Source organism: Phaethon aethereus (assembly GCF_964289735.1).
Source record: "Phaethon aethereus genome assembly, chromosome: 12".
In the NCBI taxonomy this organism is placed as follows: domain Eukaryota; kingdom Metazoa; phylum Chordata; class Aves; order Phaethontiformes; family Phaethontidae; genus Phaethon; species Phaethon aethereus.
This window is the reverse complement of record NC_138588.1, coordinates 13,203,370-13,266,460: the sequence shown is the minus strand read 5'-3', so window position 1 is coordinate 13,266,460 and position 63,091 is coordinate 13,203,370. Positions and strand designations below refer to the sequence as shown.

Below are 63,091 nucleotides of genomic sequence, written 5' to 3'. Positions count from 1 at the left end.
AATGTCTAAATAATGAACTTTTGTGTACAAATACCTTTGCAATTTTCACTTAATGCTTTCTACTGATTCTCTGTGAACTTTTTTTTTTGGACAAAGATATACAGCTATTAAAAATAATGGGGATGGAAACAGTGGTTTAAATAGAAAAAAGCAGAAAGCTTCAAATTTACAAGTCCAGTGAACTGTTATATAAACAAAAGAAAAATCTAGCCCAAATAGAAGGAAAATAGGAATAATGGCATTATTTAATATACATGAAATTGTGTTTAGTAAATGGAGTGTGGGAAGAAAAGTAATGAGGTATAAAATTGAAGAGAAGACGTAAAATTTATGATTAAAATTCCCTTTTTAAGTGTTTTGAGTTGCTTGTGTTGCTGCAGAATCTTCCTTGCCCCTCACTGCCATGTAAACTATACCACTATAACTTGCTTATAGCTATACTTAATTATAGTAAGGTATATTTCTAAAAGAAATTTTCCCCACGCACATCCGTACAAATGAAATCATAAAATGAAAGGTATAGCTTTTGGCTGCTATTCTTAGAAAAATAAAATATCTGGAGCAGGAATACATGTATTCATCATAGTGCTTAGTGACTTAATTTGTTGTTAATCTTAATTCACAGGTTGTCCACTTGCATTCAAATTTTTGAGAGCTACAGGTGAGAAATAATAGGAACTTTTTGATTCTAACTTTGTTCTGGTATTTCAGATTTCTAAATTTAACACTGAAACATAAATCCCTACTGTTGCTTTGTGTATCTGTATTCAAAACCACACTCTCAGAAAACCCCTACCTGGACTTCTAAGCTGCCTGTGAATATTGGTTGGGCCTGGGCTGCATTGTCTCTTCGCAGCATACTTGCTGGTTTCACTAAGGCCAGAATGCAGGCCTTGCATGCTAAGGAGAGAGATGCAGAGGGAAACAAAAAAGCATAATTAATACTTTGAACTAGTATATACATCAAAACTCAAATAGCAAGAATTCTATCTCTACCTATAAAGAAAGAGCGCAAAACTTCACAGTCAGTCCAGAGCTATGGTTTTGTGTATGTAGGCTTCTTTTGACTTGCGTGGGGTTTTTTTTTTGGTTGGTAGATTTTGGGTTGTGGTGTGTTTTGGGGTTTGTTGTTGTTGTTTTTTTTTTTTTTTTTTTAATTGGGTTATGCTATGAATGAAGTAGACTCGTTGGCTAAAAAAAAAAAAAGCCTGGCAATATATTTGGGCAAATACAGCTCAAGCCAGATGTGACAGTTTCTGGATGATGTGCCTATCTTGGATCAAGTTAAAACTTCTGGATGTCATTGTTAAACCACTCAGATCAAGCTCTTGGGGAAGGAAGACCAGCAAATTCTGCCTCTTTTCTCAGTGACAGAACAAGGCTGTGGTTCTTGCAGCTGCCTTTGATGATAGGAGGACCTAAGTTCTGTTAACCTTATGCTTTTCTAGGAGATCTGAAAATAAAGTGCAAACTTTTACTTCAGTACAGTCTGAGATCAGGTTAAAGCTAGCTCAGGCAGTATCCAGTCAAACTACTGGAGGTGTAGTTAAATCTATTTAAATATAAGGAAGAGTTCTGGAATGGGCTGCTCCATGAAATAAAAGTGATTTATTTAACTTACAAAGGGAAAACTAAACTATGACATTTACTCTTCTTTCTTTTCATACTTCCCATACTTCACAACCTGCAATTTAAAATCACTTTTGGAGAAAAGTGCTTTTTATTCTAGTATATTTTACAATACACCACAGACATCAAAATTTTCATTGGAGGAATAAGACAGTTTGTTAACATTTAAATACGCAGACACCCGTTCCAGTCTCTTAAGAACATGTTTTTTGTTTACAACAGAAAAATACATCTGACAACAGTAGCTAGTTATATTACAAGCAAACAATATTGAACTCTGCATAGTTTTTACAATATATTGTGGTAATAATTTAATTACCAGTTTTATCCACAATTTACTAGCTGGCCACATAAAGCCTGACGTTCATCTAAAATGTGGCACTATATGTTCCATTGGTATTCTCTTAACAGCTTCGTTTAATGAAGTATTTTCTGGACAAATGAATTTCAAAACTAAAAGCTGACTAGAATCATGGATGTTTTCACTACAAATGTTTAGTGATTACAATACATTCCTAAAGTAAAGGCAGGTGGCCAATAGAAAACATACATAGCTGTCAGAAAGAAAGGAAAAAAGTGTGCAAATTAAAAAAAACATTGCATTTAAAAATGTGTCAATGTGCAAGTTACAGTATCAACTGTGCATTAATACTAACTGGGAAAAAAAATCTCAGCATAAAATGTTACATGTCTCACAGTACATTCTTGATTGCACATGTTCCACGGCATTTGCATCCATTACACTTTCTTGCGAAAATCAAACACTGAATACCCTTAATTAAAACTAAACTATTTTACAATGAGAAGTTTTACACATGCTTCAGTTAGTGGGGCAAACTGGAATAAAAATAATCAGAATCACATCAGAAATGCTTACTGACTTGTAGAGCCACAGTGCTTATTAAGTGACTGACAATTGTCAGAACCCTTACAATACACTTAATAAATTCAGCTTGTGGGTTACTGAGCAATAACCCCACCTATGACTGACTGTACTGGGTTTGATTCTTTGCTTTTACAACACAGTACATGCATTTCCACCCCAGGGATCCTTATGGGCATACTCAAAATAAACCTGTTGTGTTTTGTTGTTGGTTTGTGTGTTGTTTTTTTTTTTTTTTAAATCTTTTCCCCCATAATACTTAATGCTGCAGTAACTGCTTTAAAAGGAAACGGACTGTTTCCTTTCCACAGTGCATATTACCATGATTTTAGCTACTTAAAGGGACATTATATAAAAACAGGATTAGCTCACATAACGCTACAGAATGCCAAAAATGCCTGAAGGTACATTGAAAGCATTGGGAAGAACCCTCATTTTCAGGGTGCCGTCTGCTCCACAGGAGAAGATACGATTACCTTGCACAGTTTCAATCTGGGTGACACCAGCACCAATATTTCTGAAAATGGACTGCTTAGCATGTTCATTTTTAAATGAATGAATTAAATTATAGCCAGTCAGTCTCCACACCTGTATCAAAAGAATGACAAAAGAAGATGAAAATTAGGATTTGTATTCTTTCCCTAATGTTTCAGATTCCTGGCTCTTCTAAGCCCTATTCAGCAAAGATAAAGGGTATTTTTTGTGGTCCATTAGCAACAATTACATCAAGTCCAAGAGTCTTGAGAGGCTCCTGCTGAAGTATAAGGCAAGACAGAATAAAGATACTTTAGTGTGGACCAGCTGGTTACTCAGCAGGCTGAAGGTGCCTGTGTTACTTGATCTGTAGTGCCCCTCCCAGCTCCCCTCCCTGGCCCACTGAAAGCTGCAGAAATGGACAGGTTTCATTTTTATCCAAGATGACTACTGTCAGCTTTCCAGCAGCTGGAAATGCTTTTCAGCTAAGGAATGCTGCAGAGAGTAAGCTGCATGATTAATAAGCATGCCAAGTGGTAGCACAGCTGTCTGATGTGTCTGTTTTGTCCCAAGTTGCAAGAGCCCTCATCAAGACCAGGACAAGAAATGTGCAGAGGCATAGAAAGCACCTACTAAACAGTATGCAGTCCAGCTAAAAGGAAAGAAACTGTATTCCCCTTCTCTTCACCATGTTCTTGTATTTCCTTCCTTTTAGTATTCAGGAAATAAGCCCTCTAAAACAGGGACTGTATTTCTGTTTTGAGTTTTGTTATTGTTGTTGTTTGTTTCTTATTACTCTGACACATCAATAGCTGTCTGGGGCTACAGCATCAAGAGAAAAAACAGAACTTGGTGTTACAGAAACTTTACAGGATGCTGAAGTTACTGAGTGCCCCTGTATTACAGAGAAATTGATCTAAAGACCAACCCAGAATATTTTTAAGACAGAAAAACAAAGGTAAGGTTTCAGAATCATGCACTTTGCTTTATCCACTTAAAATGCAGTCACACAACCTTAAACAGACTGTTTAACCTTCTTTAGAAGAGAACAAAACCTCCTTGCTTTAGAAGGGTATTAGTATATTTCAGTTTACATTATCAAGGCAAGGCAAGCATCCTGCATATCAAATGTAGGTTTGGGTTTTTTGGGTTTGTTTTTGTTTTGTTACCACATTCATCTGGCTATTTACAGCATGTTGATCAACATATGCCAATACACTATGTCAGCTAAATACTCTCCTATACAACTCTGCTCCTCCGATACCTTACCTTCATGTTACCTTCTGCTGAGCCTGAAACAAAATAGTCCTCAGAAGGATCCAGTGCCAGGGCCTTAACAGCTGATTCATGTGCTTGGAAGGTGTAAAGGATTTGCCTCTGTCTGATGTCAAAGATGCAGATATATCCCTTCCTACCACCAGAAATTAGCAGTTGATGTTTAGGTGCATACTGAAGTACTGTGGCACCGTGATCGTGACAAGTGAAGGCTGAAGAAGGAGGACGTCAGAATTTAATAGATTTGAAACTGTAAGTAGCTTCCACTCTTAAAATGCATTTCTTCTATAAATTTTTATCTGAATATTTTCTAACTTGACAGATACATTCCTTTGTATGGGTAATATCATATCAGCTGACAGCTTTTTGCTCTCATAAGAGCTATATAAGAGCTAATGTACAAGAAAGTATGATATGCAGTCTGATTTATTTTAGAATACAAGCACATACCTGAATTTGAAAAATTGAGAAAACATAAAATTCATCATATTAAGTTCAATTAAGTTCCTGAGTTAAAAAAATAGTATAGCTGAACTAAAAAATTAAATTTAATTACCCTGTAGATATGTATTATTATATTCTAGTTTCCTAACCTATTTTTCATAGGAGCCGTAATTCAATTTCTTTAAAACGAGGCTGAACTTCTGTGACATCTACTAGTTTTAAAATATGAATCTCAGAAGGCACCTATTGCTTATTCAAGTACTGCAGTTGTTTGCAGATGTTTATGATGGTTGAATTTGCTCTTTTAAAAGCCCATGGTATTATATTTGGATTTGTATGTATTTTTCTTTCATAGCGTAACATGACAGAACTTTGCTTTAGTTCGTTACATAAAGATGAAATCATTTAACTTGGTCAAATAGTGACAAACATCTTTTTAAGAATCCAGTCTAAGTGCTAGAAGACAAGGACAGTAGGCAGAAGGAGTCGCTTCTACTATTACCCACAGTTGTCTCTTCCTCTGTACTTTAACAGAGTACTGGATATATTAATGCAGTGCCAGTTTAAGTGAAAGCCTGCATACTCGTAAGAGTTCAATAATGCAGCCTTAATTAGTTAGCTGTTAATTTTTTTTTCAGGACTGTACTCAAATATTTCAGACTTTATTGTCACAAAACCAGCATTGTATATGACCTTCTTTATTCATTTTTTTCTATATACAGCAGATTAACATCATGCTAGAAACTGTATAGTACCAGTTCTGGTGCATGTATTAGTGTGCAACACACATTGAGACCAGTTCCCCAGTGCAAATTTTCCCCTTGCCCCAAATGCATTCACATGCTGTATTTCTTTAGTCAGTAAGTAGTAGAGGTTTAATTTTCACGGCAGGACTTACCGTGTATAAGACTGTTACCAGATGAAACCAAAGTGTCCCAGAGGCATACGTTTCTGAGAGGGGAAAAAAATGTCATTATGGCCTGTTGCTAAGTGACATGTGGGGTGACATGACTCAGAAGGTGTTCACGTTTTATGTCAAAGCCTAGAAGGTAGAACTGAACAAGGAGCCCTTGAATCTCTGTAGTCATTAGAGAGCAATGCAGATTTGCAAAATATGCTCTTTATGCTTCTTAGTGGAACTACACTTTCTACTTTTAAGATGTGTACTAGTCCTAAGTTGTACCAAGAAATTATAGAAATTGTGGGGTTTATTTTCCAGAGAAAGAGAAGAACTATCTTGCCTTTGCTGAACATATTTTATACCCCCAGCAACAGTATTACATCAAACTAGTTGCCTTCTGGAATACACCTTGAAAAAACTGGTTAACTGTTGAACACTCCTCACAAAAGCTAAATTTGGGGAACAAATGACTGAAGGAATGATGTTCAAAGAAATCATCTGGCATGTTCAAGCTGTAACAAAGCTTAGAACACTGAACCTTAGTGTGTCAGCCACACATTAATGCACGAGATCCAGTGAGTTAATGGAGATAAAAAGGTAGCTTTGGTGAAATTCCTCATTGTTTCTTTAAACACACCTGTTATCATTGGACTGTCCCGATGTAGCAACTAGACTTGAAGAGGTTATAAATGCAAAGTCACTTGTGGTTTTACTGTGGCACTGCCAAGTCTATTAAAAACAAAACAAAAAAGATGCAATCTTACCAGTTGTAGTCTGCATCAAAAGTTGCTATCAGTCTGATGTCACTGATAGCATAACACAAAGCAGTCTTTTAAACAAAGTTTAAAAACTGGTGGATAATGCTGTTTGAAGCCTCAGAGAATGGAACAATGGATCAAAAATCCAGTATAAAATAAAAAGATACAAAATAAGTGAACTATAACAAACCCACAATATAGTGTATCACGATAGCCTGAATTTCAAATTAAGCACGGTCTTCATGCAGTTAAGAAGCAGTGAAAAGAATTGAAGAGTGTATTTTTACTAAGTCTTGGGGTTGTAAAGTTGTTACTGTCAGCTTTGATTTTTAATTCAGTCAAGGGTAACGCTGAAGTAGTATTTGTAATTACATTGCAGCTTATGGTTTCTGTACAATTAGTTTTCCAAAGATATATCATTGAAACTCTACAGTTATTTTGACAAAGTATGCTAATTAAAAAGTAGCAAAATCAAAAATGTCTCGGTGAAACTCTTATGCTCTTGGCCTGTCTGAAGTCTCAAAGACTTAACTTTCCTCTATAAAAAGGAAAAAAAAAAATTCTGTTTACTCACCAGATAGGGCTTAGGATTTGAGGTGGTTTGGTTTACTTGCCAAATACTTAGAAATCCTTCACCATCAGCAACACCACACTGCAAGGAACAAACTGTATTTATTAGCATAACATACTGGCTACTGGACACTTACTTCATGACAGTAAACTTAGGCTGACTTCAGGAAAAAACCCACCTAAAACACTATTGCCTGCACATTAAACATCAACAACGATTGTCGGGTACAAAACAGTAGTTTAGAAGCCAAGTGAGTTCAGTACTAACTGTTTAATGATTGATGTTCTCCTACATACCTAACTTTTCTGGACATGGAGGCTTTTTAAGTGTGGAAGCTTATCTTTTAAATCATAATTTTAAATGCTAAAGCTTACAGAGGCATCATTACTCCATGACTACTTGAAAATGCTTAGTGAAGGAAGCTGCATGGCAGCATACCGTAAAAGCATAGTAAGAACAATTATAGGAGGACTGTACTATAATTGTGAATGGTAAAATGAGTTATATTTGTTAATCAAAATGCATAACAATTAATAATGTATATTCTATACAACATATTCTATACCTATAAACATTTTACAAAATGTTTTTAGAAATATTTAGAATTAGTTTTTGTATTTTCTCCTTTTCGTCAGGTTTCACAAGTCCTGCCTGAGTGACCTCCATGTGAAGCAGTGGGGACAACTGGTACATCTTAATTTCTTTCTTAAAATTGATTCCCATGTGATGTTAAGATTGCAATATCTCAAAATATAATAAAAACACTAATAATTTAAAAAGTTTAAATGAGATTTTATGCTACCCAAAAATAGGTATTCTGGGAGATACTTTATATTTCCAGCTATTTCTAAATGTTGAGCTTTTGCTGTTATATAGCTATCTTACAGTCATTTCCAAACTCCTTTAATTCACTTTTTATGGCTCTGAACTATAATGAAGTTTGTCAGTAAAATGCAGACAAGACCTGCTAAAATAACAGAATGGGCAACATGAAAAACTGGAGAGGTGGGTATTTTTCTCAATTTCTTTCTTTGCCCACTCTGTTTTCTGCATCTCATATACCTCACAGCGTCATTTCTGGCCAAAGTGTATGGCTATTTTATACTCTTTCTGCTCTCCGCTGTACTGCAGTATACTTACATTTTCAAACTAAGAGGCTGTATTGCATTCTGTCAAAACTTTATCTTGGCCAGAATGCAAAGCGTGAAGCACTTCTTGAAGACCTGATGACCTAGACTGATACAAGTTTGCTTCTACAAAATAAGTAAGCTCAATTTTTTTTAATGTTTAATTTTAGAAAGGCCGTCATATGGGAACGCAGATTTCAGAACAGGGAGAACAAAAAGTCTGAAAATGTGGCAAATGTGATATAGGATAGCAGGGTGAAGCTGACAGAAGAGAAAGGAGAATAAGGGTTAATTTTATTAGAAAGCTTACATATGTAACCAAAATGAATTATATGAGAAACTGCTTATGTGATCATTCTAGGAAATCTTCTTTTTTGGGTATTGCTAGTTAAAACTGTTTCAGTGGTCAGAGTGCAACCAAATGTTTCCTTATGGATAATAATAAAAAATCCTAAATGTTGTACTTACCTTATTGCCCTGGGAATTGAAATACATTCTTGTAACTCTGGCATTCCCAGCTTGCCGGAAGCATACCAATTGCTGTGGCCTTGTCCACTCAAACATTCGAACACTACCATCTTGTGCTCCTGTAAGATCTAAGATTAAAAGATAGATGTTCATTAATACTACAGTATTTTATAGAAAATAATCTTCTCTGTACTAGTAAGTGTGATTCACTTACAATACTGATGGACTGGATGTGAAGCCATTCTCTTGACGTTATTCAGATTTCTTTTAATAAGCTTCATATGAAACAAATAAAAATTAAAATAATTTTGAAAAAAGACACAAACACACTTCAATTTTGTTTATACTACTACATAGTGAGTGTCCCCCAGTTAAGCTAACATTATTTGCATCTAATGATGTTTAGTTGCAGTATAGTAATTAAAGCCTGTTTACAACAGCTTATTTAGACATAAAAGTTCAGGTAGTATTAATGTTATCTTCTATTATACAAATAACTTGAGCACATGCCGATGTGTAGGCTTCTGCTATTAGTCCCAATGCAAGAATTTAGTTTGGGATTGTTCTGGGTTTGGTTGGCTTTTTTGTTCATTTTTGGTTTGGACCCAGAAGCTCCAGGTCCTACATCAAAGTTCCCATAAAAAAAGACAAAAACCTGACTGTCCCATTATTTTCCATGTAACAATAATTATTTGCCACAATATACAAGCAAATGCTTAGTTTGGCTGCCTTTTTGGCTAGGTCTTGGTCATTGTAGGCCTTTTACGTCAACATTCAATTAACAGCATGATGACTAATGCAACCTAGGTCTCTGCTAAATAATACACTAAAAAAGAAACAGTCTCCTGAAGCTGCATGCAATAGAAGTACTTACCACACCAGCTCCAGTGCTAGTTTGACCACTGCCTAACCATGGCATAGATGAAGATGGTTGTATCTGGTTCACTCCAAAAGATGGTGCTGTTGACTGAGTTAGTGTTGTGGTAGAACCACGAAAGTCAATATCATCGGAACTGTAAAAGAACAGCAGTGTCCTGCTTTAAACAAATTTTCTTTGCTGCCAGTGCTGTTTGCTTATTTCACTGTCAAGATCCTAATGGCAATGGGTAGAGGAAATGATTATAATGAAACTATAAATTGATAATTCCTGCACTTAACATTGTACAAACACCTCCGTGTGCTCCAAACCTATTGTTTAACCTCAACAGATGATCATGACTGTGGTAGGTAGATGTTGAGAATACAAGCTCTCTTGAGAAGAATATTGTTGGAATATTCCTGACCTGTGTGTCTATATGTCTATCTGTTCTGTGCAATGGAGTGTGGTACAGATGAGTGCTTGCTGCAGCTGACACATTCACAGTTCTCAGCACAATAATGGAGGAGACAGTAATTCAGGCTGTTGCATTATACAGCTAGCATGAGCTACCACAACTATCCTCAACGCTGCAATGATGCAACTGCAGTGTTTTTAAGCTAGCACTTCCTTTATTAGCTTATGCACCACAGGATTTTACTTTACTGTACAGTGCAGACATGCCCAAAATACTCAAACTCCTCAAAACCTTAATTTCTCTGTGTGTAAAACAAAGACAGTAATACTCTTTTGCCTTTCCTCAATCCTTTGTAAAGCAATCTGAAATCTACTGAAGAAGAGTAATTAACTTTTTGTATGATCCACTTGTGCTTACATGGTTATTATATATGCAGCCTCACAGTAAACCACTACTCCTAATATAACCACAAAGAAACAATCCTACCTTTTAGACTCTCTGTCATATTCTTCCCCAATCCATATAAATGACTGAGCAGCCAGTAGAGCTGAAATATCAAGTTCTTGAACATCATGTGTAGATGCCAAAACAATTTCATTGCTGTTTGCCTATGCAGCACAAATAGAAAATTTATACTAACTATAATTAAGATCTTTTTATTGCACTTATTATAGTATTTGAGGCTTACCTTATTAACTGCAAATGCCATTATCATATCTGATTCTTTGTGAATGATTTTTGCTTTTCCTCCAGGGTAGCCAAGATCTGCTTCAACCTACAAAACATTTATAAGAAATTTCAATTAGCATGAAAATCCATTTTGTAGTGGTACATTCAGACTGCAAAAATCTATACAAAATTCATGCAAGAAAAGTTCAGTGGCCTCAGCATTGTTTAGGAAGCTAAACTTTAGACTTCTCTTTGGTGTTCTAAAAGCCAAAAGTTATGTTTGAGTGTAAGAAACACAAAGCTGTGTGTGCAACGCTATTTACAAGGTGTTCACTCATCTCAATTATCAGGACATCCAAAGTTAATTCACTGATTAAAAGCCTGCCACACAGACTACACAGAACATGTAGCTTCTGTTAGTCACATTAGAGAAAGAAAAGCCAGTTCCACAGAACTTTTAAGAATGTGCTAGAGGTTTGGGAGAAGCGATACTACCTTGTTTTTGTGATCTTCTGCTACGCAGTTTTGTTTGACCTGCTCCACACGATCTTCTACAGACTACATAACATCACACAGTCACAAACACAAAACACATGCACAAACAAATATAAAAAAAGAATGAAACATTCCAAACTAGATTTTAAAGGCCACTCTGTCAGTAAATGATGACAAATGTATTTTTAACTTTTCATAAAAGGCACAGAAACTAAGACAGGAATCTAAACAAACTCACTTAAAATGTAATGCCTCCTGGATGAACACAAAATGTATGATATAGTAAATAAATGGAGGAGTAGTACACACACAAACTCCATACTTACAGGAATTCTTAAAGATATTAAATAGTATACTTATTTCCAGTGGTACTTATGTGTTTGTTTAAATTTTCAGTTACAACTCATTACAATTGTAACTGGTACAATTTGTAAAGCTCCATATTATATAAGACTATATAATATTACTTTTATATGTATATATTACTCATGCATATATACATATACACAAAGTAATAGCTCATTTAAATTTATTTTTCAATATGACACACAAAAAAAGATATTATATGAACACTGAAGTTTATTTACTTATTACCCTTATTGTGAATTTCTGTTTATCAGGACAGTATTCAATACATAAAGGTAAGGTGAGACGTGTCTTTTGTAAAAACATTGAGTTTAGTTGATATTTCAATAAACAACATGAAAGTCATGTTGATTTTTTAAAAAAATCCAAACACTGTTAAATAAAGGAAAGAAAATTGCAATGCAAACGAAAAAATGTCAAGAAAAAAGAAATACTGAAAGAGACGGAGGAACAGTTATAAGTGAACTTTCTTTTTAAAAAAAGATGTTACATCCTTTGTTTACCTCACTTTGCTTTCTTTTCTTTGTGAATATATATCTTATGAAAGTATCCTGAAGCAGTTCTTGCTTCACAAGAAAATGCCAGAGCCTTTTTGCTGGAAGAGCTGAAAAATCCTTTGATCTAGATAAAACAGAAGAAAAACAGAAATTAAAAAAAGGAAGAAGCTTCAATGTAATTAAAGGTGGACCAAAAAAAAAAAAAAAAAAAAAAAAATCTAAAGACAGACACTGAATTACTTTAGATGAAATTCCAATTTGAAGAAAAAAAACCCCACCGAAGTTTAAGCTCTAATTTGTTCAAGGCAAATATCAAGAGATGCTTTTTTTTTTTTTTAAACTCACATTAGGTTACTAACTTCCAAGTACTACAGGTTAATCTGCTGACTTGCATTTATGTCTAAAGACTTGCACTCTACTAAAACAGCTTGTGTGTTGGGATTATGCTGGCTCTACAGCATGTCCTTACATGTTTCTTTCATTATTCAAAAGAATTCTTAAATATTTAGCTCATATATGAGGCAAATAAAATTCGTTGCCTCAGATTTGAGGACAAATATTTCTAGAGAAGCAGTGCATGTTTGTGAGAATATTTTAATAAAATCCTACAGCAGTATCAAACATGCAAATCCAAAGTCACAAACATGAGCAAGCCTAAAGTTGTGGTTTAGAATATTGAGAAAAACAAGCTATTTTTGAGTTGAAAACATGGTTCACTATCTGCATTTAAAGATACCTGCAAGCATGACATCAGTCTAAACCTAGGAGGATTGGCTTTACAAGGACCTTGCTATAACTTTCTCTCCTCCTGACATCTGCATGTCTAATATATAACTCTCTTCTTTTGTTGTTGAGGTAGGGTGGGAGACAGCTGCTACTGGACAAATAGTAAAAGAGGTTGAACAGGGTCTTCCCAGCAGCAGCCATTGCCCTTGATTTGTAGTCCTCCAAGCTCCACTCTTTCCTTCTTATTATCCTTTCTTGCTGCAGTTCTGAAAGGTGCAGCAGAATAAGTAAAGGCTGCTGCGGGAGACAGCTTCATAAGAAGGGACAAAGGGATGTGGGAAAGTGGTTTCTGTCAAGCATTGCCTAGAGCTAACGTCTAGCCAACCTTCGTTTAGCTGTTTAGGTTGTTTAGAAATACTGTTTAGAAATACTCCTTAGTATTTCTATGATCAAAGAATGTGTTTTTGCTAGGAAAAAAAATACTTACTTGAATGGTGTGTTTTCAGGTTCGATCATTGCTTTATTGCGGAGAATAGCTGGTCCTGCACCTATGCCAAGGTCAGTAGGATAAGTATTAATGTAATTTGGTGGTGGGCCTTCAAACTGGTCCATTCTATCTTGAAGAATCTGTTCCCAGTGTTCCAAATTTTTTATTACAGCAATACCCAATGGTGATGTTACAGGCAGATCTAAACAGAAATAAAAATAAAATAAGGCTTAAAGAAAAAGATCATTTAAGCTACAGTGTGTATAAAAACCCCAGAATAATAGAGCCATCAAAAAAAAAAAAATCTTGAAAGCAAATGTACTTGTTGGTAATTGTAAAAAATAATGTGTTACATTATTTAAATTTAAAAATTAAAAAGCAGTCTGACAGAAAGCCACTTATACAGAAAACTAAAATGTAAAGCAGAATTTAACATACCAGTGAATTCCAGACCAGCAATGGGAAAGAAGTTCTTAACATTGTGCAGAACTAATTTTACCATTGTCAGATGTAGAAGAGCCCAGCTGTATGAAACAAATACATTTAGTTGTGTTAGAACAACGTTAACAGAATGTCTGCAGAATATTTTTCTTCTGCCGAATACACAGATTAGAAAAACAGTGTAGATGGTTCACTGAGGTTTGCCAGACATGTACGGAAATACTTATAGATAAACTATGCAACATAAGGGTGCCTCTGAAGGTACCTTGCTGTAACATAGTAGCCCCTTCTCTGTTTTACAAATCCTCGATTATTGTACTCTTCCGCCAGATAAACAAATGTGCATGTGTGAGCCTCTGCAAGACTGAGAATTAAGTACAAGCCCCCCGAAACACCTCCTGAAATTCTCCATGAAATCATGATGAATACAGACAAGACATTATTTGAGTTTGGCATTCGTGGCAAAAGCTTTCACTCTGAAGGAGTCTCAAAGATATTAAAGATACAAATCCTATACAGTATAGTCATAGTCCTAGTAAGGACTAATGAGAGGCTTGAAGAACATGTAAGAGAGCCATCATTTTTCTCCGTTATTATAATGCTGAGGTCATCCACTTTATTTCATTTTATCTTGCAACATTTTTATTTTAAGTGTTCTATTTAATCTGCTCCTTGTTCAAAAACTAAAGATCATGCTTGAATCAGTAGTCTAAAGCATCATTTAGAACTGACATTGTGGTACCTCATGTTCTTTCTGTCTTAAAAATGAAGAGAGTCCCCCCCCCCCCCCCCAAAAAAAAAAGAAAACCGCACAGCTTTGACTTCCTAGTCCCATTTTTTTAGGCAATTAAATGGGGAACTCTTACTGTGATAAGAATTTGTTGCTTCTGTAATCCCATTGCCACAGATATCTATCCACAGTACTAAAATTATCTGACTTAAACTGGAGGATGCAGAGGACCTGTATTTTCTTTAATTTGGAAGAAAAGGTAAGCACATGACATAATTATTCTAAAATAGTGGCAGCTTCTGCTAACCTGTAAGAATTGGCATCTTTATGTTCCTGGATCTGTACATCAGAGAGGAAAGCATCATCCTCTTCCTCATCACTGTGAATGCTTTCGTCGGAATCATATATAACACCACTGTCTGATAAAGGAAGAAATGGCTGCAATGCAAAATAAAAGTCTGCTATAAAAGCAATTTTCTGATCTCTTAATATTAAACTCTTACTTTAGTTATCACTGTCATAGAATTTAAATGACAACAACTTGACCTATAGATAGGTTTCTCTAAAACATAAACCAGCAGCAAGGGGAAAAGTGTCAATCTCTATTATTGGTAAGAGACATATTTTGAAAGTTAAGTAGTAGACTTGTAGTCAAGGCAATATCCTTTATTACAAGGATAATATTCTGCAGCTTACTATCAAGAGCACTCAAAATATTCACGCTATTTTTGTCCTTCAAAACATAACAGAGAAGAAATGTGCTTTTATGAACTGTAACTTATGTCTTCCATTCTAAATTACCTTTGCCATAAAATAGTCCCACATGCTGAGTTCTGGAGGGATAAACTTTTCTTTGTAAGAGGGTCTTTCTGCAGGTACAGGTGGTGGTACAGTGCTATCTTTTACTGGCCTTCCTGGCACTAGCATTCTCATATTAAACCGACGACGATGTTTATCCATTTCTTCTGATGGAAGAGGTGGCGCTAAATTCAGGTAATTTGAAAATCTGATATTAATATTGCATCTTTAGAAATGGCTGTATTTTATAACTGAAACAACTAAAACCATTATCATTGGTGCTAATTTCTACTGATTCGGAAATCAAAGCCAACCTAAATAAAATAAGTGTAATCATACAAAGAGTTCACTTATGACAGATTCAATAACTGTGGCATTTATACATTGGATATATCATGAGACATACATTTTATTATCTGGATTAAGTTCTCAGATGATGTAGCTTTTAAGCAAAAAGCTTTTATGATGAAAAATTTCTCAAGAAAGATTAAGAAAGAAATTAAGACATTTTGTTGAGAAATTAATACATAAAATTTCACTAAACTCTGAACTGCACAAGTAGCAGTAGTTATTCAAAATACAAGCCAAGAAACTCTCAAGATAGCAAAGAAAATTTGAATAGAGACAGGCTTTTTGACAACTGAAGTCTATTTTGAAGTGTTATGATTTAAAATGCCTTAATAGTTATCAAAATATTAATGTGGAATTTGGTTTTCGAAGTGTTATTGGCCAGGCAACACTGAAGATCACACTTACTTTATTACAAGGGAGCTAGATATTTAAAAACTTTTTTTTTTTTTTTAAAGCCACTACTAACATTCAACTATACTGGAAGTTTTTACAAACCTTCATTACCATCCTCTGAAACATCAGAAGCTGTAGCAGCTTTAGGTTAAAGGAAAACAGAATACATCTCAAATGAAGACATGACTTTACATAAAGTTATTCATATTAACATCTTGTGAAAATAACTGCCCTAAATGAATTTAAGTTTTTCCATGAATGACAAGTATCATTTCAAAATGTGCAGGGTGCCATTACCAAGGACAATCCCAAGACTAATATTTTTCTGCTTTTTAATTAATGTAACAGTTTTCTTGCCAGTAGATACTTAAAATTCTGCTTGCTTGGTTTTTATCTTTAAAAGGAAGGAAATCCCTCCTACTCTGTTACTAAAAGGTATAAAATGCAAATCATTAGCATGACCTTTAGAGAACAAAGTACCTGGAATATTTTCTGACTGCCTTCGAGGTTTTACAAGAAGTTTCACTCCTCCACCAAAAACAGCAGCCCACATTCGACTGTTCAAAGGATGGGCTGCGAGTCGAAATAATTCATTACATGAATTGGTTGCAAGGGCGTGTATAAGGAGACTCAGGTAGACAGCTACAACAGCTTCACAAAGTAGGATGTTTAACTTTGGTTGATCTTCATCTTGAGCTGAACTTAAGAGATTTATAAGTGAACTCACACCTGCAAAGAGGAAAGAGGGAAAATTCTATGCTAAATGAGTAGGAGTACAAATAGAAAAAAGGAAATGTTTCACCTCTATATTTTATGTTAAACATATACTAATAAATAGCCACGTGATACTTTTATTCAGATGAAAAATTCTGTTCACATTTTTCTTAAAATCATAAAGACCAACATTTTAAAAAGCCGCCGTTGGTCTGGGACTTCTGCATTGTACTGCTCTGCAAATACTATGGGCAATTCAGCTTGCCTATGAAATTCTTGCACGGTTTCCACAGTTGACCTCAAAATACTAAATTTATTCTTGTACATGGGGATTAGTTGTTTTGATACCTATACCAAATAAAGCATAGATGTAAGACAGTACTTTAGAAACAGCTAACAGAAATAGTTTTGCTAGGAGGCGAGGCAGACTGGAGGAAAACATTTTACGATGACAAATTATCCAGCTAGAGTTTATCCTAAAGATCATAGTCTCTTCTTCAAGCAAGATGTTTGCCATATAGAAAGTTTATTCTTACTGGTTTTGATATGTGACAAAGTTAAAGGCTGTTATTAATTTGAGAACTAAATCAGAAACACTTATCCATCATATTACAGGACAGTGAGATAATTTTGAAATGTGGAGCTGGTCCAGGGGTGCTAAAAGTAATCTTATTTTCGTCTCACCAGGCCACTGAGCAGGAGATGAGTTTGGAGTTGCATGCTCTTCAATACTTTCTGTCCTCAGTCTGCGTCGATCACTCAAAAGCAGTCCTTGATATACCATCCCTGTAAACTGATTGGCTTCTGTTTGACTGCTAAATACAAATTAATTTTTTTCTGATGAAAAAGGATTTTAGAATATTTTTGTAATAAAGTATAGTATATATACATGCTTCTCATTTTGATCAGAAAACATAACATTTTAAATTCTATAGGACTAAGTCAAGAATGTTATAATTTCACAGTATACAAAATACATTTTTGTTATTAAAACTTGAAATGTTTTCATGTGGCATTATCAGTTCTAATATGTCATGCACATAGCTCCCGATACTAAAAAGGCTTTTTCAAAACTGTTAATAATAAAATATTCTGAAGAATATTTTTTAATGTTTTAACAGCATTCTCCTCCTATTCCAGTTTGGAATATAAACTGCCTGAAACCTGACTTCAGTTAGGCTCAAATGTTTCCCCTGCACTCCTATTCAGCAATGAATGTGCTGTGGAAAACAGCATTCAAATATTTTTCAGAAGAATCCCAAGTAAGAGTGACACCAGATTTTCCTATTATTTATTGGAAAAAATCTGAATGATTGGTGTTACTTCATTTGTGTAAAACTGATCTGGCATATCAAAGCTAGTAATGTGTAAACTGTGTAAGTATCTATATCCATACACATATATTTAATCCCTTTTTTAGACACATGCATGAAGAATTTCCATTTTGGATACACAAAGTATACTCCAAATGTAGGACTGTAAGAAAACTTTCAGTTTTACCTGTAGCTGTGGCTGTCACATAGTGCTTGATAAACGGATGCAGAAAGTGAAGCTGCTAAAGAATGAAGTGTGTACACCTAAAATAAAAAGAGCCAGTAAGCTATACAGAAGTTTTATATAAAAGGTGAGTAAACCACAGTTCTTTCTAAACAGCACTGGAATGTGTTATGCAGGAATGTCGTAGTTTGAAACCAAGTGCAGGAAACAGTACCCGAGTGTTACTTTTAGTTTACAATACAGTACTTTGAAAATCACAACTGCTTGTTCAACATCATTTAATTGCAATCAAAACCTTCTAATATTATGTCAAGATCGTTAAATTTATTCTAATATAGAACTGCCACAGTGAATGAGTATACTGAAGGAGTGATTAAGTATGTTCTTTTATGATAATGAATTTGATAGAATGGTTCCTGCAAACCTTATATAACATTGCAGTTCAATGTAGCAGTAGTTGCTCAATATGCATAAAATACAAAAGTTTGTGTAATCATTCTATGATTGTTTTATCTGTAATCTCTTTTTTACCTCAGTTATGTGCTTATAAATTTCCAGAAGTCTCCAGGAGTAACAAGAATAATACTCCATTATTGCCTCAAAATGCAACAGAAATACTCCAGTTCTTAAAGAGAAGAAATGCAAGGATTTTTTTGGAAAGTCTGATGAAATTCACAGTGTGAAGAAAATGGTACTGTCAAACTTTAAAAATTGAAACTTTTTAAAATGCACCCTGTGTTCATTTCTATCTTTTCTTATCATCTTTCTATTTAATCAAATGCTAGACCTTAGATGAAAGCTATGAGTTATCTAAATAGTTGTTTTGCAGTTAGGAAGTGTCAGCTCTTCTTTCTGAATTCATGTGAAGTATGAGTTTTTAGAGTAAGAAAGATGCTTGCTGTAGCATAATGCAGGACGAAAAAGAGTCGAGTGATAGAAGAGAAAATGAGATGTAAATGAGCTTGGGTTACAGTTTTAGAAACTCAACTGCCTCATAGTGGGAGAACCCCTTTGATTTCCTAATTTTTCCCTACTTTCATTTAATCAATAGAAATTCAAATTAACTTAATGAGTACGAAATCTGATCGAAACGTACAAAAAAATTATTTAACTCCTTGCTAACTGTGTCATAGTCTCAGGCTCTTTGGCTTTTTTCCCCTCTACTTACTGAATCTGAACAGAATTTATTCGTCCCAGACTATGGAGTAAAGTAATTCACCACAATTCCTTAAAAAGCAGTACACTTGAGGAAATTTGCACTAGCGTAATGTTTATAATACTTATATTAATAGAAGGTTGTGATGTAACTTACAGTGTCTCATCTCTACTTTCATTAATCTCCCTACAGGATTTGAGCAGAATGATAATAATGAGTTAACTTACATGATCATGTTGTTTTAAGAGCCAAGAATTCACTGTTTTAGTGAACATTCATATTTGGAATAGGTTCCTGAGAATGACTAGAATTTGGATGAAAGGGCACTAATTGGATTCAAAAAGATGTCAGAAAGCAAGTGGTTAACTAGCATTTTCAGTTTGCCAGACTTGAGGGAGCAGGTCAGTATTGTGAAAGCATAAGTACTGAAAAGTTAACTCAAACCACATTTTATTTTTGCATTCTCATTCCGTTTTATAAAAAAATTGTTTAGCATTTCCTGAAAGCTTTTCATTACCTTGACATCTTCAATATTAGGATGTGGTGGTGATTTCATCTGCACAATAGTGTAAAGAATATCATGGATGTGGTTGTTTAAATACAGCACAGGATTAGCTATCACAGTTTTTGTGGATGCTATGCTTGCAGAAAGCAACGGTAGTGTTGTGGGTAATGGAAGTGGAGACTGAAGTTGTTTTACAGTTGTTTCCTGTTTAAAAGAAAAGATTGTATTTAAAATCATTGCTTTGAGGAAAAAAGTTTTTATAAAGATAATTCTACATCGTAAACGTTTTCCTCCACTGCTGTCTACTCAGTGCAGACAAGATTTTACTGTGACTGATGTCAAAAGTAAGTTCTTATTTACTATAATAACATGGATCAGACCTGATAGCCAAGTTTGCCGAAACACTTCTTGATTTAGTGCAGGAAGAGTATTTTTATGTAGTTCATTAGTGTTGGGATTGTCTATTAAGAAACACTAACTAAAAATGCACTTGCAGTAGCATGAGTTGACATAATACTCAACTGGTGTGAATTTCTCAAGTGGAAATGAACAGAATTTTTTTTATTCTTAAAAGTATGTGCTAATCCGAGTACCACCAAACCAATTACCTACTGCTCTTATTTGAAATGTGAGAAATTCAGGACTAGAGCAAGTTAAATGACTTGTCCAGTATCAGATTATCTGCGGTAGCTCAGGTTAGTCATTAACATTTACTGGAAAATATATCCTTTTGTGTGAAATAAATGTAGAAAATGCCATAATGTAGTAAAAGGGAGCAGTAGCCTGTCTGATGTGGTATTATTTGTTGAGCCTTGCAGCTAAGATCCCATTCCTTCTAGCTTCCTTGCATGATTTGCAGAAGTGTAGAGAATGAGATTTTGACATATTTCAGCAACTGTGAATTCAATTTATTACATAGGTATCTAGAATACTGTGATCAGCATTATTATTTCATTAGAACACATATAATGCTGCAGCAACATTTATATTCCATAATTATAGGTAGCCTAATCCTCAGTGTCACATAACAGATTCTTAAGAACCAAGTAATCAGGATGTGGAATAGCAGCACAGGTAAATACCAAGTTCTTTCTTCAAGAACGTTAAAATGATCTCGATCATTGGACTTCCAGAACATAAGAAGCATCTATCTAGGCACAAACAAGCATTTGACAAAACTGACAGTCCAGAACTGTTCACACTTGTGAAGAGAAATTAGTTGAATTTTTTACCTGCTGTGACTCTTGCAGCAAGAACTTCAGCTCCATTCTTACAGATGCTAAACCACCACCTTGTGCCCCATGAAGACTACAGTAACTTAGAAAAACTCTTAGAAGAGCTTGGTTCTTCTGCAGCCACCACTTCCGTCTTTCAGCATGTTCTCGTTTTGCTTGTAACCTACGTCTTTCTATCTGGTGTCGTTCATACGAACCAATGTCTGGCTTATCCATAATATCATCGTGATCAAGTAGATCCCCATTTACTTTGGTATATGTTTTACAATAGTCTTTGCCCCCTGCATCATGGTTGCATATTTCATGCATAGCAGCAATCTCTTTTTCAAGCCAGTTGTACAGCTGAAATCTGAGCTTTCCTCCATCTACTTCATAACCTGTAGCCAAAGTCCTCAGTTCAGTCATAAGGATCTTCAAACAGGCTCTGAACTTCAGTTGTTCAGCAATAACATCAACCTCAGTGTCTCCTGCATCAGAAATGTCCCCATGTGGTGTTTGTGGGATGTTGGCGTGTGAGGTTCTCTCATCATCTTCTCCATTCTTAGAATCAGATTTTGAGTTTTTCATGATTATACCAACATCCTTGTCCTCTTCATCTGACTCATTTTTGTCTTCACCCCAATCAAGAGTAAGGGGCTCATCATCAAATTTTACTGATGGTTGACTCCAGTCAAATTGTGCTGAAGATTCAACAATATTCTCCAGAGCAAAGGAAGTTGAAATTGGCTTTGACCAGTCTATATCACCACTTCCAGCACTTAGGGCTTTGGAATCTGAAACACCAGCCTGTACTGGAGGACTAGATGAATTTTTCTCTGCTGCTACGGTAGACTTTTTTCTTACTTTTGGAATTTTGGAAAGGACTTCAAGAGCTAGTACAGGGCAACCCACTTTAAAATGAGCATTTGCAGTAGTGAAGAATAATTTTCTTTCTATAAGATTAATTTTATCAACAAAGCTTTTCTCAGTTTTTAGACCTAAGGTAGCCAAAGTCCCTTCTGGTGAGCTGAAGTATCTTCGGATGAGCAAAGGGTGGGTCCGAAGATAATTGTAAAAACTGAACACCACAGGATTGCACGACTTGACAATAACTAAGGAATTAAACAGATATGACATCTATTGAAAATGGCTTTAAAATGGTATTATTCTGTTTTGCAGTATTTCCTGCATTGCAGAGATTTGTCAAAACACAAATACAAAGACAATTTTGGGTCTAGCTGCCAAAGCAAAATGAAATAATTACTTACTCCCCACAAAAAGATTAAAGGTGTGAAATGGATGAGTAGAAAGATACTGTTCTTCTCAACTAAGCCTAAAAAAAGCTGAGATGATCAGCCAGGTAGAGATTTCTAGGAGGGAATGTGCCACAGAAACCTATGTAGCCACCTGTCACTTAACATCAATCTCAGAAGAGACAGAATAGGAAATCCTGCTAGAATACTGCTGATTCCTAGAAGCAAGAATGAGAATTTAAGTCCATTGGAATAAAGACTAGCCAGCATTTGGTCGTAGAGAGGTATTGTAGGGAGATACCAAACAAAGAAGGCCCACCTGAGCTTATCTGACAGCAGATAGTGGGAGGTTAAAGACAAGTCCTTGGAAGAAATTGGAAGATTTTTTTTTTTTTTTTAAGAAGAAATTGAGCAGGCCAGTACATACATCAATTAATGATTTCAGCATAATGGCATCTCAGGAGAAGAGACTACAGACATACACACAAAGTATTTCTCCTTCTCTGCTTTGTCTTAAGTTTGTCACATCAGATAAATGTTTTCCCCTTACCTGGGTTTTCATCATCATCTTTAGGTGTTTGTTCCAATAACGTGTCTAGTGCTCTAGTGTAATCTTTCATTATCCAGTATGCAATGCTTCTCAGAAATGGATCAGAATGTAATTTAGTACAGCTGAACCCAGCTCCATCCTTACGGCAACCCAAAATCTTTTCATGAAGAATGGAGGTGTATGTGACAGAGGTTTCAAACTCAGATTCATATAAACGAGCAATAACCATAGCCAACTGGATGTCTTCCATTTTCTCAAGGCACACCTATGATAAGAAGTAGGGAAAAGGTTGCTTTATGAGGGAGAAGTAGTTGTTTAAAATAACAATGAAGTGAATAGCAATGTATGTTTACAGAACGGCTAATTTTTTTTCTCATCATATCTGTTCTTTAAAGTATATATTCATCTTTGAGTCAAAAATGTGGTAAGTGATATGTATCTAAGCAACATTTTCTTCTGTGTTTGGAAAAAGGTGTACTTTCTTCTATTTCAGGTATTACGATATGCATAGCAGTATATCAGCATGTCAAAAATTAATATGGCAGAAGTAAAGATGTTTATTTTTATTCTACCAGGTAGAATAAACATAACTTCCAACTTTAATGTTAATAAATCACTGGTAAGAGATTTTTCACACAGTCTCATCTGCAGAATTCCATCTCTAAAGAAAAACCTGTTTTCAGGTAAAGACAAACTTACTGCATAAAAATAGGCAGGATAGCTAAAGATTCTCTAATTCCCATTCTCTTCTGAGAGGTACTGCTTAGGTTATGATCTTGCTCACAGTTTTTATCTCCCTTGTGGCAGGCAATATCACAGCTCCACTAAAAAGGGATCCTAGGGTAGCTTCAGAAGAGAACTCTGACTTCTTTTTTTACTTAATGCTGTAACCATAGGTCATGCAGAATAGCTGGAGGCTGAACAGAGTGCAACAACTTAACTGTGCTGATCAAACAGGAAGTTTTGCCAGAAGGGTCATGACTGATGTTGCCAAGAGTGCTTCCACTGAGGACTGCTGTATCTGAACAGTTATTCTGGCCTTCAGATCAGCTTCCAAACTGATTTTTGCAGTAGTGTGGAGGTAAATGGTATGTCTGCAGGGCACAAGGGGGTCATGTATAGACATACCGTATCATTTGTGCTGCCACAATTTGTGGAAAGACCAGCAGAACAGCTTGTAAGGATAGAGTTACATAGTTCAAATTAGAAACAGAAACTTAATTTCACAAAAGTGGATACCTCTATAGCATCTTTCAGTGAACCTGCTAGCAAGAAAAACGCAGCTGACTGTTCAAAGCGTTGTTTTCCCAACAAAGCAAAAGCATTTTTTAAAGCAGCTTTGCGCCATCTGTCTTCACTGAAGTTGTGGCTGAAAAAGGCAGTCATCTTTTCATCATGTTGGGACCTGCATAAAGAAATGCAACGTATAGAACTACTTATTATATAACCTTAGCATACAATCACTTTAACATCACTTTAAATTAAACTCTCGTCTTGAGTGAGTTCTGCTTTGCACTGCTAGTTCAATTAAGGTTTAATCAAACTTACAGTTAGCAGAACTCACCTAAAAAGACCCCATACCACTGCCTTTTTCTTCATAGCAAGATAAAAAAGTGCAGCATCTAAGGCATCGTTGTTCCTCTGGAATGAAGCTTTTGCAACCTGTAGTAAACAAAACATTCTATTATTACTGAAAATATAAAGGCTGCTTTTAGCTAAATAACATATGTTCTCTGTCAGGGAGGATGGTCTAGATGACTATATTATTTCTACAAAGCAACAGTAATTTCTGTTGAAATGTTTTATTCATATGTGACAGCTCTCATTACACTGTAAATATTCTTAAGAGTCAGAAAAACAGCACTACTGCAGATATTAACCCCTCTCAACCATAATGGGACATTACAAAAGTGCAAATAAAAATCTCTTCTACAGAAGTGCTACAGTAACTCATACTATTGGGTGAATTTCCTCTTTGCGATCCATTCTTTACATATACTTAAGCTAATACAAGTATTTCTTTAATGAACACTGTTTAGTTTTTGTATAGGACTCAAGAAATGTGATTGCATTTGATTTGGAGTACTAGGATAATTAAGTTTTACTCCTGGATTCTCTGAGTATCCTGTGACTTTTAAAAATGTATTTTTACTACAGATGACTTGGAAATTTAGTAAACTACTAAGTACTTCTGTTCTACAGACATTTCAGGAATTGCATTATTTGTTGTACTTCAAAGCAAAAGCTAGTAATTATTCAAATCCATCAGACTTCAAGTTATAATAAAACTGAAATTCTTACTAAAGTAAGGATTTAAATCTCATTGGTTACCTATGAGAAACAGTTTTAAATATTATCTCAAAAATATATTGCTTTTTTTTCCATTATTAGACTGCCTATAAGAAAACTCTGCATGCAAATGAGATTTGGTGTTATTTTGGGTTTACATAATATAGGTGCATATTTCTATAAACCAGTAACTTGGCAACTTTTCAGATATATAAAACCTGCATTTATTTGCATTTCAAATGTTTTATGCTCTATGGTGTTCCATTATAAAAAAATATAAAGAGCTTTTTTTGCAAATTTTGTATAGTTTTTATTGACTTAATATTTTTAGATATTTATTCCTTAAATAAAACCCACTACTGAACTCAAAGCATAATTCCCTGTTTAATCTATAGATATATACTGTGTCTCATATCTGAAAACAAGATCCTTCTTAAAAAGGAGTACTTAATATGATCTTTAACATACTGTAAAATATGTGGGGAGGAGAAATTAGGTGCTTCAGAAATGTCTTTTTCCTAGATCAGTTGTATTATATCTTCCTACTAAATAATGGCATTTGTAAGCCAGGACTGCTGACATCAGTTGGCACAGAAAAAACTATTTATGCAGTCTCCTGGCTGGGCTGGAGTACAAAGGAATCTGCTATATACAGGTCACCGTGCGTATCTGTTAAGGCATACCTAGTAGCATGTACGTATAATTTGAAAGCAATAAGAAGTACCTTCTCAATGCATCTTCGGAGCGTGTTGATATTCCTGACCCACCAACCAATGCCCATAGCTCTTAGTTCAGACCACTGTGGGTCTCCTTTCTGGATGGCAGGAATCATATTGATCAACTCCTCCTCTGCCTCAGAATGAAAAGCCCATGCAAAATGGCAAGTAGATAGGCCTAAACAATAACATGAGATAATAAAATTCACAAGATTAAGACTTGTTAATAAGCAAATGGAGTATATCAGAAATGCAAAGTGGAATCTCCAACACAAGAGTTAGATCTGAGAGGGACTGTTTCCCTCAACAGGAAGTAGAGCTGCTAAAGGAACAGCTGAAATATCTATTTGCTCACTAGGCATGTCCTCTCCTTAGTGCTTCTTCCATTCTTTTCCAGTATCCCATTCATACATGTACCAGAGTTATATGGTGAAAGACTGAAGGAAAAATACTCTGTTATGCAGAGGCAGACCCATTCTGCTTAAAGCTTTCTGTCTGCGGTTTAGGTAGTAACTGCTTTTCCTTCCTATATTTCACAACAGTATTTACTCAGATAGAGCATGGGAAAAAACCTGCTGTGATGAAAATAATAGAATAATCTTTAAAGACATGTAAAGCAATATCGTCATTCCTCCACCGGAAACAATGAAATATATACAATCTGTATGTTACCTGGTTGGGGAACTTATTCATGCCTCAAACTGAATGGGGCAGAATCTTTCTTCTGTTCTAGAACTATACTTTTTTGCTATTCACAGTGCATAGTAGGGAAGCATATAGAATCATAGAATAGTTTGGGTTGGAAGAGACGTTTCAAGGTCATCTAGTCCAACCCCCCCTGCAATAAGCAGGGGCATCTTCAACTAGAGCAGGTTGCTCAGAGCCCCATCCAACCTGACCTTCAGTGTTTCCAGGGATGGGCCATCTACCACCTCTCTGGGCAACCTGGGCCAGTGCTTCACCACCCTCATTGTCAAAAATTTCTTCCTTACATCTAGTCGAAACCAACCTCTCTCCTTTTAAAGCCATTACCCCTTGTCCTATCGCAACAGGCCCTGCTAAAAAGTCTGTCCCCATCTTTCTTAGAAGCCCCCTTTAAGTACTGGAAGGCTGCAGTAAGGTCTCCCTGAAGCCTTCTCTTCTCCTGGCTGAACAACCCCAACTCTCTCAGCCTGTCCTCATAGGAGAGCTGTTCCATCCCTCTGATCATTTTTGTGGCCTCCTCTGGTCCAACTCCAACAGGTCCATGTCTTTCCTGTGCTGAGGGCTCCAGAGCTGGATGCAGCACGCCAGGTGGGGTCTCACCAGAGCAGAGTAGATGGGCAGAATCACCTTCCCCGACCTGCTGGCCATGCTGCTTTGGATGCAGCCCAGGATATAGCTGGCTTTCTGGCTGCAAGTGCACATTGCTGGCTCACGTCCAGCTTTTCATCCACCAGTGCCCCCAAGTCCTTCTCAGAAGGGCTGCTCTCCATCCCTTCATCCCCCAGCCTGTACTGATACCAGGGATTGCCCAGACCCAGGTGTGGGACGCTTTGCAACTAAGCCTTTGCAAGATAAGGCCCTTAATGGAATAGGTATAATCTAAAATAAACATGCAGATAATATAAATACCATAATATTATAAATCAAACATAACCAGATCCTCTCAGCTGAAGTGGATCAAATTAAAGCAATACTTTGCTCCAAGAATTACCTTGGTGAAGCAGCTGAACTCGATACAGTGGTGGGAGTGATGTTAGAAGGCAGGTGTGCAAGCGCATAGCCAACAAATATCGTAAGCCACATTCATCTAAGGTATCTCTTCCTGTGAAATATAAAATACTGACTTTTGAACATGCAGCTGACTACAAGAGGCATATACATAACATCAGATGCAGCATGTGAGGAATGTATGTTTCTAAACTTGCTGAGAACCTGAACTGTAAGTTATTTATTATGTATGAAATATAAGCAGAGATTTATAGTCAAGTTTTTTTCTCTTTTACTGTATCTAATGTGAAAAACTGATGATAGCTTTCAGCTTTGTTATCCCAGAATACTCAAGGAGTAAGTTTACCTTAGCTAAGAACAAGAAGAATGTTAATTCAATAAGTCAGTTACTAACCTGAGTAATTCTTATCTCTATTCTCATCTAGCTCAGTGCTTGTCGTGGCCACGGTGTCTGCCAAAGCTACAAGGAACATCTGCTCCAGTCGAGTGAGGCCTGGCAGACTTGAGTGCATCAGGTGGCTTGAAAGTACACTGGCATGTTCTCGGCCAAAGTAAGTCGGACCGTACTGTGACAGATTAATAACTTTGGATTTACTCTCTCTCTTTTCAGGCTCGAAATCAATAAAGTCATCAGTTGTAACAGGCTGAATCTGGAATAGATCTGAGTACTGATCCTCTGTTTTTTTCTTAGCATGATCTTCAGAGCCCTGAGGTATTTTAGAAGTTTCTTCAGAAACATAAGTGGCATCTTGATCTGCAGCAAGCAGCGCATAAAGTGGCAGTGGGGGAATTGAGTCTATCTCTGTGTAGTCTCGAGTACCATCTTTTCCAGCTGTGATGGTATCCTTTGCAGTACTGCCACTTACACTAATGGTGCGAGAAAGATGGCGTTTAGGACCAGTTCCTTCTCCAGCTTCTGTGTCTTTAACTATTGCAACTTCTCCTGCAATACATTTAACTAAATGCGACAGAATGGCTTTGGCTCGACGAACTTTACCCAGATCCATTAGTTCTAATAACTGGGTTGGATGATACTGGGGGAGAGTAGGTGAAAGAACATGAGCAGCTTCAAAAAGGCCACCATCCTGAATTACAGTTGGAGTGCCAAAAACATCATCCACAATACCTGCCCCATCAATTACACTGGTCTTCTTCGCTATCAAGCTTGTTTTGAGTGGATCTTGTGTTGCTGAGTCTTCAGTAGTAAAAACATCACTTTCTCCATCACCAAACTTGACAGCATGTTTCCACTGGGCATAAACATGCATTTCACAGTCCATTCCCACTACCAGTATACCATCTCTCACCCAGGACAGAGAAACAGGCAGTGAAGGCGTGCCATCTACAGAGGACACCAAATCAATTGATCTAAGCAACACCCACTTCGATTTTACGCCTTGTTTTATGCTACCGCCTAGTGGTAAAGTAATGACAGCTACTCCCTCTTTGCTGCTAGCTTGATCCGTTACAATTCCAGAAAGTCTTCCGTACATGAAGATGTTGGCACCAACTCCAACTGTCAATATATGTGAACCATCTTCTTTTGACACCCAGTCCAAATGCACCAAATGCTTGATACTGGGCACCAGATATTTGTCTTTATTCAAAAAAGCATCTGATTTACTGTAAACAAATAAATTGCTATCTACACTGACCCTTGAATCAAGTACACTTCCAACCTTAACTAAATCATCCAGATGAATTGTCTGTTCTAAAACCCATTCTGATCCTCCTGTAGACTCACATTCAAGTATACAAACATGCATGGAAAATTCTTTGGAAACAAACCCATTATGCTGTATGGGTTGTTTGTATGCTACTGCAAGACGTCCTGTGTAAGAACAGCTAACAGCAACTGGCCTTCCTACTATGCTCACTGTACTGCTGTTGTCTTCTCCTTCATCATTCATTAAAGGCCACTTTCTCCAGTGATACGTTTCCCTTTCTTCATTTTTGCTGTTTAGTTCTGTCTCTACAGTACATCTCCAGAATCGCACTCTGTTGTCTGAACATGATGTTACTATCAAATAAGGTGCAAGGCAGACTGGGTATATTGATGAAGAACTCAGGTGACCTGAAGTTAGAACAAACATACTTTCTTTTAGAAATATAAAGTAGAATGCCTATATAAAATAAGGCAGAGAGAATACTGTCTAACTACTGATAGAGAACTTTACAACCTGGTATTAGTTTTCTAATTTAGAGTTGGGTAAGGGCAAATGTATTCAGACTGATAACAGTCTTACAGCTTGAACATTAGTAATCATCTGCAGTTCTAGTCACTATTCAAAGAAGGTAAGGTGGAACTGAACTAATTCAGAGAATAGTTGTTAGAATAATGAGAGGAATACAAAGCCTTAATCAGATAAGATTAAGGAAATTAACATTAGGTTCATGTAGCCTACCAAAACGACACCTTAAGAGGGAAGGGGAAAAAAAAAGACAGGAGAGACACAGACAGACAAACAGAAGAAGTGGTAAGTGCATCAGGTAAAAAAAAATGGTCTATACCCAACACATTAATGTTGATAGATGAACAAGCGGGAATAAATTGTTCATTAATAAATTAAGACTAGAAGTTAAGTTTCCAACTATTAGAGCAGTAAATTTCAGGAATGGCTTTCCTGTGGGGACTTGATACATTTATGAAAGGGTAATATGACAGGGACACAGTGATTTGAGAGCACCTTTTTAGTCCTGTGTTGGCTGCATCAGTAAATCAGAATGTGATAGGCTGAGGAAACCTATATATCTATCTGAGGATATCTATGTACAATGCTATAAACTAGGAGGTAAATTAGTGGACCAACTAGATAGAAAAAACATTAAATTTACCTGCTGATGGAGTTGCTCTTATTACCTCTACACCAACAGGAAGATCCAGGGGTTTGCTATACACAAGTCTGGAGCTCAGAATGAGCTTACTAGCAGTCTGAAGATTAGCAATTGATGAAGATCGTGGAATGGGACTTATGCCAGGTGATACATCTGGAGAAGAATCCACAGTCTTTTGCTCAGGTACACTAAGCTTATTCTCTGATGAAGTAGCTTCAGTTGGTTTTGCTATATAAAAAAAATATTGCCAACAGTGTAAAAAAAATTGTTTGTAAGTAAGGACGAGGCATGAATATCCTAGAATCAGGTTTATTTTTCTTACCAGTGCTTAAGTTACACAGAAAATAATTATATGAAGTCTGCAGGCTACATTAGTTTTATTACATGCTATATTTTAAGATACCCAATGACATCCTGAAATACTGATAGTTTAAAATGAAGAATCCAGTGCTTAAGTATGTTACTTACCTTATCAATAAATTTTTATATTGTGATGGGTATAGAATGCAACCAATCTTTGTAAGGAATCTTACTGCTTCTATTGCATTGATAAATTATTCCAAAGATTCCTGACTTTGGGGCTTCTGCTTGACAAAGGTGACACAATTTGTTTTAAAGTACACTACCAAGCTTTAAGTTTTCTTTCATATTATCTAAAATATATGTCTTTCTCTAAGAAAATTACAGTCACTCACTCACCTAAACAGGCTTGCACAGATTTGAGATGAAGATGCCACATCTGAAGAACAGAGCAGCCATTACTGTCTTTTTCAATTACTACTAGGTAGAACTTTTCTGAGAAAGGTGGTGGACGATACCCTGTAATTTAAACATATTACCACTATCATGAAGTTTGTGTTCAACATAAATATTTTTTAATAATAGAAGACTCTCTAAAAATGATTGATACTAAAAACCCCTGTTTTCCTTTTTGAAAGAAATTGCTCAATTATAAAACAAAATATTCAAACAGTACCATTAATAACATAGAATCATAGAATATCTCAAGTTAGAAGCACCTGTAAGGATCATCGGGTCCAGCTCCCTGCTCCTCGTAGGACCAGCTAAAACTAAACCATATGATTAAGAGTGTCTTCCAGATGCTCCTTGAACTCTGACAGGCTTCATTCCATTCCCTTGCGTCCTATCACTGGTCAGCAGAGAGATCAGCACCCTCCTCCACTGCCACCCTTGCAGACTTCGATGAGGTCACCCCTCAGCCTTCTTTTCTCCAAGCTGAACAAACCAAGTGACTTCAGTGGCTCCTTGTAAGTCTTGCCCTTGAAGCCCTTCACCATCTTGGTCACCCTCCTCTGGACACACTCTAATAGTTTGATGTCCTTACACTGAGGTGCCCAAAACTGCACACAGTACACACAATACACCAGTGCAGCGTAGAGTGGGATAATCACCTCCCTCAACTGGCTAGCTATGCCATGCTTGATGCACCCCTTGACATGGTTGGCCCTTTTGGCTGCCAGGGCACACTGTTGACTGATATTCAACTTGCCATCAACCCAAACTCCCTCTTTCTGCTGGGCTGCTTTCCAGCCTCTCATCCCCCAAATTGTACGTATAACCAGGATTAAACTGTCCCAGGAGGAGAATCTGGCACTTGCTTTTGAACTAGGATTACCCCATCCCAGGAGGAGAATCTAGCGCTCTTGCTAAATTTCATTTTTCAATTTGACATTTTGTTTGTTCATGGCTATAGAAGAACTACAAAAATAAAGAGATAGACTGACTTACAGATAAGCTGAGTATTACTGGCAAATCTGATTTATTAGATATATTTGCCTTCCCAATCAGTTTGAACTATTTTTCTAGATTGTGAAGACTCTTTCCCACCTGCCTGCTTTCCTCCTTTTTCTTTTAAAGTTTTAAGTCTACTACGAAATTCCCCGGTTACTTTCTGGGGAATTGTATTAACTTGGAAGTCAGATATATTCACCTTATCACCTGGAACTACATATTGATGCTGGAAAATACACTTCTATTTTGTACACATTTTTGTCTATAACATACAACATTTTGAAAAATGGGCTTTGTCATAGAAGTTAAAATGTTTCACTCTAAGCAAATTAGAATGCCTTTGTTTAATACTGTTACCATGTGAACAACAATTCATATGAGCAACATGAAACAGCTATTTTACTGAATTATTCAGATTCTTATTAAAAAGGAAACTAGCATATGCCAGCTAGATTTCAGTATTCTTTAAGAACGTTTTTGGTACCTACTTCATTCATATTAGTTATTTTTATGCTATACCTTGTGATGGCTGGAAGAATATCTCCGTTTCCTTCCCTTCCACATCTTCCTCATGTGGTTTATATCCCAAAATGAAGTCTTCTTGAAAGACATGAAGCAATTGTGTGTTTGAGCCACACTGAAACAGTAAGCAATAGTTATGCTTCCAGAACAGCATAGCAACGTTTTGTACTAATGCAATTATTTCTTTTGTGCAATTTAGCTACCGATGAGGATCACTTTCTTTTATAATGTTGAAAATTATTTTAATGCATCAGAAAAACAAAACATTTTCCTCTTATATTGAGAACAGCGTATTCTAGAACCTATTGTTTGTACAGTCAAATAATTTCACTGAGATCTACCATACTAGAGAAATTCTGTAATAATATTTTTGCTGCAGTTATTGACAGATGAATTCATATCTGATTGGGTTTTATTTCTTTAGGTGTTGAATAAATGACAATGGCAAAAACTCTTAGACTTTTATCCCTCTTCAGTGGGAAGACATGTCTGCAGTGAATTGCTTGGGAAACCTAAAAAAGGGAATCAATTGGAGATTTTCCTTCTCTCTGATATCTCAACAGCTGTCCTTCCTGATAGCAACAGATTTCTTTGCAGTACCTCCACCTCTCTACAAAGGAGGCTGCTGGCAGTGAAATCCTTTCCTGGAGGCAGGGAAAATATGTCCCCCAAAGACAGTGATAGCAAAGTTTTCATGTTGCAAAACACCCTCTTTTTCCAGAGACACATGGAAAGAGAGTATTCCCTGTACTCATCTATAAAAATTCTAGAAAAATATTTTGTAAATCTGAACTTAAAATTGAAGATCCTATGTGATTAATACTTAAAAGACATAGAAATTTATTGACAAATAGAGAAATACTTCTTATATATAGTTACAAAAACATACAGATGTCTAATTAAGAGATGGTAAAGCACACTGTTTTCACAGGCTGCTGCTTAACAGAAAACAGCACTGGAACATATATGATCAAAATAACTGAGTAAGAACAAGTTGTAGTACTATCTCCTTGTTGTCTGAAGTGTATAGCTGTATTCATTAACAGATAAACAAGACAGACAGAAAAATTGAAGTAATACATGGCTATGATTCCTACATTTTGGAATAGTTAGATCTAGTTTTTAGGTCTACATTTTTAAAATGGTGTTCATCTTTTTGTTTGTTTGAGGGGAAATGTTATTTTTTTCCCTTTAAATTATGATGGTTTGCAAACTAGTCTTTAGTTAAGTTTTAATCAAGATTTATGCTTAGAAAAATATTGTTACACTCTAACAACAGGCTTTGAGCTCCTAGCAGCTAAAAGAAAGTTGTCTGACTAAAATGTTCAAGGTATCTCAACATTCAGAAAAATTCAAGACAGTCATTATCACCATAGAGAAATGTCATCTCTTTTACCTCTTTTCAACAGATCAGGTTAATTAACAGACAAAGCTATTAAACACCTCTATGTGATATTCTTAAACAGTTAACCCTTTATTTACTTTGTTAGTTATTGCATCAAGTTCAATAATGCATCCTGGTCGAGCAGTAGATTGTTGGCTCACAATGTTAAACACTTCCCCAATAAGTTTCTGAAACAGAGCAAAATGAGAAGAGTTAGTACAGTACTCTTGAAATTGCAGCCATTTGCAATAAACCAATGCTTTAATTTTCTTTGTTGGCACAAACATAACAGACTTCTTCCTGTTGTCATTTTGGCATGTACAAATAATGTGTTTGCCAAGACATTTGGACTGTTGTGAGTCTACAGTTATTCATGGGGAGAGCACACCAGTTTTTAGGGAAGTCAAATGTTGTTTATTTAAAGATTTATCCTTTCATAATGTAACATAGTATCTGTGCCACGAGAAACTCAAATATACTGCTTCACTTTCATTTAAAGCTTCAGTTTTTGTCACAATAAAAAAATAAATCAGTACAGCTTATATATAAACTGAATGCTCTATTGAGTTTTGCTGGAATGTTCACAATCATTGCTCCTAGAACATATTCCTTAGACTGATCTGGATACTGACAGGCTCCATCTTGTAGGATAACTTATAACAGAAGAATGGAAAAAAAAAAAGGAAAGGTACTTCTTTAGGTCAGGTTTTACTTTGCTTAAAGTCACAGAAATTAAAGATAAAAAAGGATGAAGAAACTGCTTATTACAGAAAAAACAAAAGCTAATATTACTCTTAGCAATAACCTGCCCTGATTCCCTTTTATCCCACCATCTCTGCCATCCTCATATCTAGATGTAACTTAGATGTATACACGTAAGTTTTGCTCTTCTGTCTTTACCTTCACACTTGCTCTTCACTCCCCTCTTTTAATAAGACAAAGAAAGAAATCCTATTTTTCCTTTCCCCACCTGCTACAGGTTGGAGAAACCTGTCAGGGAAATTGTCTTTCAGTCTAGCCACTTTTAGTAGTAATGGCTACATTTCTGTCTGCTAATGTTTACAGACAACTGCAAAAGATGTAATTATGCAAGGTATAACGCCTAAGATCCTATACACAGAATGTCACAAAAATTATACAGAACTAAGTGAAGACAAACCACTACAGGGAGAAAAAAAAAGTTACCTTAATTAGTTTTATTTTAATACTTTCAAACCATTGCTACATAAAACTTACAGATGATTCAGGGTCAGATAATTCATCTAGAAGTTTTCGTGCATCTACAACAGCTTGATAGAGTCTCAGGTTTTTGCCATCAGATGCAACAAAGCAAGCACTAGCAGAGTTGCAGTATGTACCTAATAGAAAACACAAAAATTTCATAGTTAAAGAAAAAAATGTCAGTCAAATGTAGTCTATTACAATCCATTTCACAAAATTTGAATATGTTCCTAACATAATTTTCATAAAGTACTGAAGCAAAAACCCTAAGCAAATGTGTGCATTGAAACACCATTTTTGAACTTTAAAATAACTCCCTTTCTGCTAATTTGTATAACTAAAACTCCTCATAAAAGTTGAATAATCTAAGCAGGATTCATATACATTTGCAAACATTGTGCACACGTGCAAAAACCAGCATGTAGTACACCTAAGGGAACGCTGCTGTTCTTTAAAATCATTATGTTCTCTTCACTGTCACTGCTAAGGAGGTGCTCAGAAGGGCTAACACTAGGATTCTACAGTAAACTGTTCAGAAAAGCTAGCTATATTAACTGTAGCTTTTTCCCTTGTTTACTATCTAGGCTCTTTGGATAAAACCAACCTCTGTGAGTCTTCCCTTCGACTCTCCAGTTAAAAATGCAGATATAAAAGTGGAGGGAGAAATACATCAGCAGTAGTGAATAATATATGAAAAACTGTAAGAGTGTCTTTTTTGCTTCTCTACAGTATATAGAACAGGCTCGACGCAAGGTTTTCTGTTCTGATGTATGTTTTCCTTTTACATTATACGAGGGAAGCAGCTAGTTATTTGTGTTGAGAAGACTTTGTGGGATTCAGACAGCACAGAATGTTACTAGAGAGCAGAAAAAATGGATTTCTTTTAATTTAAATCAAATACATGTTATGCATTTATTAAGCATATTTACGATTTTTGAGGTTGCACAACATCTTTGACACCTATTTAATCATTGTAAAGGTCAGCCTGGCCTTAGCATAGTAAAATAATCTGTCACTATTAGTATAAAATGTAATGTTACATCCACAGCACAAATGTTTTTAGTACTGTATACAAAGATGACAACTACTACAACAGCATCTTTATGATAATTCAAAAATAAGTATCTGAGTGGCTGAATAGAGTAACATTTGTAGAGACAATTTTCCTAACTGTAATAAAAAGCCCTAAAATTAAACACAAAAACTGAAGAATTGTCCTAGGGCATTACATTGGATGTTGTACTGCCTGATCCCTGAAACAGTATTCTTTGCAGTCCTGTAACGTCATCTATTTCTTAAAAAACATCCCATGTTCTAGCTGGGCTTTTGTAAACCGCTAATGGCCTGAGGAATTTCAGTATTGTTTCAGGATCTTCTAATCAGAGTTCCTACCCAGCATGTTAAAAGAGTTTGATAGTGTAAATTTTGGCTGAAAATCTTTCCCAATAATTCAGATGTTCAGGTGGTCCAAATACTAGTTCTGTTCAATCCACTGCCTCCTGCAACTGTATGTGGTCAACGCCCCAGATGCCTAAGTCATCAGAAAACCTGCATTATTAATACCATGTCAATGCAGAGAACACTCAGTGAAGCTGCCTAAAACACTGGGGAAAGGGATAATTTTGTTCTTTGAGAGTGGTGATTGCTTACTCACACAAAGAAGTTACTGAATGTCAGCTGATCCACAGTAACTACAGACACACTCAGACCAGACGCAATGTTTTGAAGTAGTTTAGCCTCAAATGAAATAAAAATCCTTAATTTGCATAAGATAAGGAAATGGCAAAAAAGTTAATATAAATATACTCCAAATACAATAGCAATTTTTTTTGACAAATTAATTCTATGACTCTCAGTGTTAATTCTATATGGAAACATCCCAAGTATACTCACCAAGGCAATAGCTGGGAATAAGTGTTGGAAGCCAGGCTACATTAGAGAAAGCGGAGGTATGAAGAGAGTTAATTCGAGCCAATTCAGATACTCCTCCAGTGTACGACAGAGGTCCTATAGGGTCTACACGCCACAGAATCAGCTCACTATAGATTGCATTTGGGTCATGGAATGTTCGGGTTGCTGCATTTTTAAGCTGCTGCCTAGAAGAACCTTTTGCATGTTTAATAGGATCTATTATTTTGTTTATTCTGTCAGAGTCCCAGGAACTGTCCGATTCAGGAGTTAGTAGAGCATTATGATGAGAAGATGTTAGCAGTAATGGTAAAACAGAATGGCAAGCTAGATCATTGAGATGAAAACGATGACCACAGTACCTAAATTGGTGTGATACAGTTAGCACAGTAGTGAAAGCTGATTTATCAGCAAAAGTAACTGCCCACTGATTTAGAGAGCCATCTATATGTTTGGAAATCATCATTACTATGGGAGAAATTATATTCACATTTGCACTGTCCTGGGCAAAGCTTGGTCCTTTATTTGCTAGAGTCTTATCTGGAAAGTCCACTGTGTTCTGATGTACAGCATTACTGTTATCTTTTACAAAGACAGGGCAAGCATACATCATAATATTTTTGCTAAGGGAACTAGCATCTCCTGATGGAAATGCAACAGGAATCCTAGAAGAAAATGAAACCTAAAAAAAACAGAATAAAAAGAACAAAATTAGAATATAACAACCCAGCTTAAGTCTGAATAAATGTTAGCTGTTTCACAGGAAGTACTTAAAATTAAATTCTTACTGATGTTCCAATAGAAAAGAAAGGACACATTGATTGTTGATTAAGATCATAAATAATAAATATATAATACCTGAACTTGTCGAAAGATGCCTGGAGTGTATTCATCTAAATATTTCACATGCCACACCAAAAAGGTACCATCAATAGGATGGATAGTAAAAAGCATATCTGGATTTCTGTTCCATTCAGTTAGGAGCAACTCAATTTTCCGGTCTAACAAAACTGTTGGAAGAGGCATGCGTGGGCCTGCTAATAGAGACGTTTTGGGGCTTCCCTCTCTTTCTCCATCTTCATGTTCTGAAGAGCCTGTACCAGTTCCTGTCTCTGATTCTCTATCTATAGACAAGTCTGCAACAGAAAAGGAATGTGCCATTTTACCCATTGCAAAGATTACCCTATCAGTTTCTATTCAAAACAACACAGTATTTTTTTAATCTGCTAATAGTACTATCTGATAAGAATGTTCATGCAAATTCAGCATAGAAACATCTTTCTTTGGTCTGTCTGTACAAAAATATGAGGCTCTGGCCTTTCACTATTGCTCGTAACTATGCATTATAAGTAATAATAAATATAACTGTAGAAATCCAGATACTTAGAGCAATGTCCTGTCTATGATTATTCTGGTCAACTATATAAAACCACATATTTTATATGAATGCTGGTTCCAAATTAATGGTGGGGCTTCTGTATTTAGAAGGTAATCATGAAATATATGGTATGTGATCGTTGATGAAGTAGTATGTATTACATGTTCAGTAAGAATTATCACACACTTAACTGCATTGGCAATCTAGATTTTAAGAACCTAAGCATTACAAATGACACAACATACCATGAGTTTACTGTCACTAATTGGTCTTACTGGTTTCTGTAGACAAATTTTTATTTTTACCATTCTTACTGGCCTGGTGACCCTCCCACAGCAATGTAAAGAATTTCTGGTAGGGTATGTTTTCCATCATCCATTTCAAAATATGTCTCCATTCCTTTGTGAGTGGCTACAGTTCGGATCATTGGGTGATCTAAGGTTTAGGATCTAAATATACCATTTATCAGGAAGAAAATTAACTCTATCCCAGCTTGAAACCAGGACAACTGGACACAGTGCAGTTGCATTAAAATGGAGCTATGTCCAACCCTTCTTAAAGCTTATCATAAATTGGTGTATCATTACTGACAATTAGACTGTAAGGCAAGTAGAGAGCAGGTCTTACTCATAATTTCATAGCTCAGTGGAATATGTCCAAAATGGAAATGAAAGACAAAAGCTACCTTTCTTTTTAACTATGTATATTACTATTGCATTCCAACAGAGTACCTCATTGAATTTTTCATACCTACAATTATAGCAGCCAAAATTTCAGCTGTAAATGTCCATTTATTTTACATTAGTGATAAAATGTTAGCACTTATAATTCTTGTGCTAAATAGATTATTGCATTAATGTTCCTCAAAATAATTCTTATACAACATATCTCGTGCTACATATCTCAATATTACTAACCATGATCTAATTTCATATGTAAGCCTCTCTCTTTCTCTTCCATTTCTTCCTCTTCAACCTCAACATCAAAATCTTGTTCTGGTTGTTGTTCAGAAATTCTTCTTAGATGCTGCATAAATACTTCAATAGAGGATGTAAAATTAAATTCTTTATTATTCAACCAGTGAACAACGAAGCCTCCATTTCCTTCATCTATATTAAAAGCTGTCCCAGCCAAGACTGATGGAATATCTGTGGATAATTTTAAACAAATAAAAAAGCTATATATTCAACTGCACATCTTTTATATCTATATATCTATACACATACATGCACATACACACAGATTTCTTAATTAAGACATTTAACTTATTTTACGTAGAACATAATTTGCACTTGTAAGATTGTAAGATTAGAAAAGGTAAGATGCGGATCAAGTTTCTACATGCGATTTTAATTAAAACAAGTAAAGATATTTTAACTTCAATAAATTTACATGAAATTTGGTTCTTATGTGAATGGTAAATAATACTCAGCAGTTCTAATTGCTCAGTTTTGTACATTGAAGTATTGTGATTTCATGTACAGACTTTAGGTAAGGCACATGATTGTTCTTTAATCTTTTCGTTGTTTAAAATATTCTGAACTATTCTATAAAAAGCTTCTGGTTTCTTGCCAAAAAATGTGGTACAGGTTTTTTTCATTCACTATATATTCTGTAAGTTGCAAATACTCTATTCATCATATACCATTGCCTCTCAAAATGCAACAATCAAATGCTAAGCAGACTTGAAATTTAGGTTTCTTTTGCCTTCTGATGTGCAAAGATGAATTTAATTAGCTTTTACAAATGCTGAATGTATTCAGAATAAATTCAGCCTCATTTGTCTTACAAAACTCTATGCCATGTAACAGACTTGAGAAACAACAGTCTTCCTATAAATTCCCTGTATTCAATTAGGCAAAGCAAAGAATGTGCATCTCGGCCCCCTTTATTTTTTTCATTTTGTGCAAATATATTATTACAGTTTAATAAATGGTTGTATTTCACCTGTATTAGGGTTGATGCTTGCTGCTATATGGAAGTGACCAAGTGCATTTGCGTGATGTGAAATGTGACGCTGAACTTCATGAGTACCCTGTTGATCTGGCAATACATCTGTGTGGGTAACAAGAACTGAAGATCTCCTTTGTCCTTTTCTCATATTTTTCAAATGGTGAATTGTCTAGTACAGTTATAAAAAAATAAATTAAGCAATACTAAAAAAGTGCAAGATAACAATTCACACTTCTGTAAAGCCTAGTTTTTAATTTCCTTCTACCTAAGTGGTGAAGACTAATTTGAAAAGGATTTTTTAAAACAGATTTTAACAGAGATTAGCAACACTAATTAGTACATCAATTCTGGCCAAAGACAAAGCTCTTCTAACAGTCTTTTGAAAGTTCCTTTTAATATCTGCTCCAACAACAATACAAAAATACACAATATTTTGTGTGACATCCATAAACAAGATTACAACAATCCAAAAGCAATAACCTTTGCAATATCATTTTACAATGAATTCTTTTGTGTAACTGAAAATTGCTGAGAGCACGTGGAGAGCACAACTGATTCATATGTGGTTCCACTCTTCCTATTTGTTGATGGTCATGATATGTGAGAAGTAAAAACTTGGGTCTGATTGTAATGGTCTATGAAGGAGTGGTGGGGTGGTTATTGTTTTGCTTTGTTTTCTTGTTTTTATGTTGATAGGTTTTTTCTTACTGTAAACTCAATAGACTTGATATGACTACCACTGAAATTTAGAGCCCCATTCACCTTTTGGAAATGCAATAATCAAATCAGATAACAGAAAATTAAAAGTTTATTTACTGCTTCCACTGTTTTTATAATTGCATGCCTTCAGACTCAATCAGAATGAAACCATCACTTACTATTTCATGTTAAACATTGTCTCTTCCCAACACTATTAGTTAGCTATAGAAAAAGTAGATTGAGTTTTAAGAACATGGAGCTTTGGTGCAGAGAAGCAAAGTCTCCGACTTCTGCAGTAGTTAGTAATAGCCTTCAAAAACTGATATGAAATAATTCAGACTATTCTATTATGCTTATAAGAACTAGATAATACACATTCTTAGTTCTAACTCCTTTAAATATTTAAGTTTTAAGAATCTTGAAATAAAAAACTTCACAAAATAAGTATTTACTGGTACCTCTAGTGCGTGCTGTATTTTGTCCTTTTGCTTTCCAGATTGAGAGGTGGTGCTGCTAATGCTGGAAGTGCTAGTTTCACAGATCTGCTCACCAAGAAGGGTGTCTTCTGGTAACAACGTCTCTGCCCACAGCCGACAGATGCCATCAAGACATGATGTCAGTAACACATTACAGACCAAACCCCTAATGACAGACATATCAAGGTTACTACCCAATGTAATTAAACTAGCTGCATGGACATTGCAGAAATTAGGGAAGTATACAAGTATTTTGTAGTTATTGTACCATCCAAATTTCTGCCTCTCCCCTAAGTAAAGGGTTTATGTCAGCGATTTTTGGCATGCTGATAAACCCATGGATTATTGGCAGATGTGCATGTGAACATGGAATGGATATTATTTGATAAATACAACAATTATTATAAAACTGCAGTTATGAAACTGCCTAAACTATCTGACTTGCTGGACTATGTGAAGAATGCGTAAGTTTTACTAAATAATGAAAAGTGAAATTAAACAGCTAATTAAACACCAGTATATACAACAAGGCTCAGAAAATAAATGCTAATCATATAAACAAATATTTTATTTACAATGTCATAGCACCATTCAGTGAAGACAAAGCCTTACATCCATGCTTCCTAGCACAACCTGAGAAGGCACTGAAGTTTAGACCGTGTTTTAGAATAAATCTCGCCTGTTAACATGATTGTCACTATTGTACGAGGTAATCCAGAAGCTTATGGGAAGATGTTCATATGTTTTATTTCTTGAAAGTATAAGCAGAGAAATCTAATCATGTTCTTCATGGCCAAATTTTAAGCAGTGTTAAAAAACACTTGGGCAAAGGCTTGTTTGTTTTTTTAAAAAAGAAAACTTTTGAACCTGGGCATGTACTTGCTGATGTTACGCCATGAAAATCCTGTCACTGCTCGAGGATGCGCCAAATAAACAAATGAGAAGGGGACAACCCCTGAGCATTTTTTCTTTTCTTCATCCTCTTGGGGCAGAAGAGATGACTTCCAACCAGTCATAGGATACCAAACTTTTAGCAGGCAGTCATCCTAGGTAAAGCAATAAAAAAACCCCATGGGATTAGCTAGGTATTAATTAAAAACGTCACAAAAAAGAAAATACCAAATAAAAGGAAACTGCTGTTCTGGTATCTTTCACGAAAACTTGGTCCAGAACTATCTGCAGTTTTTCAGACAAACCATTTCTGAGACCACTTATTTCATTGACAGTCGTCCTAGAATGAGTTACAGGACTGAAGAAATATTCTGCTGGCAACACTCCACTCCCATAAGGAATTTTTCTTCCAGGCCAGTTGGCCCCTACTTTCATCCTGGCTCTCTGTGCATTTTCTGCATAGCACATACGCATGCTTAAATTCCATGTCCATTTCCCTGCAAAGCTAGAAGCCAGAAGTAGGCTGCTACTCACAGTACAACATTAAGCTCATTAACAGTCAGTTTCTCCACTCAGACCATTGGTGCTATAAGTCCCTGTTGGTTCCCATGCACAGGAAGCCCGACTTTCATGGAAAGCCCCGTACCTACTGCCTACACAGGCACGCAACAGGAGCAGATGCACACAACAACTTTCCCCTCCACCAGCACAACCTATGGTACCTTTCTGGTTTGAATGGTTGGGCACCACTGACATAACTAATTGTAACAAAACTGAAATGCTGACACAGCAATACTGCAAATGCCGAGAAGTGAGATGGAGTATGACTATACTGATGTGAGAGCTAAGGACAACACTTCTAGTATGACACCAGGACATTGTACACAGCTGGATGACATATCCCTGGATGTCAGGACTTGCTGCTGGAACAGAGATACAGAATAAAGTAAATAAATGAATAAACGACAAACCTCAGAGTGTAGATAAAAGATAGTATTTCTTGACAAGCATCAAAAAGTACAGTAACTGACCACAGATTCTGCAAGAATAAAGTCTGACAGGCACCCCATTAAGAATTAAGATCAAAGCTGTGTATCTTATGAACCAACTAATACAGAGCTGTCCTACAGAGAGAAAAATGACTTCTGGAACCATCTACCTCGTCTACTTAGTCAAATTCTTAGCTACATAAAAGTATATTAATGGGAAATAGAAATATGGAATGAAGCAAATATTTTGATAATTTCTAACCACAATGATTCTAAATGTAGTATTTATTAAGGTGTTTTAAGTAGGTTTTTAGTCATAAACCAATGCAGCTCATGATTCAGTTGTCCTCTTCAGTAAGTGTAAGAAAACAAAGGTTCCTAAAATTCATCTCATTGTTCAACCAACATTAAGTGCAAGCAATAAATGCTTACCTATCCAGACTTGAAAACCAAAGGGAGTCACTCAAATGTGAGGCTGACATTAAAGAGAATTATTAATTGAAAATGTAGCTTGAATAGCAATTTGACAAAAAATATGCCAAACTGAAATAGAACTGATAATTAACCCAGAATTCACTAAATAGAAAATATTTTCTCAGTTATCCACTGAGGTATGCACATTATACCAGTTTAAATGATGTGTTCTATCGTAATGATCTAATATTTATCCTCATTATTTCCAAGAGAAGTAGAAAAATATGTTTATGCATATCTGAACTTTCATCTAACTATACTTTATGTAAAATATACATATATAAGCCTGTATCACTGTCACTGTATTTCCAGGTCGATTCTCAAGTACTCAGTACACAGCTAAATTCCAGTTTCTTGGTGCTGAAATTCATAGAACGGTTTGTGTTGGAAGGGAATTCATGGAATTACCTGAAAATGCAGCATTAGTCATGAGATGATAATTTAACTGAGCTCAAACTATGTAGTATATGGTCCAGGACTCTTCTATATTACTTACTTTTTGTCCAACAAATGCAAAACATTGCAAACACTTCTTTAATTATTCTTTTTTTTGTCCTTACCTTCCCAGCTGTTGCAAAGTATTCACCATCAGGAGACCATGCCATCAAATGTACTGATACTGCAGTTCTAAAGAACATGAAAGTAAAGTTTTAAGTTGTAAGTAAAGTTTATTTATTCTATAGTATTAGTCCATATGTATTCAGTTGATTAAGTATTACTGTTCATTATTTAAATTAAATATATAGTATTTTATAGTTGTTGCTTTAAGCGTACTTTACAAATAACAGAAGCATGAAAAGTATTTGCTACAATGAAACAAAATATTTAGTATTTTCACAGTTTTACAAAAAAACAGCCCATAAAATAAATTGTTTTAAGTATGGCAAGCCTAGGCTAGATCCAATGAGATCACAGAAGTGAAGTTTGTCCCACCTGCTCCTCTATTCCCAGTGAAGCCAAGACAAATAGTAGGAAGAAACCAAAGCGCAGATCTTTTAGATAATTTGTCATACTATTTGTCTGTGACGAGCTTATGGGTCATCTGTCTGAAAGAGGAAATTAGCCTATACAGTGCTTTGTGGGCACAAAATCTAAAATGGCTTCAAAAAAGTCAAGAGAAAACAGGTTCATAGGCAGCTGCTTCCCAAGTCCGCATATATATAGAGAAATGGCTGATCATGAAACACTTCTGTAACATGGATCTCAAATAGAACTGGGTAGAGTTTCAGGACCCTCTTCCTAAGATTCAGGAAGCAGCTCTCACCTTTATCAGTGTAGCATATCTGCCTGCTACTGCTCCTCTGTTCAGTCTCATCCAATATCTCAGCACTACTTTCAAAGATGGGAAAACAGGGACAATTTTGTTACATTGCCAGTGCTACAGTTCGGGTAAGCCTTTGACTAGCTTATCTGGTGATAGGTCACTTGAAAAAGTGAGGAGCTTTTATTTGGAGTAACTTACATTGTTTGAATTTTATGGTATTTTAAGCTGATTTTATTAAAATTGTAAAATATGGTTTTGCAGAGAAGATAGAGTTGATATATGAGGTGGCATTGCAATCTGTCTTAAAATGAAAATTATCTTACTTGCACTGCCAGACACATTTCCAGTCATTTAGAACTGGGAGAACTTTATCATCTTTGATCTGGTTGTCAGGATCATCATCTTCATCTTCTTCTAGAACGTCACTAGATGGAGGGGCCCACAATTGCAAAAAGTCAGTTGCTGTCAGCAGCCTGTTACCTGAAAGTGAGTAATATCAAAGCTGTGAAACCAAGATGATTCATGTATATTGAAAGATTAAGCTTGTTATCATATTTTGTTGAGAACTATTCAAAATAGGTTGAAAACTCAACTTTATAAAGTCCATTTTAAATATGATAGGGTACTCAATCATATTATACAGCTGGTTTTATTAAAATATTTTGAATTTATAATACATTTTAAGAAAGAACATCAAGGTTTTTTATGACTTTGAATGATAGATCATATTTAATAATGAATGTTGCAGACACTAAATAGCCATTCACATCTCAAATACACATCATTAGACATCTTATAAATCTGTGTCTGGGTACATTGCTGACTTTAATTGTGATAAAATTCTGTTTAAATTATTATTAGTGGTCATTTAAGTCAGTCAGCAACTTAACACTGTGATTCCCAAACTAAGATCTTGCATAAGAGACTCAAACACTTGGCACAGCATCTTCACAAATGCTAACTGTAGCCTCACATTTTACGCAACGCTGCCTGAAAGCAGATCCAAAATTTTCATATTTGTGCTCTCGCTTTATTACAATAAAAATAATTTGTGTTCACGTTCTCCTAACTACAAATGTTGAACAAATACTTCACAAACTTCACCTTACCTTGAGGATCCCATGCCAGGTTGTAAGTCATAGAACTGAGGAAGAATTGCCCAGTTTTAAGCCACTGACACTTCAGTTGCTGTAGTTTAAAAACAATAAAGGATTAATTCTCACATCAACAGCAAAATATCAGTATCAGTATTTCTTTCTCTCTTTCTCTATGAAATTGCTATTAAGCCTGTTGCAAAAACATTCAGGACACAGTGGTAGATTGCTGAATCTAGATTTAATAATTTCTTTAATTGTTTTATAAAAATTAAATGCATCACAGGGTGCCCTGCAAACCAGGTCTGGACCTGTCACACATACAAATATATCTCTAGATTATTTTAAGTTAGTTAGGTCATACATTTATAACAACATAAGGGATGGCAGTATAGATGCAACAAAGATTGTGAAACCTGCTTGAGAACATACTTGATGCTTGAGTGCTTGGCCATGGCTGTGCTGCTAAAACAAGCCTGGGTACACATATACAAATCTAAGTCATATTTCTGTACCACAGATCCGATGACCTCTTCAAGGCTAAAGAAACACCAACTTGTCACCATGTCATTCTAGTATGAGTTTCAAGAACATGAAGTTGTTGTGAACTTAGGAAGAGTAAAGTCCCCAGTTCGATTCATGCAGTGGAAGTTTCTACCCATGCAATTTTATTATGGATAGTGGAAAACGTTTATCCATTAGCCTTTTGTGTGCCAATGTAATAAAATAACAATAACTGGCAGACAGACTTTTGCCCCTTCTAAAAGCCTAAACTGAATTACAAGCATGAAATACTTACACAATTTCTTTTGTGAGAATTTACACCAAGCGGTTCAAAAATGCAAACAGCATTTCCATATGATGCTGCAATCTGGAAAAAAATGTGAAGTTAGGAGCTAAGTGTAACTGTTCCTTAGTATTCCAAAATAGCCAAAGAATTTCCAGTACCTCTGCTATGTGTTGTTGTTCAAGAAAAGTGAAATTAATACAAATGTAATTAATGGTGTTACATGTATACTTTCCTAAGGAAGTTGAGAAATACATATTTCTGAAGAAGCCCATCTTTAAGATTTTAACTCTAAGTAGGGAAGACATCTTGTTCAGTGGGATAAACACTGTCAATCGGATCTAAAATATTCTTCTAGGATAATTACCGTTAATGTATAAGGGAAAGCTGATGCCTTCACTACTTCTGCTCATGTTCTGTCTACTTCACAGCTAACTAATGAATTAATTATTAGCATCTGGGTCTCAGTGTGTTCCCAGATTCCATTTTATACCACTAAATAATAATTACGAGAAATAAGAGGAAATGTAATTCTATTTTTCACAATTAAATACATTTTGAGGAGAGGCAAATGGTAAATGGAAAACTGAAGTACTTCTACCATTGAACCCCTCAATTTATTTCACTCACTTATTTCACAGAAACCACAAACCTCCATACACAAAATGGTGTTTATTAGGAATTTATCTGGTCATGTTCCTAATACTCATATGAGTACTTTTGTCCATCTTTAAAATTTCTCTTTCTTCCTTAGATGATTGTTAAAAGAAAAACTGTTTAAGTTTTTCCCATGCAGGATCTAGTTTCCTCAATACATGTAAAAATTTCATGACATTTATTATGAAATCTTATTTCCTCTTTGCGGGGAGAAGGGTGGAGGGAAGGTTGCAACAACATACTCACAAAGAAAAGAACAGACCATGAGTTCAGAGTCCTGAATACAGAACCACCCAGGGCTTACAGTGATCTTGCAGGGGCCACCTGTGCAGCTGGAATCTCTTTTCCAGTCCTACTGGGACTGCACTGCTGCAGCACTGGGGCCTTGCCAGCTAAACCTGCCTGAATCCTAACTAGGGCTTTCTCAATACTGCAAGAAATTTTTACGTAGCTAATATTAGTGGGCAGTGACAACTGACAAAATCTGGTCACTGCACTACCATAACTCATAGAAAGTAGGGTTTTTTTTTCTCAGCAATCTAAACTGTTTCTTTAGCATTGCTTAGGGATTAAAAATAAAACCACATAGCCAGTCAAGGGGCCATGCAATTATGACGGCTCATACTGTAGCACTTCTAAACACATTAAACATGCCTAAGCTTTTCTGAAAAATATTTCTAATTTATTACTTTGCAGGGGACAAACACACATGTGCACAAATGTATGTGTATATATATATACACGTATAAATGAATGATTTATCCATGTTGTCTTTGGCTAGATGCAAGTATACAATAATGGAGATGGTATCAATAATTTTAGTACCATTCCAGTTCTGATACTATACTGTAACTAATACATATTTCCACATTTTGTGAGACCTGATATTGTAGGTCCTGGAAAGGAATAAAAACCATTGTCACAAGATACCTCCTGCTTCCCCTTTCCCGCTGTGTTTAAAAAATAAATTACCATTAAATTAAAACAATTATCTGAGTAACACCTCTTGTGTTACAGATCAGTAAAAACTGATCTTTGTAATGAAATTAACTCATTAATACCGTTAATGTATTATGTTGCTGTTTATTTCACTTAGAATATTCCAGTTTTGTTTTTTTTTTTAATTCTGTACAAATTTATTAAAATCCTTACCCTGCCTTGTCGTTGGGAGCACTCCACACAACTGACCTGGATGTTTCCATGTTTAGCACCGGGAATAATTTGCACACATTCAAAGTCATTTGCCAGAATAACAATGTCACAACCAGAGCCATATGCCTGAAATATTTTTTAAAAAGAAATACAATTAAAAATTTATTTAAAAAAATAACTGAATACTTATTGGAGGACTTGTGATTCTGAGAGATATGTGATCATGTCCATTAAAACAAGATGTCACTATGTAGCAGGTTTATTCCTCACCAATCTGGTAGTATCAGCAGAATAAGCAACAAGTAAAAACAAAGTAGCAAAGGAGACCTTAAATATTTCTGGGTTTAAACACAGCAAACAAGCAGAAAAAAGACCTCAACCAAAAAACAAACCCCAAACTTATTGAAGAACTTAAGCTCTGTGTGTACTTTCACTTTTGTTTGTTATGTGGAGTTTTTTAGGTTTTAGTTGTGGCTGGTTTTTTTTTTCCTCCCCTCCAATTCTTGTTGCCTCTTAGAGCAAGACAGACAAGGGTTTACTATTCAGGTGCACTTGTTACTGAATTTGCATATAAATTTCTTAAATATGTGTGTCACGCCCCCCTACCATTTTTTAAAAAAATAATAGTAAGTGTTTCTTTTCTATAAGAATCCAATTTCTGAGCTTTTCTGAGTTTTAAGAAGTGCATGTTACTATAAGACTGTAAAGCAACAAAGATTTGTCTTGGATATATTGTATCTTTTGCAATGCACACTACAGCCCAATTAATTTGTTTAAGAATAATTTATAGAACAACAATGGCTTGCAGCACTTTTTGTTGGCAGGATAAATATATATATCCATGTGCCAACCTTTCACCTGTCCCAGTGTACCAGAATATTCTAAAAAGTCTAATCACTCCAGATGTTCTATTCCATTGAACTCTCACATTCAGGCATAGCATCAATCTCCTAATAGCATCAAGCTACCAATAAACCTTTTTAAAGCAAACATTTACAGCAGAAGCCTCTTTCCTTAAGTTTTCCACTGATTCCAATACAGTAGACAGAAATCTTACAGCAGCTGAATTAAGCAGAGAGTGTGCAAGTCTTCAACAGTCAATTTCAGATGGTACAAAATTACTTTGTCATTTTAACTTTCCCCTTGCTTCTTTCACAATAATTTCAAAATAACTGAGTCCTAGACCTCTCCTGATTGAGGTCAATCACTTCAAAGGCTACCCATATTATTTTTCAGAAATGTATAAGAAGTTGTATTTCTATAGATTTACAGGATCAATGGCCACTGATGGGCACACTAAGATAATGGTGCAAGATTTGTGTGTCTAGAACAGACAATTTAGGTCTCATAACCTTCTATGTCTACATCTGATCCTCCTGGGAAAGAGCAACGAGTAAGAAGGTCTGAAGAAAAACGCTTAATTCAGTGAAAGTACAGTCACTGCTAAAAAAAAAAGGAACAGCAATACAAGCAGCAAAACAGAAACTTAGGCCTCAGAAATTAACATGCTATACAACTGCACAAACAAAAATGAAAACTCTGTACGAAACATAGATTGTCTAAAAGATTTCCAAGGTCATCTCACATAAATAAAGTGACTCAGTGTTGTTGGAGTCCTCAAGCCCACAACCGTTGTTCTAGGAAGCTCTGAGGAACTGATACTGGAGTTATTCACAATGCAAGCAGGAAAGGGGAAAAAACCCCAAACAACTGCTAAAATGTTGTTAGAGGGAGATTATCTATGTAACAGAATATCCTAGCTCCTGGATGAGTAGGCTATGCAATTATTAGACTCAGTCTGGAAGGGAGTAAGTTATCATTAAAGTGGAATAGGATTATTTCCAGAAAGTAAGAGAAAGAAAGAATGAGATTCTGAGATAAGTTCTGGCATTGAACAAAGTCTTTTCATTTTGGTTTTTTCCTTTTTTTTATATTGGAACAAACTCCACCAGAGGTGCAGAATGCTAGACAGGCCAGCAAATGTTCACAAGTAGGAAGGAAGAAGATTGAGACCAGGATGTGAATGCCCATAAGGAGACAGGAGAATAAAAGCAGGTCCTCTTGTTCCAATAATTTATTCAGAATTCTAATGTTCACAAGCAATTGATTTACTTCAAAGGGTGAGCAATTTAAACAGCAAAGAGTTGAAGGACTCTCTTTTTCAACAGTCTGCCTCATAACTACTAATACAAACCTACTAAAAGACATGATTTAAATTGTTGTCTAATACAGTAAAAAAAGGTAATGATCCACTTCAAACAAGGACTTAAATCTTTTGGATACCCTATTTTTTTCATTGTCGGTATTGATAACTTGACTTGCAAATTTCAAACTAAATCAAATGTAATTCACCACTAGTTGCAATCCTATTAGCAGAAGATATGGATGCATATCTCAGAAATGTTATAGGGAAAGTAAAAGACTTCTCAACTTCCTTATGCTTACTGTTGTTAAACATGGACGTTTCTAGGTCTGTGTGTATAGTTGGCAATGCATAAAACAGAAAATAATTTATATTTGGTTTGTCTGTTAATTTGGTGAAGCAAAAGAATTTACTGCCTTCCTTTTAAAATGTTTTAGTTTCTCTTCTCTCCTGTCCCCTATCTGCAGTACTTACAGCAACAAAAGATTATTTTTCTGGCTAATTATACTACTTAGCATATTTTTACAATGTTAAGTAAAAAGGTGGTTATGAATTAAAGGGTGGTTTACAGTAGAAATTTGTTTTTTAAAGAATCATCAAGATGTAAAGATCTCTTCCCTAAGTGAAATCTTATTACTGTCATTCATATCCTTCCTACTCCTTCCCTGTGTTTGGCACAGCACCAAACAAGTGACTGACTTGGCACACCTAAGCGTCCTATGCCAACAGAGAGGATTTGGTCCGTTAGAGACCTTGGTCGGAACACAGTCCCAACAGCAGGGTATGAGCCTTCAGCTCTAGGTTCTTTGGGCAAGTGCTGCCTCTTGGTTCTGGGGTAATTTTCTCAGTGTAGATATTTATTCTAAGAATGTCTCTTATTTCTTGAAGTATATTGAAGTATATTTACTTTGAATCTTAAACTTACTTTAAGAAGTACATTTATTATAACCCCACCTTTGAGAAAAGGTGTCCTCTCATTTTAAAACAAGTGTTCACTTTTTCACATTTATAGTCTCCAAATATCTCACAACAGAAAAGGTCAATATACTTTTCTGTACTGAAAGATATTTCCATATTTCACATTAGACATGTAAATACAAGTTTTCCATTTAATTACTTTTATGAGGCTTTTCTAATAGACTCAATATATTAAAATTTATACTTGAACAGAGTACATTTCTATTAAATCCTCTTTTCATTTTGTCCTTTCACTCCTTAAGCTGGTAATGAAGTAGAAGCACCCTACACTGGCAAAGAATAGGGAAGTGTCATAATAGGTATCATCAGTAGCTCCTTCTTAAGGATTCAGCTGACAACATCTTCAGGGAGATTCATGCCATCACAGGTCTCTTCTGCCAGAATAAGAGTGGACACAATATTTGTGGCAACTGACTAACAATCTGCATAGCCTGACAAAAGGAATGGAAAATTGGTAAGCCATACAAAAAAGGAAAGATGGAAAATAAGATGCTGAGATAATGTAATGGATGAGAGCAGCACAGAGGTCTTAGATAAACAGTTATAAGCAGTCACTGAATGAAGCAAGTGCAGTAAAAACCACCCACATGGACTATCTGCCAAACTCCATTTCTAATATGTCACTGATAACTTCAAAGAGAAAATTAAATGGAGTTGCAAAACCGCCAGAATGCAAGGGTGACTTGCAGGATCCATAAGCAACTAAGAAGCTGTAGTTTGCCAATGTCTGCTCTAACTGTCAAGATGTGGGACCATTGAAATGAACAATGACAAAGCTCTAATTGAATGCAGGAGCACAAGACAGAAGTAGGACATTCTGTCCTACTGTAAGAGTTATGCTATATCCTCAATTTTCAGATAGTATGAAAGCAGCATGTGCATCTCTTTTTCAGCTGTGCATGTTTTCGTGTTTGGTTCTTTAATTTTCATGTTGAACACTGGAACTACCAGACAGGGAAACAATATTCCTTCACAGTCTCATCTTGTTTTTCTTCATATATAATATTTTTCTTTGTATAAAAAAATTATTCTTCTCTTTCTATAACCTGTAACTCTTTACAAATTTGATTTAAGTGAAATAGAAGTTCTGAAGCTCCAGTGTGTACTATTAGAGGTACAGAGGCATTTCAAAATGGTAAATGATATGGAAGAAACAGTATTGGCCCACACTGGTATTAAAAAAATAGAAGCTCATGACCATCTAAAATTACACAATTAATTAAAATCTGTATTAAAACCTGAATTAAAGCCTGTATTAGCTTTATGGTACTCCTCCAGTAGAACAACACTTATCCTTAAGTTTTTGGCTATGGATAATATATGTAAAAGATGCAGAAATTCCTCCACCTTCCTATTAGTGATGAAGACACTTGAATTTTGAAACATTTCCAAACTCTTATCAACAGACACGACATTTACCCCCTCCTCTCCCCCAGCAAAGTACTAACAGAATTACATATATTTGATGAAGGCTAGCAAAATAACTGGAAAAAAACCCCTCAACCCACTACTTGCCTGTGGCCTGTAGATAAAGCCTTTCCTAAACTGACATTGAAGACCAATTCATGATTAAATACTTTACAATATGCTTACACGCAGAGCTTCAGAGAAAAAAGAATGTGTAGCAAGGATTCAGATGTTAAGTGTCTGTAATCCTAGTTCACATAAACATGACACAGTGGAGAACATATAGATATATGCAAGTAGTAACAAATAACTGAGAGGGATTTGCAAATAAGGGTTTTAATAAGTAATTATTCAAGAAGGATGAGGTAGAGGATAACCCTCCACAGCAGAGAAAACCTATTCTCAGTTACTGTATCTTGTGGACACAATGGTGTGGATGAAGATTTTGCTGTTTCAATGAGGTAGAAAAAAGTTTACATGGGTGTGGGAGACACTCATCTGCAACAGCTTCTGAAATTCATTACACACAGCTCCAGGCCAAGTGTCAATACTGGCATGGAAGATGTCAAGAAGCTTGTCTTTTTCAGAAATGACAAATAATAATTTTTTTTTCCACTTCTGTCAGAAAAGTTCTTACGTGCAGATTCCCCTAAAATCTGGTACTCCAATTATTTTCGCTAATAATGTTTAGAGTTCTGCATTTTGTGCATTTAGTAACACCTCTTGCAAGAAGTAAATATTCATTATCTTCTGTTTGTGGGACACTAGCCAGAGCCTTTAGGTAATGGACATACCTATGGATTTATTTAAACCTAGACTGACCTTAGAAACAACTACATTCTGTCCAGAGTTTCAGGGGAAAAAAAAACACCCAACGCTAAACTTTGACAAAGGGCAGAAGTCATATGAACAGAATCAGAACAGCTCATCATCTTTATTTGAAACCACCTTACTCCACATCATGGGAAGTCATGTTACAGTTACAGGTTGGTAACATGCATCCCACCCAGAGTTAGGGTCAGTGACTGAAACTGGCTCAACATAAAACAGCTGCTTAGCAACAAAAGCTAAGTGACATCAACCATGGTTTGAAAAATGCAGTTTAACTACCTTTAAAAACTTACTGGCTGTCAGACTATGAGGTTCAAATAACATACCTTTCTTCTGTCTAGGCAGGGCGTGTGCTGCAAGGCCCTGCTGTATAAAGCTCAACTCTGACATTCTGTGAACTCATTTGTGAAACATGGTTAGCAATATTTGCTGAAATGAGAACATGAAGCAACAGCAAGTTGAAGAGTGCACAGAATTATCACCAGAAATGACAAAACCAGCACTTCTGTTATTGAGTACTTAAACCTTCTGCTTATGCGGTGTCCTGTTTGGAGCTCAAATGAAGGGAGGCTGAAGAGACTGCCTGGTAAAAAACAGCATTATGAAGCTATTTTCCTTCTAATCACCCTTGAAACAAGTTTTCCTGTGTATTACCCACTCTACTAGACTGGCCACAATACAGCTACAACATCCACAAGCCTGTTTGTTAACGAGATATCTCTGTGCTTCATCCCTTATTTGGGAAATGCTAGATATGTCAGGATTGCTGCAGGCAGATGTGGGAGCATAGAGAAGAAAGAACACTGTGCATTTCAGATAAAGGATGCACAGAACCTTTGTTGCCAGCCTACAGCAACTGTCTGATCCTTGCTCTGTTTCTTTGGATTGCTTTGCTTTATGGAGTCACTAATCCTTGTTTTTTAGCAGGTAAGGAAAAATTTATGGCAAAATTATTTATTTTACCTTTCTTATTCTCAGAATAACTAGATGACATTCACCAAAGCTTTAAAAACGTACAGTTGAGGCAGAACATGTTATCATCTTAGCTCAAGCTACACTGACTTGGAAATTAAAAGCCTACCTTTTAACCTACCAGCAGAAAGTCATGTAAACAAGCCAAGAGCAAACCATAGAGGAAAGGAAGGATGAAGAAGAACCCGAGAATCAGGTCAGAAGAAAATGTGTTCCTTCTCTCAGAATCCTAAGACTGCTGGAGTTAGGCATCTAAAGCAAGTTCAACTTAGAGCACATTTCTCCTCCTCCTTCAAAAAAAGGAAAATAGCTCCAAAACTATTAACTAGTGAATATATATATACACGCACTCAAGCCACTATTCTACTGTTAAGTGGATTAACTTTAACATGAGTGATTAATTTCTGCACACAAAAAAGCCATATTTTCAAGTCTCTGTGATGAATCAGTTGTAGCAATTTTGAACTAATTCTCACACATTTTAAACGAATTTTAACATCAACCCAAACATAAGCAAGCACATGCGCACACAACCAATGGCCCCTCTGCCACCACCTAACTTCATGTGGATTCATATAGTATAGCACATAATGTGCAAATCTCCCTTAACCTCTCGCCTTTTACTCCTTTGCTTCTGCTGTATTCTAGAGGCTAACGGGTCTTAAGAGCATGTCTATAGAGTCAGGTGCTGCCACCAGTACAGATGATCTCTTGCCTGAACTGCAAATCCTGCTTCAGGATCTGAGGTAAAGTTATGACCCCAAACAAGCTTAAGGGTTTGAGGGGACAGACCTATGTCAATACAGTGTTACTGATGTTGACCAACAGAATTTAAGGTTAGGTGCTATTAAAAGTGACACCTGCAGTGGATGGTAGACTATGATGCTCTAATTTCCTAAGAATCTGGATATAAGACCTCAAACTGTCTGCAAACAGATGTTTTTAACTGAATAGTTTACTATGGGGTCAAGGTCTAGACCAGCAGGAAATAATACCACGAATACAGAGAAAGGAGAAAAAGGGAAGAAGAAAGTTACAGCTGTGGAAGTCCAGAAGATCACAGAATCCCTAAGGTTGGAAAGGACCTTCAAGATCATCAAGTCCAACCATTAACGCAATGCCACCATGTCCCCTAAACCATGTCCTGAAGCACCACATCCACATGTTTTTCGAACACTTCCAGTGATGGTGACTCCACCACCTCTCTTGGCAGCCTGTTCCAATGCTTGACCACCCTCTTGGTGAATAAATTTTTCCTAATATCCAATCTAAACCTCCCCTGGCGCAACTTGAGGCCATTTCCTCTTGTCCTATCACTAGTTACCTGGGAGAAAAGACCAACACCCCCTTTTCAGGTAGTTGTAGAGAGCGATAAGGTCTCCCCTCAGCCTCTTCTTCTTCAGTCTGAAAAAGCCCAGTTCCCTCAGCCGCTCCTCATAAGACTTGTGCTCCAGACCCCTCACCAGCTTCGTTGCCCTTCTTTGGACACGCTCCAGCACCTCAGCATCCTTCTTGTAGTGAGGGGCCCAAAACTGAACACAGTATTCAAGGTGTGGCCTCACCAGTGCCAAGTATAGGGGCATGATCACTTCCCTACTCCTGCTGGCCACACTATCCCTTTAGTTCCTTCTTTACTCTATTATAAGACATTGGATGCAGCAGCCAGAGAAGACAGTAAGATCTGTTATATGCAGTTTCATAGTTAACATGCTACCAAATGATTCTGCATTTTTTTGTAAAACTTGACTTTTGTTCTTGGAAAATTATTGTATAAGCCATAATATATATATAATTATTAATTTTGGATGTTATCAAAATTATTATGAGAATTAGCATAAAGTTGTCTTTTATAATACCAGTTGATTGACTTTTCAAATTGTCACAGTAAAAAGAAACACATTAGAAAATGAGTAAACAGCTTCTTATATAAATATCAAAAGTAACAGAGGTCCCTTTAACAGCAGTATGGCTGCATAGCAGCAGAACAAGGAAGACAGACATGGCACCTTTTATTTCTTAAGACTTTCAAGAAATTCATTACTGAGATTAGACATCTGTGCTATTCTAAAGTAAGCTTTAAATGTTTGACAAGTCTGCTGACAGTTATCTTAGACTAAAAATGTATCATTTAGCTTGGAATTGGTTTATGTCTGGGATATAATCTTGTAAATGTTAATGAAAAATCTAATGAGACTATTTATTCCCAAATAATAACATACTGATTAGATTATAGTATGCAAAACACTGCAGAAGCTGATCACTCATTAAAATCAGAGAAGCATATCACAAGCTAAAAAAGTCGAAATTGACATTAGAATTGACAAAAAGAGCCTGTGGATGATAAACAGATTGTATTATATAAACTACTGGGCTCTTGAAATTTAGTGTATCTCTCTCCATTTCTTTTCTCCTCTAGTTTAAGAGGGGCATTTGACAAATTTGTGTTTTATTAGCCACAGTAATTGAAGCCAAACGCTCATCAATAGTGGATAGGCTTTTTAAGAAGCCTAGTGCATCAGACCGTTTTCTCTTTGCAGAACGACACCACACACACACACACAAAATTAAAAAACACCGAGCACAATTTGGGGACGTACAGTTTGGGGGTTTCCCCAGCTCCCTACTCCAGCCCTGAGGATCCACGGAGCACTCGCCAGAGGTGACGGTGCATCCGCGGATCCCAGTCCCCGCCTGCAGTTGCACGTCGGCCAAAGCGAGCAGCAGACCCTCCCGGAGGGCGCATCAGGCGGCGACGCTCCGCGGCGGGGTTACGCCTGCCTCCTCCCGGCCCGGGCTGTACGCCGCGCCCGATGTGCCCGAGGAGCACTTCCACCACACCCCGCCCCGCCATCGCCCGGCTCTCAGCCGCTCGCCTTCACCGCCCCGAGGGCCCCGCTCGTAATCCCCGCCTTAGCCACCCCGGTGTTTCTGACCCCAGTACACGCTCCCGCAAACCACCATGGCAGTATCCGTCCGCGCCGGCAGGTTAATCCCTTCCAGCCCCTCCCACCGCTCTCTTCGGGCCTACAAAACACCTTCGCTCACCCCGCCCGCCTCAGCCCGGGCGCCCCCTTGCAAGGCCACCATTACCGTGAAGGGGATGTCCTCAACGCTGCCTACGGAGTAGCAGTTGTCCCCGGGGTTGACAGCGCCGGTGAGCACCTGGTGAAGATGCATCGCGGCCCACCCCCCGCTCTGCCGGGAACGGCAGCGCCGCGGCCTCCGCCGGCAGCGAACGGACGAGAACCAGATGGCCCCTCGCTCCCGCCCGCCTCGCGGGCCCGGGCCCAGGCCCTGCTCGCAGCTGCTGCTGCTGCCGCGAGCGCGCGCGAGGGAAGGCGGGCGGGCGGGAAGCGCACGCGCCGGGCAGCGCCTGAATCAGGTGAGGCGCGCTCAGGCACCGCCTCTGCGCGAGCAGCGGCCGTTGAGGAGGGCTGTCGTGCGCGCGCCCGCCCGCGAGGCATTTAAAGGCGGGGGAGGGGAGGTACAGCCTAGCCTGTCAGTGCGAGGCCTGCCGCGAGAGGCGCGAGCCGGCAGCTCCCCGCGCCGGGCAGCCTGAGGCGGGCGGGGGAAGAGGAGAGCGCTGGGTTTAAAAGAGAGACGAGGGAGGGACGGCTAAGGAGCCGGGGATGCGGTGCGCTTGGTTGACGCCTCGAGGTGAGACGGTGGCAGGGCGCCTCACGGAGGCAGGCAGGCAGGCGGGCGGAGAAGGAGGAGTTGGGGGGCATTTATTTGCCGCGGCAGCGTTCCGGTCGTGGGGCGGGCTGGGGAGGTGTGTCCTCCGCATCAGGAGTGGTGAGTGTGCTGAGAGGGAAGTGTCTCCTGTCAGAAGAGAGAGGCTGGGCAGCGCCTCGCCTGCGGGCAGTCCTCAGCCGCGCCGGCACAGCGGGCTGTGAGGGGGGTGTCCTCAGCTGAGCAGGTGCTCTGTGCGTCGTCGGTCTCGCACTTTGGCCTTTTATTAGTTATAGCTTCTGAGGATGGCTTGGTTTTTTGGGGTTTTTTTGGGTTTTGTTTTTTTTTTCCATTAAGGATCCTCACGTTTGGTCATGTCTCAAAGAGCTGATGAGGCTCTTGGGAATCCATAAGCGTCCCTCTAGCTGCTGGCGATACTGCCTACAGCGGGCACGCGGAGCCTACCGGCAGCTGCTGACTAGTGTGCTGGCCGTGCAGCGCATTTTTGATCCTTGAGGGGTTATACTTAGTTATTGATTCAAGAATGGGACAGACATTACAAGTCAGAACTGCTTTGTGCCAGTGAGAAAGAGACAACACTTCAGGGTTGTTGCAAATATCCGTTTACTGGAGGTTGGTGAGAAAATTAGCAGTACTTGATGCTAAAAGAACAATAACAGGAGGTGGGGGACCACCTTGTTTAGTTAAGGTGTTTGCTTGCATTTTATGCACATGATGTGACCTCGCAGAAAATATGGTGAGGCTTTTGCTGCTTTATTTGTAATAACTGCCAAACACCATTGACAAGAAAAGCTGTTAAATGTGCCTATCCTTTTCTGTCTCAGAGGTGTGAAGAAGATTCTGAAAACTCGATGAAAGGGATGCTAAACTCTGAAGGAAAAAAAAACCAAACCACTGTATACAAGGTGTCATGATATAAGGAAAAATCTCTGTTTTCTGGTACTAGGTCAAGATGGTACCCCTGCAGTTGTATTACTGATGACTGAAGCTGCAAAGCTCAGTGTCCTTTTAAGTTTGTGGCTGAGTCAGGACTGAAAGATTCATCTTGCCTTACACTGCTGCTTGAAAGTGTACATCTTTTACTGAATAAATTAGTTTATTCAAAATGTAGAGGTAAATGAAGTCATAATCAAGTTACCTTTGAATGGAAAAACATTGTTATCATAACACATAAGATTTTTATCTACTCCCATGGTTGTTAAAAGCAATCTATTTCTAAAGTGAACAGTATCTCTAGCTGGGATGGAAAAGGGAAAAAAAAAAAAACAACCCACTTTGATCTTCAGTTGACCTGGTTATATATGACATCGCTATGTAACGTCCATATGCTTCCACTGATACTTACTGTTTCATAACTCTTTTGATTGAAGGCACTTCCACATACAATATATGCAAAGTTACAACTGACTTATTTTGGATAAGATTTTTTCCAAATGTATGCAACAAGACTTAGAGGCAAAAGCAGTGTGGTGGGGCTTGTTATTTTTTTTTTGTTTGCTTGCTTGTTTTTAAATGAGTGGAACAAAATCCAATGTCTGAAAAGAGACCTGGCTTTTGAATTGGTACAGGCAGTCATAATATTAAGTAGGATGATGGGAGAACAGTTGTATCTAAAAGAAAGCATCTTGCTTTCTTAGGTGTAGTAAAGCTATCTGGTTTTGATGGCAAAAACTTTTAAGTGAAAGCAGAGTACCTGCAGGATCAGTTCAGTCTTCCTGGGTAACAGACATATGAGGGAGAGTTCTGGTTTTCAGACCAGTCTTCTGCTGCCTCATTGGAGTAAGACTTGCAGTAACTTCTGGGCAAGCCAGGTGTGAGAAAGACTTTCATCTTATTGCTTGGGTTGGTAAGAAACTTTTCACAGTTTGACTTGTGTGCTACTCTAATTCCACTGTGACTTTGCTGTGGGATGGAAAATGCATGTTATCCCGAAGCAGGTAAAGTTCTTCTTTAAAGGAAAAATAACGCCAAATTACGGGTTTGATAGTAAAATACTCTATTTGTGGCTGTGGCAACCTATAGACATGGTCAGCTCTGTGCATAGAGCTTTGAGCAAGAAGCATTCTGCAAGTAGCTGTACATATGGCCTTCACATTCTTCGTGAAAAAGGTATTTTCACCTGAGTTGTGCTGACAGATTATTTTATTTACCTTAATTGATTCTTCCTTATTGGTGACTTAAATACTTCATGTAAAAGTACATTTCAGTGCATGTAACAGTGACTTCTATGCCTAAAAGCATGAAGTAATCTCTCTCACTGTCTCTCTCATATATATATACACACACACCTCACTCTCAAAAAAAAAAAAAAAAAAAATTCTAAGGGCCCTTCATTCTCTTAATTTTTCCTTTCATTGCTGACTATCTTCTTGTTTTGTTCAATTGCTTTCCTTTCTTTTTAACCCTAAGAAAAAGTACCTGCAGTACCTCTGCTGGAGTCTGTTTGCCCAGGAATTCCCTGCTTTGGCTTGAAGTTACTGGAGTTGTGGGAGGGGAAGTTCTATTACTTCAGGAGAGTGGCTTCTTTCCCATAGGGAAGAAATCCTAAAGCACATGCAGAAGAAATGTGCGGCACACAGTCTACAGAAAGAAAGCAAGACTTGTAAGAGACATCATGCAACATAAATATGCATCCTGGACTGCCTTTTTTATTTCAAAGGTGAAATGCTGCACTCCAGCCTTGGTATCTTGAAACCTGAAGAGTAAACACATCGTGTTTCGACAGCTCTGTTTTCTGTGCTCCTGAAGGCCTTTACCTTTCCACAAGAACCAGAGAGCTTCTGAGCACAATGCTTTTATGATTCTGTGAATATTTTCTTCATGGTGATTGTCTCTTCTGAGTTCTTGAAGAAATTGTATTTTTCTCTGAAGAAAAGCTACATGCCTGTTTTTCTCTGGAACTCAAATTCAGCTAACTGAATCCAAGTTAACCTGGATTGAAGAACACTTCTGTAAGCTATAGGATGTAACACCTGTTATCTGCTATTAATTTCGGAACTGTAATGTGGGGTTTTTGCTCTACCTTTGTTATTACTGATAGAACAAGATTGCCTCCATAACTATCTTAATTTGTAAACTGTTGTTCATTGTGTATTTCTGTAGAAGACCTTAAAGGCATTCACCTGTGAAGGATGTTCACTTCTGTACTCCTGAAAAGACCTGGCTACAGCACAGTCTTTGCTTGGATATTATTAAAAGATTATGTTCATGGAAATGGACACTGTTGCTTCCCCAGGGGTATCTAAATGCTGAACAGTTTGGCTGTGCCTAGGTGTCTAAACATTTCCCCCTGTCTGGACCATTACTGTCCTTTAGAGTAATCACCCAAACTTCCAATTTTAAAGAAAACAAACAAACAAAATGAACAAAGCCAACAACAAAAAACCCAATAGCATTAAAAATTGCAATGAAAATGAAACTTTTCAAGAACTGTTTTAAACCACAATCAGGTACTTGGAGAGGAAAGAACTAATGATTAAAAATTCTAGTCCATTAAATGGTGGAGTAGGGAAAAGGACAGATAGCTTAAACAGCACAGAGGACTTAAGGCATGAAAAGTCGAAGGTGCTGACTTTTCCCATGGCTAAGGAGAATGCTATGTCTAGGAATGCTGTCTCTTAGTTCCCTCAGAAACTTCAAGGCTTTTGTTTTCTTGCCAGTCTGTCTAATCCTGATGGCAGTCCCAGACTGGTAGAGGGTTTTTTGGGAGTGGGATAGGATTTTTTTTTAAGAAATGATGGAGGAGTTTGGTGATTGTTCAGTTGTAACGACTTAGATGCTAAGAAAGCCGAGAAAGAATAAACATAAATTACTCCTAGTAATGATATGTGGCATGACATTGGACATTTTAATAACATAGGATTAAGTATTAGCTAGTTCTGCTGGCTGAATTTATTCTGTGTGCTCTCTGTTAAATGCTTATGCTATACAGAAATATAGTGAAACTTTTAGTGAACAAATATGTTTAGAATAATTTTCTAATATACAATAGGAGGCACTGCTGTTTAAATACTTTTCTTCAGATGGAAGAATTAATACTCTGTACTCTTGCAGCTCTGATCATCTGTGTATCTTGCATCTGGAAGACAGAATCCCTCCAGTGAAGTCAAATGACTATGTGCAATTAATTCTAAGTACATGTTCTTTAATGCCCACTCCAAATGACAATTTAGTAGAATGACAAATAGCTTTCCTGACATACGAACAAGCATTCTGTATCCAGCTGAGTGTTCTGATGATGCTAGACATATATGAAAGATGTTCTGGG

At 36.8% G+C, this 63,091-nt stretch overlaps 1 protein-coding gene across 1 annotated transcript; it reads right to left on the bottom strand.

Moving 5' to 3' along the window:
- Positions 1-2,724: 2,724 nt before the first annotated feature.
- Positions 2,725-58,412, bottom strand: DMXL2 (Dmx like 2). Its single transcript, XM_082005452.1, is given in 44 exon segments — positions 2,725-3,100; positions 4,256-4,473; positions 5,604-5,656; positions 6,244-6,335; positions 6,939-7,016; positions 8,531-8,658; positions 8,745-8,805; positions 9,405-9,543; positions 10,291-10,412; positions 10,493-10,579; positions 10,969-11,031; positions 11,838-11,955; positions 13,045-13,246; positions 13,483-13,568; positions 14,523-14,653; positions 15,017-15,198; positions 16,238-16,486; positions 17,156-17,286; positions 17,972-18,048; positions 19,642-19,833; positions 20,862-21,955; positions 22,647-22,911; positions 23,886-24,051; positions 24,211-24,308; positions 25,660-25,829; positions 27,348-27,453; positions 27,757-29,438; positions 30,200-30,427; positions 30,899-31,018; positions 32,471-32,588; positions 33,956-34,045; positions 35,094-35,215; positions 36,972-37,668; positions 37,845-38,122; positions 39,282-39,512; positions 40,312-40,486; positions 41,475-41,658; positions 42,360-42,538; positions 44,407-44,473; positions 45,434-45,590; positions 46,220-46,298; positions 47,004-47,075; positions 48,801-48,926; positions 58,222-58,412. Coding segments are annotated over 44 exon segments (9,210 nt in total). The 5' UTR covers positions 58,309-58,412; the 3' UTR covers positions 2,725-2,890.
- Positions 58,413-63,091: the final 4,679 nt, after the last annotated feature.